This window comes from Musa acuminata, chromosome BXJ3-2 (assembly GCF_036884655.1).
Source record: "Musa acuminata AAA Group cultivar baxijiao chromosome BXJ3-2, Cavendish_Baxijiao_AAA, whole genome shotgun sequence".
Lineage (NCBI taxonomy): Eukaryota > Viridiplantae > Streptophyta > Magnoliopsida > Zingiberales > Musaceae > Musa > Musa acuminata.
Genome location: NC_088350.1, coordinates 22,565,306 through 22,634,806, shown reverse-complemented (window position 1 = coordinate 22,634,806; position 69,501 = coordinate 22,565,306). Strand labels below are relative to the sequence as shown.

The 69,501-nt window shown below is 37.7% G+C and overlaps 10 protein-coding genes across 14 annotated transcripts in view; 6 read left to right on the top strand and 4 right to left on the bottom strand.

Moving 5' to 3' along the window:
* LOC135632090 (NPL4-like protein) overlaps positions 1-107 on the top strand; it is a 4,984-nt gene extending 4,877 nt beyond the window's left edge. Inside the window, exon 2 of the mRNA XM_065140478.1 lies at positions 1-107. This exon is cut by the window's left edge and continues 312 nt beyond it. The gene's annotated coding sequence lies outside the window, so the exon portion shown is untranslated.
* A 284-nt stretch (positions 108-391) lies between these two features.
* On the bottom strand, positions 392-1,903 carry LOC135632091 (peroxidase 24-like). Its single transcript, XM_065140479.1, has 4 exons — positions 1,632-1,903; positions 1,367-1,558; positions 1,123-1,288; positions 392-1,045 (listed from the first exon to the last, which is right to left on the bottom strand). Exons 1-4 carry the CDS (start codon positions 1,857-1,859, stop codon positions 645-647), a joined length of 987 nt encoding a protein of 328 aa, XP_064996551.1. The 5' UTR covers positions 1,860-1,903; the 3' UTR covers positions 392-644.
* Positions 1,904-4,967: 3,064 nt separating this feature from the next.
* On the top strand, positions 4,968-8,615 carry LOC135630995 (rho GTPase-activating protein 2-like). The gene is made up of 5 exons (XM_065138346.1): positions 4,968-5,454; positions 6,603-6,723; positions 6,823-6,942; positions 7,466-7,696; positions 7,780-8,615. The coding sequence occupies exons 1-5, from the start codon at positions 5,111-5,113 to the stop codon at positions 8,419-8,421; spliced, it is 1,458 nt and encodes a 485-aa protein (XP_064994418.1). The 5' UTR covers positions 4,968-5,110; the 3' UTR covers positions 8,422-8,615.
* An 8,771-nt stretch (positions 8,616-17,386) lies between these two features.
* On the bottom strand, positions 17,387-25,096 carry LOC103970110 (uncharacterized). 3 transcript variants are annotated; one of them, XM_018822323.2, is made up of 5 exons: positions 24,672-25,096; positions 24,014-24,056; positions 21,605-21,705; positions 21,322-21,395; positions 17,387-21,229 (listed from the first exon to the last, which is right to left on the bottom strand). In XM_018822323.2, exon 5 carries the CDS (start codon positions 20,985-20,987, stop codon positions 17,823-17,825), a length of 3,165 nt encoding a protein of 1,054 aa, XP_018677868.2. In that variant the 5' UTR covers positions 20,988-21,229; positions 21,322-21,395; positions 21,605-21,705; positions 24,014-24,056; positions 24,672-25,096; the 3' UTR covers positions 17,387-17,822. The 3 variants fall into 3 exon arrangements, with proteins under 3 accessions (XP_018677868.2, XP_009382052.2, XP_009382035.2); XM_009383777.3 differs by lacking the exon at positions 21,605-21,705 and having other exon boundaries at positions 24,005-24,056; XM_009383760.3 differs by lacking the exon at positions 21,605-21,705.
* A 147-nt stretch (positions 25,097-25,243) lies between these two features.
* Positions 25,244-28,038, bottom strand: LOC103970101 (uncharacterized). Its single transcript, XM_009383746.3, has 2 exons — positions 27,610-28,038; positions 25,244-25,629 (listed from the first exon to the last, which is right to left on the bottom strand). The coding sequence occupies exons 1-2, from the start codon at positions 27,904-27,906 to the stop codon at positions 25,360-25,362; spliced, it is 567 nt and encodes a 188-aa protein (XP_009382021.1). The 5' UTR covers positions 27,907-28,038; the 3' UTR covers positions 25,244-25,359.
* A 494-nt stretch (positions 28,039-28,532) lies between these two features.
* Positions 28,533-32,159, bottom strand: LOC135631711 (superoxide dismutase [Cu-Zn]). Its single transcript, XM_065139488.1, has 8 exons — positions 32,044-32,159; positions 31,550-31,636; positions 31,311-31,412; positions 31,104-31,199; positions 30,950-30,981; positions 30,777-30,852; positions 28,956-29,009; positions 28,533-28,793 (listed from the first exon to the last, which is right to left on the bottom strand). The coding sequence occupies exons 2-8, from the start codon at positions 31,623-31,625 to the stop codon at positions 28,771-28,773; spliced, it is 459 nt and encodes a 152-aa protein (XP_064995560.1). The 5' UTR covers positions 31,626-31,636; positions 32,044-32,159; the 3' UTR covers positions 28,533-28,770.
* Positions 32,160-39,575: 7,416 nt separating this feature from the next.
* Positions 39,576-51,451, top strand: LOC135631710 (choline/ethanolaminephosphotransferase 1-like). 2 transcript variants are annotated; one of them, XM_065139487.1, is made up of 20 exons: positions 39,576-39,710; positions 39,986-40,122; positions 40,888-40,897; positions 40,990-41,040; positions 42,352-42,429; positions 43,700-43,775; positions 43,860-43,882; positions 43,972-44,072; positions 45,077-45,171; positions 45,326-45,394; positions 46,681-46,750; positions 47,981-48,044; positions 48,116-48,156; positions 48,255-48,339; positions 49,864-49,926; positions 50,155-50,213; positions 50,330-50,382; positions 50,689-50,761; positions 50,845-50,890; positions 50,986-51,451. In XM_065139487.1, exons 2-19 carry the CDS (start codon positions 39,986-39,988, stop codon positions 50,864-50,866), a joined length of 1,170 nt encoding a protein of 389 aa, XP_064995559.1. In that variant the 5' UTR covers positions 39,576-39,710; the 3' UTR covers positions 50,867-50,890; positions 50,986-51,451. The 2 variants fall into 2 exon arrangements, with proteins under 2 accessions (XP_064995559.1, XP_064995558.1); XM_065139486.1 differs by lacking the exons at positions 39,576-39,710; positions 40,888-40,897 and having other exon boundaries at positions 39,987-40,122.
* A 2,814-nt stretch (positions 51,452-54,265) lies between these two features.
* Positions 54,266-63,131, top strand: LOC135631749 (probable serine/threonine-protein kinase At1g54610). 2 transcript variants are annotated; one of them, XM_065139582.1, is made up of 7 exons: positions 54,266-54,861; positions 54,965-55,249; positions 55,337-55,654; positions 58,406-58,633; positions 59,331-59,431; positions 59,860-59,980; positions 62,365-63,131. In XM_065139582.1, the coding sequence occupies exons 1-7, from the start codon at positions 54,460-54,462 to the stop codon at positions 62,704-62,706; spliced, it is 1,797 nt and encodes a 598-aa protein (XP_064995654.1). In that variant the 5' UTR covers positions 54,266-54,459; the 3' UTR covers positions 62,707-63,131. The 2 variants fall into 2 exon arrangements, with proteins under 2 accessions (XP_064995654.1, XP_064995655.1); XM_065139583.1 differs by having other exon boundaries at positions 54,268-54,861; positions 62,368-63,131.
* A 2,612-nt stretch (positions 63,132-65,743) lies between these two features.
* Positions 65,744-66,315, top strand: LOC135631751 (putative glutaredoxin-C14). The gene has a single exon (XM_065139586.1). It carries the CDS (start codon positions 65,790-65,792, stop codon positions 66,099-66,101), a length of 312 nt encoding a protein of 103 aa, XP_064995658.1. The 5' UTR covers positions 65,744-65,789; the 3' UTR covers positions 66,102-66,315.
* A 673-nt stretch (positions 66,316-66,988) lies between these two features.
* Positions 66,989-69,501, top strand: part of LOC135631750 (uncharacterized) — an 11,848-nt gene continuing 9,335 nt past the window's right edge. Inside the window, exons 1-3 of the mRNA XM_065139584.1 lie at positions 66,989-67,178; positions 67,276-67,445; positions 69,166-69,242. Coding sequence (XP_064995656.1) covers positions 67,027-67,178; positions 67,276-67,445; positions 69,166-69,242 — 399 coding nt within the window. The 5' untranslated portion in view covers positions 66,989-67,026. The remainder of the gene's footprint in view (positions 67,179-67,275; positions 67,446-69,165; positions 69,243-69,501) is intronic.

Sequence of the window (69,501 nt, the reverse complement as noted above, 5' to 3'; positions counted from 1 at the left end):
TTTGCATTAAACATACGAATTATTACTGTTAATTACTTCTTTCTACTGGAATTTTCATGTAGATATGCTACCTGTGTTCTTTCCAATTAAAGGATCAGTGTTCTGCATGAGTTGGTCACCGGAAGTTCACCAAACAGTGATGGAATGCTGATCTTGCTGAAACTTACAGGAGCTGCAACTGTTTAGGCTATTGCATCGATTGCTTTGGCTAATATTTAAGCTATTTGGCTCCCTCCAGCCTTCATACGTTCCTGCCGTTCTTTCCCAAGCATCTTTACCATTGAAATGGTTACTACTTCCTGCCGAAATCTAGATTGTCTTGTACTGCTGGTGTCGAGGCATTCCTGCAGTCTTTCTGATAGAGGCCATTCTGGATAGAATTCCATCATCAGAACAATAATGTTTAAATGAATTGAGTGCTGAAAACAACAAACAGTAGCCATGAAATTACAGTGTTTAAACAGACGCAAACAAGACCCAGAGGTTATTCCTCCAAGGGTCTCTTATTGAGAGCACCCCACACGATCACATCGGATGAGGTCGAACATGAAAGGGAAAAGAATAGAACTGTGTGAACGCTCAGCAAAGCAGATGATGCATGCAGGCACGTCGGGCGTGCAAAGCCGAAGGGTCGACGTCGTGGATCAGTTCACGAAGCGACAGTGCTTCCTGATCTCTCCTTCCTTGCCGGTGAGAACGCCGACGTCCCCCATCTTGGTTATCGAATTCCTGAACGCAGCGATGAAGGCCCCGAAGTCGACCATCTCGTCCACCACCTTGCTCGCTGCGCCATCGGTGAGGAGGACCGCGTCGGACTGGAACAGCCCCTTGTTCTGCTTCAGGTTCACGTAGTAATGGCTGTCGAACTTGAGGCCGCTGCCGGGATCCATGATGACCGTCGTGGTGTTGTCAGTAGGGCTGCACTTAGTCCTCAGGAACGCTGCGTAGGCTGGATCAAGCGACGGGTCGGAGTCGCCTTTGCCGGTGAAGTTGTAAAGCCTCTCGGCGAATAAGTTGCAGTGCCCCACGCCGATGGTGTGTGCACCTGCAAAACGATAAGAACCATGCACGAGCTCAAACCTCGTATGCTCGTCGCATCAGCTCGACGTCCATTTCTTGTACCTGACAAGATGACGAGATCCTCGACACCGAGACTCTTATTGGCAAAACTCCGGACGAGCGTGGTGAAGTTGGAGGTAGGCCTGGGGATGTTGACCAGAGCCTCAGATAGCAGCGACACGTTACCGTCTCTTCTTCCGGTCTTCACATCCCAGAGGGACTTCCCGAACTGCAGATAGATGCATACTTCTTCTACTTAGGCGCCACGAATAAGAACGACGTCGATGCACTGTTGCATTCTACTTACTGGGAATGAGACCGAGTCTCTCGCGGCCAACGCAACGATATCGGCGCAGGAGACCGTCCCCGGGCAAGCCTGCTCAAGTGCTTCCTTCACCATGTCGATCACCTCGAATCCTGCCAGTGATAGGTTAGGGGGAGCATCCTTTTCTGCAGTGCTCTCTGACGTCGAGTTCAGTAGCAGCGAAGCATCACAACCCTATATACATGCACGAAACAAGCAGAGTAGTTATAAGGAGATAAAATGCCATGGAAGCACATCTACAACGTACCCTAACGAAGCAGTCATGAAAGAACATTCTCAGCAATTTGGCAGGCAGTATGGGGTTCTTCTCCGCTTCCTTATATATTATGGTCTGCACGATCTGCTCGGCGTTGGGACAACTGCTCCCGTAGAAGTTTGGCTTGAGGCCTGCAGATGGGCAACCGGCATTGCAAGCACCGAGAGTCAACGCCGAGGCCAACAGGACGAGGCGGAGGAGGAGGAAGCTGGACTCCATCTCTTAACACTCGTTTCTGTGCTAGCGATGTTGAGTTCTTGTCTGCCTCATCCTCTCCGACTGCAGCCTCCATTTATAGAGAGAGGGGTCGGCGAGCATCAACCACCACAGAATTAAACAAGCACTAGTGCACTGATCGATACAGCTAAGTAGAGATTTGTTTAGCAGTAGTCATCTGCGTTTGTTGATGACGGGAAGCGGCTGGTGGCAATGAACCATCTTGACTTGGTCTAAATAATGTCACATAAAATCATTCTTCCGCTTGTTCTTCCTGGTTGACGGTATGGCTGATGAAACCGGTGTTTAGGGAATCATGCATTGGTATTTGCTGACATTAATAAGCGGTAAAATTACTCCTTGCTTGCTGAGTTAGTGCATCCACCAGCTTTGCCAGTGAGATGACACCTACTCATCGGTTGACTTGACCCATAAAACCCTACGGTGGAGTCATGACTTTGTGTGGTTCCACGAGGAGGAGAACAGCAGTCGGTCGTACATGATTAGGACTACAGAATCCAGCTAATAAATGTCGGCTTTAGAATTAGCACAAGTACTGGTTGTTGGCATGAAAACCGGGTCTGATAGTTCGTACCTCATTGTCAAGCGAACTAAAGTATACGGTGGGCAATAAATTCTCATTTTCAGTTTGCAATTATTTATTAGAAAGTTGGAATGTCAACTTCACTTCCTTCATTAATCTCATTATTTATGTCGAGCCTAAAAGAGTTGAGATGATCGAATCGATGTTTCTAACGAATTATCTTATCCTCCTCTAATGCTCAAGTCAGAACGTATAGAAGTTCAAAAAGTATGATAAAGTGGAAAGTCACAAAGAAAAAAAAAAGAGGAAAAGGCATTAGGGAGAGAGAGAGAGAGAGAGAGAGAGAGAGAGAGAGAGAGAGGAACCCCATCGTTGAGAGGGTTCCTGCAGACCGTCACCTGGACGCCGAAATTAGAACTCGTGTCAGACCCACAAGCTATTCAATCTCCACTCGATCTGACTCGGTCAACATCCAATAGATTTAAATTCAAATCCTGCATGGGTGGGAAATCTTATGCCTTGTCCGTCGTACGTCAAGATAGAATGAATTCTTACCGTCTCACTCTTTACGACTAATTACATATTATCTTTTATAATTAATTATCTTTAGTATTTTGATTTTTATAATTTTAAAAATTATATTAAAATTTATATACTTATAAAAATAAAATATTTAATCTTATTTTTCTTTATGCTATTGATTTTGCTAATAGAAATATCACAAAATTTATCACGTGTTATTCTGTCTCAGTTTGATTTATCATTGAGCACATGTGATATTTTTATCAAACTAAATTGATGACATGAGAAAAAATAAGATTAAATATTTTATTTTTTTTGAATATAGGATCCCAATATAACTCTTAAAAATATAAAAATCATGATGCTAAAGATAGTTGATTACAAAATATAATTTATAATTAGCCCCTTATGACCCACTCGTACGTCGTATATTTTATTGCTCCTTTGCGTTTATCATGATTCCGAGTCGATCAAGTCAGAATGTTTTATAAAATCTATAAATTCTCCTAATAACATCTTTAGGGATTGATAGAAGTTTATGAAACTCAAATAATAACTTGATAGATCCATAACATATTTAATGGTACTTATCATAATCGAAAGCCTTCTACGTGCATACTTCTGTTGCAAAGACAACAGCAAAAGGGACATGGGTGGGACGGTAATCCAATTTGTGTATTATATATATATATATATATATATATAAAATCCGTTCGCAACCCAACAAACAAAATGCATGCAATTCCCCGTAGGAAGGAATGCGGCACGAGAATCGAAACGAGTGGTCTTCTCTAAGTTCCGCATTGATGAGAGTAAAAGAGCACCACATTTAACGGGCTGACATGGTCTCCTATGACCGTGGTCAAAGGAGTAAAACGGACGGCTCACCCTCGTCCCCGCCTTCATCAGACGGCCGCCTGTACGAAGACGGGCGCTTTAAAAGCCGTGCGTCTCTTGAGTTCTGCAGGAGCAATGTATGTGGATTGCCTGATCATATAAATGCATATTAGAATGCATGCAGTGAGAGTCACGAGAAGCTGCTCGATCGGCGTTCAAAATATGGATCGTAATCCGTACTGAGCTCTTCTGCATCAGATGGAACACCACCGACTCACGGGGAGTCGATGAAATGGGGTTGAGAGCTCACGGGCGCGGATGCAGGCGCCGTGATGCAGAATCGGAAGGGGACCATTTGACGGAGGAAGCAGCAGCTGCTATTTCTTCTTCTTCTTCTTCTTCTTCAGCACACAATAAAATAGCACCTGAACTTTGGGTGCAGATGTGACTCCAGAAAGACGAATTTAAATGCTTTCACGAAAAGAATGAGAGAATTTTTTTATTACATAACCACAAATCTAAAAAGTTTTAAAGAATATTCTTATTATATATTTTTAAATTAAAATAAAGTTGGCAGACATGAAAATTTTAAATTCATGACATGCTCTACTGCTACAATAAAGATTTTTTATGGTGTAATCAATAATCCCAGAAGCTAATGACATCGAAAAATAATCCAAGCCTTAATACTATTATGACGCTATCTATAGTTCATCCTCTTCAAATTAAAAGAGTTTTCTTTTCTATGAGAAAAAGGTAAAGTATTAAGCATTTAGTAATTATAACAAAGTGAAATAATGTATCAAAAATATCAATTTTTGTATTATTTTTATTTTTATCATAAAATGCTCTATTTTTATAATGCAGAGAGTTCTTTTTTTACTGATATAATTTAGAATATATATTTATTTTTTGAAATAAAAAGAAAATAAAACAAAACAAAACAAAGAGGGGATGGGGAGGCATTTTTGATATTTAAGCCATTTCGAGGGGCAGTCTCGGGTTCTCAGCAATAAAAAAGTAGGAGAAGGCTGGCGTTAGAATTTGAATGTGGTGGCCGTTTGAACTCCGCCCTTCTCCTTTTAAATCTCTCTCTCTCTCTCACACACACACATACCAACTTCAATTCAATATTTAATGGATGGCTGGAGTTCACACAAAACTCCAGCTTTGGATTTATGAGCCCCAAACCCCAAATCCCCACATATTTTGATCCCTTCTTCCTCTAGATGCTCTCCAGATCTACAGGCTGGTGGATGCTCCGGATCTATTGCTAGATGCGATCTAGAGGTTCTTAAGATTCAGTAGTACAAACGAGCTCGGCTCGAGGAGTGTGTGTGCGTGGAAAGAGATGACGGGAGTGGTGTTGGTGTCGTCGGCCGGTGGATGCAGGGGAAGGAGAGGGGAGGAGGAGGAAGGGAAGCGGGCTAAGGAGAAGGAGGAGGAGCGACGGAAGCAGCAGCAGATTTCTGTTCTGGCGCTGCTCCTGGCGGCAATCCGGCGGTCCATGGTGTCCTCGTGCCGGATGGAGCGGGATGCCGACGACGAGGTCATACCTGCGCTGCAGCACATGGAGATCGGGTGGCCGACCGATGTCCGCCACGTCGCGCACGTCACCTTCGATCGCTTCAATGGGTTCCTCGGCCTCCCCGTCGAGTTCGAGTTGGAGGTCCCCGGCCGCGTGCCCAGTGCGAGGTCCACCTTCTTTCTTCTCTCCCTCCCTCTGTCTCCTCTCTCACGTTGAGTTGGGAGATCAATCGATTCGATTTTGCATTGGTTTTGGCTTCTATTTGTCAAAAGCAAGTGAAAAATTGAGTCTTTTGGATGGCGAAGCAAAGAAATTGGTGGATTATTACTTGTTGAGGGGGGGAAAAAGGCAAAAGACTTCACTTTGGGATGATTTTGTTTCGGATTCCACTTAATCTGCCATAAAATTTGGGAAATCAGTAGTCTTAGAGGATTCAGCTCGTAAACGCATGCAAGAACTCTTTTTTACTGGATCTGTCGCTCCTTGGCTTGTAAGGAGGGTGAATTACTTCCGCAGCCCTTTGTTAAGATGGGAAGGTAGTTTTAACTCTAAAAACATGTGTTTCTGAGAAGTGGAAGAATCCATCTCATGGATACCCCTGACTTGCAAAAGCTACTTCAGTAAGAAATATTAGGGTTTTTTTTTTTGGTTAAGTTTCACTTTGCTCCTGTTTGAAATCACAAATTATTCTCAGTTTCGTGATATACTCTCCTCCTGTTTCTTTAAAAGTACAATTTTAGTTTGGTCACATTTATATACTCTCCTCTTGTTTGAAAGTGCAATTTGAGTATAAAATAGTTTTAAGTTTCTGGTTCTGCTTTAGGTGGGCTTTAGAAATTGCTGCAAACCCTGGATGAACTTGTACAAAGATGTCAGCTAATCTAATGAAGTCTTCTGATGTAGTGCGTGATTCATTTTGCTGCACCAAAAACCTCAATTGTTTAATTATTGAGACCTCATTCTTTAGATTGCTGAATTAAAAAGTAGGAACATGAAAAAGAGAAAGAAAGAGGACAAAAAAGCCATGCTGCATTTTGAGGTACTTTCATTCAGAGCATGGCAGCTGTTGTCAACCATCAAGCGAGGAAGCAACTTTTCGTACAGACTCCCCGTTTGCTCGTAATGATACTGTTACTGCAGTGTTTAGAGTGATGTTTCTGTCCTAGGATAATCTCTGGTGGTGGCCTAAATCTAGTAACTCTACAGATTAAGCATCTCGGAATTATCCTTCAGAGACTACTCTACCATAGGTGACAAATGCCTCATGAGTTACTACTGTTTATGCTGACCATTTTGCTTTGCATTTATTGTGCAGTGCCAGTGTCTTTGGCGTCTCAGCTGAATCGATGCAGTGTGGTTATGACTCCAAGGGCAACAGCGTTCCCACGATTCTCCTGCTAATGCAGGAGAGGTTGTACTCACAAGGAGGTCTTAAGGTAAGCTTGCCTAATCCAGCAAGCATGAGCTTATTAGGTACTCAAATGTCAGTTATCAAGAACAAAGATTTCTTGATTTGGGTGTGGATTGCATTGCAGGCTGAAGGAATATTTCGCATAAATCCGGAGAACAGCCAAGAGGAGCATGTCAGGGAGCAACTAAACAAGGGCACTGTGCCAGAGGACATTGATGTGCACTGCTTGGCCAGCCTGATTAAGGTGAGATCCACTGTTTGGCCAACTTAATCTTGTGATCACTGGTTTGCTAGAATCCCGGTTATCTTTAACACCTTTTGCACTGAAATAAATGATTAATTCTAGTTTCATTCTAAATTTTGTCAAAGATCAACCAGCTTTTGGCACCCTCATAATGCAATTAATTACTAAGATATTAATCGTTATGTATAGTGCGGAAATAAGGTTCAATTTACCACCTAGAACTTTTGATAGGGTGGAAAGGCGGTTGTTGTCGACCTTTCTTAGATTTAAATTGAACTATATTCTCTGTGACATTTCAAGAAAGGACTGCTTTTCTCGATAATGGATGGTATAAGAAATATTGTTATTAGCATCGAACATGCTTTAGAGTTTGAAAGTTCTTGCTACTTCATTGATTAGTGGAATTTGGATGGAATGATCGCTGAAATTGACTTGCAGTCCAATGTGAAAACTTCATAAAGATCATATCTTGTGCATTAAGAGATGAAGAAAGAAGCTTATGCAGTGATATTATTCTGGTCAGGCATGGTTCAGAGAACTTCCGGAGGGTGTGCTGGATAGCCTTTCACCTGAACAAGTTCTTCAGTGCATCACCGAGGAGGAATCGGTGCAGCTCGTGAAGCTGCTTCCACCGACCCCGGCTTCGCTTCTCAACTGGGCCGTTGAGCTCATGGCTGATGTTGTTGAAGAAGAAGAACTAAACAAGATGAATGCAAGAAATATCGCCATGGTATTTGCTCCAAACATGACTCAGGTACCGACATCATTCCAGGCCGAGCTTCCCCCATCTATCGGTCTTCGAGCATTTGTGATACTTACGGCCTTCCTTCCTACCAGATGTCGGATCCTTTAACAGCTCTTATGCATGCTGTTCAAGTCATGAACTTACTCAAGACCCTAATCCTGAAAACGCTGAGGGAACGTGAAGAGGCAGCCATGAGCGGGTATTCGGACTTCTCATGTTCTCCTTCATCCCACAACCGGGGAGACGATGATTACAATAGCCAGAAAGATGTAGACATGAGCGAAGACGAATCGAGCGAGATCACATCAGACAATGAACCAGAAGCCTACAGTCAGCTGGTGGTGGAACCGAGCTTGAGTGACTCCACAAGATGCATCTCGGGTAGTCGCACCTGTAGCCAGCGTTTCAGTGGTCATTTCACTGAGGATGAAGACGACTCGTTGACCGATATCGAAGTATGCTTCCTGAGGCAACTGGAATGGAAGTCCGAGGATGGAAATCAAGGAGAAGATAGCATTAGCATGGATATGTCATCCGGTGGTCAAGCAGAGATACAAACTTGTCATTCCGATGTTGTTAATATTGAAACTTGTCTCTCATCGATTGAAAGAAAAGAAGATAGCTCCATCACAGACAACGAAGGTGACTCGGATGCAGAGGCCGGAGTGAAGGATCCGTCGAAGCGACATGAAAGCAGTGAAGTGGTGATGGTTGACTCCCAGTGGATATCATAGTCAACAGCTAGATTGCTTCCTTACCACGCTCTGATCGTGTGGGTTTTGTTTAGCTCACTTGTATTTTGTATGTGAAGGACTGGATTGGATTGTTGTGTTGTCGTTGGGGTCTTCATCAACATGGGGTTGAGGGTGGCTTGTTTGTATGAGACCGTGAATGACTTGTTCATGCATTGTTTTGTTTGCTTCATGAACAGTGGTTGTCTGAACTCTCATGCGTGCGGTACTTGTGAATAGGCATTCCAATTTTAATTTGTTTGAAATTTAAAAATTAAATTATGATAAAATTAACACGATCCTCTTAATATTTGGATATTATATTTTCATGATTATAAATCATAAAAATTATAATAATATATTATCATGATTTATTAATAATAAAGATCATGATCTCAACATGCATTGTTTTGTTTGCTTCATGAACAGTGGTTGTCTGAACTCTCATGCGTGCGGTACTTGTGAATAGGCATTCCAATTTTAATTTGTTTGAAATTTAAAAATTAAATTATGATAAAATTAACACGATCCTCTTAATATTTGGATATTATATTTTCATGATTATAAATCATAAAAATTATAATAATATATTATCATGATTTATTAATAATAAAGATCATGATCTCAACATGCATTGTTTTGTTTGCTTCATGAACAGTGGTTGTCTGAACTCTCATGCGTGCGGTACTTGTGAATAGGCATTCCAATTTTAATTTGTTTGAAATTTAAAAATTAAATTATGATAAAATTAACACGATCCTCTTAATATTTGGATATTATATTTTCATGATTATAAATCATAAAAATTATAATAATATATTATCATGATTTATTAATAATAAAGATCGTGATCTCAACATGCATTGTTTTGTTTGCTTCATGAACAGTGGTTGTCTGAACTCTCATGCGTGCGGTACTTGTGAATAGGCATTCCAATTTTAATTTGTTTGAAATTTAAAAATTAAATTATGATAAAATTAACACGATCCTCTTAATATTTGGATATTATATTTTCATGATTATAAATCATAAAAATTATAATAATATATTATCATGATTTATTAATAATAAAGATCATGATCTCAACATGCATTGTTTTGTTTGCTTCATGAACAGTGGTTGTCTGAACTCTCATGCGTGCGGTACTTGTGAATAGGCATTCCAATTTTAATTTGTTTGAAATTTAAAAATTAAATTATGATAAAATTAACACGATCCTCTTAATATTTGGATATTATATTTTCATGATTATAAATCATAAAAATTATAATAATATATTATCATGATTTATTAATAATAAAGATCATGATCTCAACATGATCTCCTATGTTATGAAATGATTTAGTGAATATTTTATATTTATTATTGATTGAAAAAATTATACTTTGTAATATCTATATAAATTTAATATCAACAAAATTCAATTAGTCTTTTTTTAATGGTCTCAAAGCCATAATTGCTCTAAGGAGATTTTTTTTCTTGATTCTCACTTTACTATTGTTGCTTTGTAACTTCTCCTCATTGTGGTTGAAAGTAGCATTGCAACCCTTTACTGCTATTCTCCTCTTTTATCGTGGTTGAAGATAGCATTTAGTTGTATGTTTTAACAAACCACTCTCTTTTATAAGATATTTTGGGTTTTTTTCTTCTCCACTTTTTGATACAGCCCGTAATACCTCTTCAACTAGCGGCTTATCTCATATCATCCCTAACTCTTTTATCCTTGAAAATACTCTTATCTCTATTAACAATGTAGTCCAAGTAAAATTTAAACTCATATCCATAAATTATATCTCTTGATATACTTCATTTTATTTTCTCTTAATCAGTTTTAATCGGTTATATAGATGACACCATCACTTACGCTTCATAAATGATTAGAGAGAAAAATCTTAAAGTTGTTAATCTTAAGTGTACTTTTTGAATCCACGAAGATCATATTCTTATAAGTGCTCTCATTACCTCTCTCTCTCTCTCCTTAAATCACTTCATACTTAGCCCTCTTATGATCCTCTTATGCAACTTCGAGAAACTTTTTTCGAGCTTTCTAAGGGTACAAAATCTATTTTTGACTAATGTAGGTAATCAAAACTTAATTTAATGCACTTGCTATGATTGATGCACCATTTGATGATGAAGAGAACATTTTTTATGTATTAAATAGTCTTAGTTTAGATTACAAAGATATCTTAGTTGTGATTTATACTTATGATAATCCTATATTCTTTGAAAAACTTTATGATAAGTTTTTTTACTATGAAGCTTATCTTAAACAAGAGTCATCATCTTCCTCCGATACTGCTTATATTACTATCAATTTTGGTAACAAAGTTAATTTTAACAACAAAGGCAAGATTCATAACCAGTCACCACCTTCTGACTATGTTGTCGTTTGTAAGCAACTATTTCATAGTTGTTTGAGCCTTCATGTCTATCTTATTCTATATATCCTATTGCACTACCTACTTGATTTTTATTACCACCACTAGGTACTCACTTTGCTATCCAATTTTTTTAACCTTCATCAAACTGGCTTGTTGATTCTGGGACTTCTCATCATGTCATATTTGACTTGAATAATATGTCTCTTCATTCAGATTATGATGGTTCAGATGATATTATTATAGGTGATGGTAAAAGTTTCAAAATAACTTGGTTTTACAAATCTTTCCTCTTCCTCAATCTTTTTTACTTTATGATATTCTTTATGTTCATGATATAAAGAAGAACTTAATATTTGTTTCTAACTTATGTTCTTTTAATAATGTTTCTATTGAATTCTTACTCTCTTCATTTGTTGCGAAGGATCTCAATATGGGAGCATATCTCATAGAGGGGCTGAATAGAGATGAAGTTTATGAGTGATCAACTGTTGCACCATTCAAACCCATCTTTGCTCTAGCCATTATCAAGGCTCCATTTCAAGAATGGTACAATCGCTTAGGATATCATTTTTTTAAGGTTCTAAATTATATTATTCGTTCTTATAATTTATCTTTATCAACATCATCTTGCCATCTCTTTTTATGTAACTCATGCAAATGTAATAAAATGCACAAACTTCTATTTTTTACATCCTCTCTCACAATCTATCAAAGTAATTCGTCTCTTGAACTTATATATTCTGATATTTGGGGTTATTCACCGATCCAAGCTCATGACGAATTTAACTACTATCTTATTTTTGTTAACCATTTTATAAATTACATGTTATTTCCCATGAAGCAAAAATATAAAGTATTAATCATTTTTCCAAAGTGTAATTTAATGATCTATTATTTTATTTTATCTAGATAATAGTGGTGAATTTAAAAAGCTTCGTAACTTTTTTGAAACCAATGAAATATTTTATTTTCTCACCCCTCACATACTTCTGAATATAATGGAACCATGAAACGTCGTCATCAATATATCGTCTATATTGGTCTCATACTCTTTACTTAAGCTTCCTTATCTCTTTAATTTTGGTATCATACATTTGTCACATTAACTTATCTCAGTAATTACATGCCTATTCTAATTCTAAATATATTTTTATCATTTAAAAAATTATTTAGATCCACTCATAACTATAGTAAATTATGTGTTTTTTAATGTCTATATTATTCATGGTTAAAACCTTTCACCCATAACAAACTAGAAATCCAATCAAAATCATGTATTTTTCTTAAATATTCTACTAATCAAAATGATTTTAAATGTTTTGATCCATCAACTAAAAGAATTTTTATTTCTTATCAAGTTGATTTTATATAATTTATTTTTTCTTATAAATCACTTTTACCTACACTAACTTTCGACAACTTATTGAGTTCCCCAAATTCATGAACCACCTCAATATTATCATTCTTGTTTAGGTTAAAACATTAACCCCTCCCACCAATCCGAACACTTTATCTACTCAAATTTCACCAAGCCCTTTCTCAATAGTGCATGATGAATAATAGATTTTCTCATCCATCCGGTTTCCTCACGAGAGTGTCATGTAAAAAGAGAATTCACAATAAGATTTGGTTTCAGTACCCATACTTTAAATTCTTCTCGTCCAATACGTCTTAGAGATGTCATCGACCGTATACCAATTCATCCGATAGTTACTAGATCTTAAAATCAAGTCTTTAAACTAAATAAATATTTCTTTATTTTCATAAAACAATCCCAAGATTATATTTATGAGCCTTCTACTATTAATCAAATCTAAAAAATTCTCGAATAGTGAGTAGCAATGTCTAAAGAATATAATGCTTTATTACGGAATGGTACATGGAACTCAAAACCTTATAAAGTGCAAATAGGTTTTTCATATCAAACGAAACCTTAATGAGTCTATTAATAAGCCTTGAGTACCATAACACATTTAGCCCAAGCCAATAATAATTCATATTATTTTATGTCTAGCTTTGTCTAACAATTGGAGACTTTAACAACTTAATGATTATATTTTCGAAGATATATTTATAAAGCAACTTCTAAGCTTTATTGATCATAATTTTCCTCAACATGTTTATAAGTTGCAGAAGGCTCTTTATGGTCTCAAGTAGGCTCCTCGTTCTTGGTATCATGAACATAGAATACTTCTAGTCTTAGTTGGATTTCATAATTCTCGATCTGATAATTTGTTATCCATTTATTCTCACGAGGGCATAATCATATTTTTATTAATTTATGTAGATGACTTAATTATTACTGATAATAAATCAGTAATAATTAATCAATTTATTCAGCAGCTTGGAAATAAGTTTTCTATTAAAGATCTTGAGTCTCTCAACTATTTTCTTAGTGTTCAAGTAATCCACAAAGCAAATGATCTATTTCTTTCTCAACAAAAGTATATTCATGACCTTCTTGGTCGTACCAAAATGCTTGAAGCCAATATTGTTACTATACTAATCTCTACAAGTGTTCCTTTTACTCTATTTGATAGTGCTAATCTTAGTGACGTCATTGAATATCGTCAAGTTGTTGATAGTCTACGGTATTTGATATTTACTCGCTTGAATATTACATATGAAGTGAATAAATTATTTTAATTTATATAAAAGCCTACTTCCAATGGATATATGTTAAATACCTTCTTCGATACTTAAAGAGCACTATTGATAATGGCTTCTTTATCTAAAAAAATTCTCCTTTATTGCTTTATATAATTTCAGATACTGATTGGGCAGGTAATAAGGATGACAGGACATCTATTAATACTTATATTATATTTCTTGGTCACAATCTAATATCTAAGAGTTATAAGAAATATTACAAGATCTTCTACGAGGTTGAATATCGAGCGGTTACTTCTACAACTATTGATATTTATTGTATTCAATTATTATTAAATGAATTATTTATCACAATATCTAATCCTCCATCTATATATTGTGAGAATATTGGGATAACATATCTATGTGCTAATTCTGTATTTCACTTTCGAATGAAGCGCATAGCTATCGACTTTCATTTTGTTCGTGACAAAGTTCAAAATGGTAAGCTACATGTCTCTCATATCTAATCTTCTGGTCAACTTGTAGATACTTTTACCAAGCCTTTGTCTCACTAGTAATTCCATATACTTCGATCCAAGATTGGTGTCTCCGATAGGAGCACTATCTTACGAGAGCATATTTGAAAAGATATTATTGAAAAAATTAAATCATGATAAGATTATCATGATCCTCTTAATATTTTGATATTATGTTATCATGATTCTAAATCATAAAAATTATGATAATATATTATCATGATTCTATCAATAACGAAGATCATGATCTCAACAACGTGACCTCCTACATTATGAAATAATGTAGTGAATATTTTATATTATTATTGATTGAAAAAATCATGTAATTATCATACTTTTGAATCCTTCTTTGTGTATAAAAATTCATACTCAGTAAGTATCAATAAAATCCAACTAGTCATTTCTTCTCATAGTTACTCGAGTAATATGATCGATCCAAATTGACCTAATTATTAACTAATGTAGTGTGCTAAATTTAACACCTTCATGTTAGCCATGAATCATCATATCATCGTTTACTCGTAGACGAGTCTTTGTAGATTTGGATTATGTAAATAAAGTTGAATCGGGTTAATAGTTCGGTGGTTCCAAATCGAATTGAAATTGAAGTCATACCGTTTAGTTCTAACGCTTAAAAATTAGTACGAAATCAATGATTCTAAATAAGTTAAATAAGTATGTGATGTAGTGGTTAATACGATAAAATCGTTTAGATTTAAAGCCTAATAACATGAGTTTAATCTTCGTGGAGTATCTTAAAATTATTTTAATCAACTGAAACTAGTTGATCAAATTAGACCCCAAACTAAAGAATTAATATCGATGGTTCCCGAACTGTGGCACCCCGATCCAAAGGATTGTTATGAATGACCCAAATTGGCCTAATTAAGAGTAAAATGAAGTGCGTTAAAGTCAATACTTTGAGAATTAGCCGTGAGTCATAGAAACCTTAGATTGTGTTCGTCGAGTTTGGATCTAATAAGCAAATCAAGTCTTGTTAAAGATTCTTCTGTTCGATTGCGTTCCTTTTTTATTTGATTCGACTTAAGTTTCCTTTTCTACTAAATGGATTTCACGGAACGGGTCAGGCCCGGCGACCCGTGTCGATAAAGCACAAGTGACCACAGCGATGCCGGGTCTTTCGCCTCCTCGACGACGAACCCCCTTCGTCTCCTCCACCGCCGTTTGCTCTTCCGTCGAAATCGCAGTTCCAGATGAAGTTTCTGGACTGGTATTTGAAGATTGCGGCGGTATCGGCGCTAATCGGGGCTTCGATGGAGCTATTCATGATCCACACCGGTTTCTGTAAAGCATCCTCCTTTCTCTTCCCCTAATCTTCTTATTTATGGATTTGTTTGCCCCTTTGCGCGTTGCTTTGTTGTTGTTATTCTCCTTGGACACCCCGGGGGGGCTTATTGTTTGTGATTTCGTGGGAAAGCTGGAATTTCTAGGGCTGGAATATTTTGTAGTAGAATACAACAAAGTTCGATCCTTTTGAGGAGAGTAGACGGAGAGTAGTAGTAGTATTAGCATCAGCATCTAATCAAAAAAATTGAGTTGTTTCATCGGCTTTTTTTTTGTGCTCAAATTAGGGCATCTCTCGTGGCACTAGCAAATTAATTTAGGTTTTGAGAGGTTAAAGCGTGATCATTGATCAAAGTGCTTCATTTGCATCTATTATCTAATAGCTGCCTTCATTTGCATCTAAAACCTTAGCATACTTTTTGTGTTTCCACTCTTTTAAGAGGAATATTTGACTCATCGAACTTTTTTTTGTCCAAAGTTTTTCACTCCGTTTTAAGTGTCACTTGTTTTCAAATAAAACTTTCTAGTGCATGACCATAATTTTTGCTCACCTTTGAGATTTTTTTTAACTCGATAAGACTTATCATCTTTGTTCTTTTTTTGTTTGTCATGTGCTATGGTTTTTCTCCCTTCAAATGATATCATGTGTCAAACAAAAGCCATACTCTTCCATCTTGTTATTTCAAGTGCCAATGTCGATTGAAAAGATCAAATAGGTACATGAACAAGTGTTTGTCTTTGAATAAATAGTATTTATGTACATGTCACCAAAATGAGTTGTTCTAAGTATGCAAAGTTGTCGTTGTCAAGATTTAAGATCGCCGTCGAATACCAGTTTAGGTATTGGTGGCACCAAGAAAAGATGAATATGGATCGGTACCAAGTTATATGGTTCGGCGTACCGATCCTTGATCGGATTAGTAAACATTGGTAGGTATCTTTTTTTTTCTTTTTTTTTGACATATAAATCGATATTGTGAACAAAAATATTGAAGGGAAATTGTTTGGGGACAATCCAAAATCCCAAAATCCATATTCATGGAAATGGTCTTTATTTACGAGGGAGAATAGCATGAGATCACTTTGATTAAGCTTCGACTGTGTATCGTGACAGTATCTATTGTTCTTTCCGCACTCCATGGTTTCAAGCCAACTTAAGCTTGGATGATAAGTTGGGGCTTTATGGTCTTGATGTTGTTGTTGTTGTATTATGTGTATCGACATTTTGTGTGCTGCCGTTGTTGTTGTGGTTGTATTGACTTGTGCATGACAAATGATGCCGTTTTATGTGTTATTAGATTCACTATTGTTTGTTCTTCATGTATTGACTTGTGCATGACAAATGATGCCGTTTTATGTGTTATTAGATTCACTATTGTTTGTTCTTCATGTATTGACTTGTTTTATGTGTTATTAGATTCACTATTGTTTGTTCTTCATGCACCATCTCGGTATTTTTGGCAGACGACAAGGTCACCGTGCTGGAGTCGGAAAAACGTGCCTGGGAGAGCTCTGAAGAAGCTCAAGCTATCAGAGAAGCTCTTAATCCTTGGAGAAAACATATGACGAAGAAGCAAGAAGATCCTCACGAGTGCTGAGATTGAGATTCTGTAGCAGTTTGTTGGTGAATGTTATTTTTCTTCTGAGATTGAAGATCATCACAACAACTTTTTGTTTCTGTTGGAAGAGCGATACGATCATTTGTGATATTTGTTATCAGGCATAACTTAACAGGATAAGATCCAGTCTTGGATTTAAAATATGAGTACCAGTCAAATGTATCATAAGGAAGGAAGGGCCCACACCGTCTGTTGCAAATCTCTCTCGATGTGGGATGGATAGAAATGGGAGATAATTATATATCCCTGGTTGGCGTCCTGCATCATATAGCCGCCCAGGATTGTGTTTATGGATTCGTGGCGACATCTGATCTCTCTCCGTAAGCTTACATTAGCTTGAGGTAGAACCAAAAAAGAAATGTCTTGAATCCCACACGACCAGCGCCATTCAAGGAGAGGAGATATATATATATATATATATATATATATATATATATATATATATATATATATATATATATATATATATATATATTATAAGAAGAAATGCCAGACCGCATAAAGTGAAGCAGATTGAGACGAAAGCAATGACTAAGTCGAAGCTAAGAGCAAACTTTAAATATTTTTCTGAGTTACCTAGATTGCAACAGTCGGAGGAGATTACACGCCTACAGAGGATGAATGGATGAAAAAGCATCATCTGCAACATCCATTAGCTGGCAGCTTCTTGCACACCTCGCGAAAATTCGGTCACTCTGGCTTGTGTTCACATAGGAGCATAGTGAACTATGAGACTTGATTGCAAACTCAACAGAACAGAGGTTCCCATGCATTGTGCGGCCTTTCCTCACACAGGCACCCATGTGTAGACATGGAATCACCAACCTGCAGTAACCCTGCACTGCAGTTCAAGGTTTCCATAAGCTGCTGAAGGTACCCAAGTTGATCTCTTTAACCAAGTACCCAAGGTTTCCATAAGCTGCTGAAGGTACCCAAGGTTTCCATAAGTTGCTGAAGGTAACCGAGTATCATGCGGAGTCCGAGATAAGTAAAATGTCAGGTATAGATGCAGTGTCCAGCTCCCAATAACCACGAAGTTTCCCTCCTCTTTCGTTTGTCAGTCGGAATGAAGGTATCTTATGAGAGAATCTAGTATATTCATTGACTGGTACATCCATGGTCACAGCTTTTCCTTCGTTTTCATGTTTGAAAACGGCTCTATAACCATCGACCTTTGTCAAAAGTCGAACTTTCAGGCCAGCATCGGTGCATTCAGAAATTTCCACCACATCATACTCACAGTTTTGCCAGTCTGAACGGCTCCATCCAGCACTCCAGTTCTTGTATACAGCCCAAATCTCACCATGGCATGGAAGAATGTCATATCGGTTTCTTCTGGCACTTGGTTTGGCCTGCACAAGATGAGAAAACATACCCATGTTCTCAAATGCCACACTCTGCTGTTCCACTTTAAATGTACCACATGCAACCGGCATTCCCTCTTGTATCCAGTGTGCCTCCTCCTCTGATACAGGACAGGCCTCAAGCCATGCTATATGCACTTTATGATCTTCTAACTCAACTTTCTTCACCCATCCATAGTAATTGGGATACTGATCTATTTCACTGTATAATGCCCAAATCTGACCACGTTGGACATTTTCTATTGACTTCCCCTCATCAAAATTGTGAAATTCTGCTTCAGGATATTCAACGACAAGGGGGCTCGACGATGACGTTGGAGATGAATTTTCATTTTCAGCAGAATTATCATGGATATCAGCAGCATCTAACCTGTCTTCCTCTCTTATCACTACTTCAGGCTGCTTTGTATCATTTTGTGCATGCTTCCAAGCTTCTGATTGCTGGCGTCCACCAGCTTGATATAGTTCTGCATGAGTAACATCCTTCATTCCAGGTTCCACCTCATTGTCTGTGGACTTGAAACAGGAAACATGAGATTCACTCAAATTTCCAACTCCACTTGTACCACCACCAAGACTAACCGAAGGAAATGACTCTGAAAAGTCAGTAGGAAGAGATGCTGGATCAAGCTCCAGACAACCTTGAGGAATACCTTCTTTTTCGGTCCCATTCAACCTGTAAGAAGGGATACCGTGAGAAAATCTAAGTATTTCATTAGGTGGTATCATATATGGAGCCATAGCCATCTCCTTTGCTCGCATGAACAAGCTCACAAAACCTTCTATCTTAACCAAGGGAATCACGCTGATTCCAGCATCCACTGCAAAATCTGAAAGTACTTCTATAACTTCATATTTATACAGCCTATGATTGCCAGCATCAGATCTCCACCCAGCATTCCAGTCCTTGAAGAGAGCCCAAACCTCACCCTTTCTAGGATATATATCATATGAGTTCCTTCTTTTCCCCTTTTCCCAAGACACAATATGTGAGAACATCAGATGATCTTCAGCAAACTGTGTGGATCCTAGTATATAATTCCCACAACCAACTGGCAATTCCTCACCGGACCAGACTGTCTCAACTTCATTTAAGGGATTATGCTCAAGCCAAGTTATCCGCAACTTGAAATGTGGGGCATGTACATGACGAATTCGTGCATAGAATCGAGGCATTCCATCAAGATTATCGTAGAGTGCCCATATCTGGTCAACTGAAAATTTATTTACATGCCTAAGTTTTTCAAAGTCGTAAAATTCTGGATCAGGATATGTCAATGTATCATGTTCAGCTGAGGTCTTAGATCTGGAATCAATGCTAGACTCCGCTGCAGGCCCTAACTTCTCTTCCGTGCCTGTATCTAGTTTGCTTTCCCCTGTTGGATCTACATTAACACCTTCACTTCCATTTAGTGGTTGCTTTTCAGAGGCATCATCTTTGTAAATGTTCTCCATTTTATCATCACCAAATTCAGTGGCTTTGACACTCGAAGTCACCCCATCAGTATCAGCATGGGACGATCCTGCATGCCCATCAGCACTACCTGATGACTCACCTCTCCACTTTTTGTAACTAGGAGAATTTATAAAGTCATCATCATCTTCGCTTCCGACTTCACTATAATTAATATTCTGCTTAAGCCTGGTTGACCTTCGTGGTGCAGACGATGAAGAATACTGCTTTGCTTGAGGGCCATCTACCTCAATAGCTATGTCTTCTTCAACATCAGTGCTATCTGATTCACTGGATTCAACAGCCACCTTTCTGCTCCTCTTCAGATTAGCATTGGCAGTTGAAGGCTTAGCAGTCTTCCCTCCTTCATTCATTTGCCTGGGGTTCTTTTCCTCAAACTGAACCTCATTACTTGCAACACCTTTAACATCCATTCTGTCATCTGTAGCCATGTTTGCCATGTTTGTAGGTCCACCTCCATGCCCAAAGGGGGCCCATGGTCCTCCACCAACACCACTCTTAAGCCCTGTACTAGAAGAGGCATTTCCAGATTGGCTTTGCAGGTTAACATTATTAGCTTGCTGAACTGGAATCTGATGATGTGAATTTCCAACGTTGTTCCAGGATTGACCAGACTTTACCCCAGAAGGCGCAGCTTCTGCATTCAAATCATATGCAATGAAGGGCTTCGAACAATGCTGACAGCGGAGAGTTTTGTTCAATATGCTAAGGTAGTACTGGTATCTCATGCTGCAATTAGGACAAATAGTCCAGAATGTATTGGCAGTAGCAAAAGCTGATGGTTGCTGCTGTTGCTGATTTAGGCCATTAAAAGACACTGCACTGAAATTGCTTCTAGCATAAAAGCTGTTCCTCATCTGTGGAGCAGGCTGCCTGGAAGAGGCAGTTCTGATATTAACATTCATTTTAACATCATAGTGTTGTCGTGTTAGTCGATCGGACAGAATCTTATGTGCTTCTCCAATTAACTTGAAGGCAGCCTCAGCACCTGCAAATTGGTTTTTATCAGGATGAAGTAAAAGTGCAAGCTTTCGGTACTGTTTCTTGATAGATGAGTCATCTGCTGTTGGCTCTACTTGCAGAATCCCATACCAGTCCATCTCTCCGTTAATTTTAGCATCAGCAGAGCAATGAACTTCACAGACAGTTAACATATGAGAGATGTTCTCAAGCTCTGGAAAGAGATGCTGGGCCTTCCGAGCAATCTTAAGTGCCCCAATGAAATCTCTACTGTGCATCTTCTTTTCTGCAACTTCCCTCGCTCTGATAGCCTCTTCCTTATTACACTCCATCATGTAATAGAAATGACAGAACACACTTGTACTGCCAGATTGCGCTTGATGATTTTCCACTCTTGAAAATCTATATACAAAAAAGATCACGACTCCTCTTCGTGCTCAGGTTTCGACGCAAAGCATAGCAAAGAGCAATCCTCATTTAATTTTAATTCCTTTCAAGACAAGCTTCTTCTCTGGTAGATCACCGCAGACAGTAGGCCATCAACAATACTCACCACAATTTAATGAAATTGATGTACCTGAATACAGTACCAGAACTTTATATAACAATAAGAGATTGTCAAATACAAGGGTTCACCAAAAAGCCAATATGTAACTTCCGAAATCTTACATTTCATCCAATTTTAGAAGCTTCGAGGCCAATTTTCCTGATGAAATTATATTAGCAAAGGTCCAAGCAAAAACCTGCAGTATAAGACCATGTCTGTAATTTTCTTTCGAAAACAGTGATATCATACACGTTATTCTTATGCTACAGCTCAAAACTATTTTATCTATAAATGAAGTCATTATACCTGTGTTATTTTTTTAGAATTTATTAATCTTATTTCTATTTTTTTAGTTTTCAATCTTAACCAAAAGCCATCTCCATAATTCATGTATCATAAAAGTACCTTGTTAATACAACTTGCATGGACAAAACTATGCTGGATTGATCTTTTATGGCTTCAAGTAGGTATGTAATGTAACAATGAGGATATATACTTTTGGCTGCCTACATACAAATGGTTAACACACTTCAGCATGTTAAATGTTATGTTAATCATATTTCCTATTCTCTATTGAAAGCAACATAATCTTTATTGAATGAGAGACAAACATTTAAAAAAACTTGGATTGAAAAGCTAACAAGGACTTTGAACATATTTTACCAACATGCAATGAATTGCTTAATATTAAACTATTGATCAAATTTATCTTCCTTAACTATGGATTGTTGTGCAATCAAACTATATGCTTGGATTTAAGAAAATACCATCATGCGTTTGAAATCAATCCCCTGGATTTTGATCGATCAAAATAATATCATTAGCATACGACATGCACCAAGAAATTTTATTAATTTTACCTAGCAAGTTCACCAAATATTAGTGCAAAAAAATGACTTAAAAGTGATGCTTCACATAAGCATGTAGCTCTACCAAGCTCACTAAATACTCCTATTGTTCTAACATTATTGAAAACTCCATTGTACATATCATTTATCACCAATTTAATTATTAGATACAAATTCTTTTTTACAACACACGTTGTATTCCTGGGAATTAGTACAATTTTAAACTTTTTCTATCTCAATAATAACCACTTGCAACTTTTTACCTATATATATTTTTTCCATTGAGGCCAATTAATAAATAACATCTATAATATATCCTCCTAGGCATGAAATCCAACATGATTTTCAGAAAAAACATGCTTCATATCTTAATTTTTGTTCAATCATCCTTACAAAGTTTCACAGTATTACTTGTTGTCCTAAATATGCTGCCATTAGAAAGACATTTAATAACACCCTATTCTTTTAAATTGGCATCCAGAAAAACTTCCCATTCACCAGGGTTTTTTTAACTTTTTTTAATAATTTAATTATCTGAATGATCACCTAATCTTCTAAGCTCTTCCAAACCTCCATATACACAACATTTTATTTTAACTCGAGTATTTTTATCCTCTTCAAAACATTATTTACCTTACATGTCCTAGTTTTTGAACAAATCTATAATTTAGTCTTATTACTCTTCTTACCAAAAAAATAGGGCATTTGTTAAATAATTTATCTATCTCTCCTTAATCTCATTCATGTACAAGCAACCTTTAGTCTTCAATATCATGCATCTAATAATAACTAAATTCCCCTTCCCCTAACTCTAGCAAGTACATATGTATGTCCCATGTCTTTAACCCCTTACTATAAACTTTTAACTTTCCTACACTCAATTTCAGCTGCTATAATATATATCTTCTACAATTCTCCCTATATCTACAACTCTACTAACATCTACAGCAAAATTTCTTTGTAATAAGTGTTTTTTAAGCTTCATTACAGCATCAAGCCTCCATATATGCACTAACCTTATGTATATGCTCTACGGTTCTGCTAATCTAATTAGCTGTCAAAGTCCACACAGCCTACTAGGTCTGCAGTTTGCCTTAAGCAAGTGTACATAAGAGGAAAATATTTCAAGGTCGAGCAAGAAGAGAGGAAGAAAGAACCATCAAAAACGAAGGAGAGACAGGAAAACTAATGATCAGCACTAACTATTAATGACGTCACAGCCATGAAGCTACAGCTAATGATCCATACATCATAATTTCACCTTCGTCGAGCACCCTGAACATCCTTAACAGCCATGAAATCTGATATGTCCCTAGGTATCTTTTCTAACGTTGCAATATAGAGATTAAAATAAGATGATTATTGAAGGCCAAAAGAACAAACCTATAACATAAATAATGAAATAAATCCTGAAGATCATCTGCCATTGCCTCATCAGCTTATTTGTGCCTTTGAGGTGCACATTGTTTCCTACAACAAAGGCTATCATCCCCTTTTATCCAAGCACTAGTGAAATTCTATGGTTTACGTCAGTTGCACGTGCTGCAACTGCAACGAATAAGGTTGAGTTTTTTACCTGCCTATTGACAGTAATCTTCAATTTAGTTATGAAGCCTTAGAGGAAGCTGCCACAGATATATAACTCCAGAAAAAAAAAAGGTAGATAATCATTACCCGACAAAACAACACAATATGAGTTTAACATTAGAATCACACTCTTACAATCTGCTAATAACTTGTTTCAGTCCAAAGAAAGGTCAGTTCAATCTTTTGAAAAACGAGAAAAGAAAGCTTACAGCACAAGCTACATTATGGCCCTGAGGTATTATGTAGCTTAGAAGATTAGGATAAAGAAAAACCACAGCCATCCAGGCACTGAGCAGAAAGTCAACTAGAAAGTTTAACACTTAAAAACTACAAAATGTCATATTCTCAGTAGCAAAGAACAGTACAAGACCCTTATCACCTGCCCGCATCAAAATCCAGCTATAAGTCCGAAAATTCAGAACCTGCAGAACAAGAACCATAAGCAATCATTGTAGGCTCTCTTATGACAATGATATCGTGGCTAGAAGTCCAAAATTTTGTTATAGACTCTCTTGAGATTATGGAAAAATGAGAGCTACAAACAATCATGTCACACTTTCTTGTAACAATGATAGCTGTCATCAGCAAAACAGACAAAAAGTAGAGCAAATACATGAAATGATTAGCTAAATTGATAGTCACATATCTCGCGCAATCTCCATTGGGGTATAAAGTCCAAAATAATCGATAACAACTCACCTAATACAGAACAAGATCAGTCAACACAATCGCTTGGATCCCAAAAACAGCTACATAAGTCGCACTTCATTCTTTTGGCAAGCAGAAACCATATATTTAAGAGTCGAAAAACCAAACACCCATTCTTACTCAACAAAATCGTAGAGAGAATAAACCGCTACCAAAAAATCTCAACACCACGAGAAAGATATCCAACTCCATCAAAACCCTAACAGTAAATAGCAACGACATAAAACAAAAGCCCTACTCCACGAGCTACAATCCTTCGAAGAAACCAAAATCGTAAATCCTTGCCACATCCGGAATCTCGAACCGTGAACGGGAGAACAGGATTTTACCCGGGTTGCCTTGCGCCCGAAGAAGGGGCGAGCTCAGCGTCCTAACCGCGGAACGGGGAGCAATCGCGAGGGCGAAGAACTCGAAGACCGTAAGCGGAGGACAAGGGGAAGTATTCCGAGAGGTCGAGCTGAGGAGCTACGCCTCGGGGTGAATGCACCTCCGCCGGAGCCCTAACTCGGCGGCCGAGGATTTATTATTGTGGAAGGGCGAGTTCTTTCCTTACCCGTTTCAGAACTTACCCGCTCACCTGGCTGACTCGAGCAAAAGTCCCATAAGTAACCGAGAATTCCATTGGCCATCAGGATGGGGTCCGCCTCAAAGACCCGAGTCCCGCGGCGTTCCACATCTCCACAAATGATACGTTCGGGTGGTGGGTCTGCTATGTCAGACCATGTCTCTCATGGGTCCCACTCCATTCCCACAGTGACTGGACAGGTAGACAACTCGGGTACCCCGAGAGTTAGTCAGGACGCACTCGGTCCATTCATGAGAAAGCTGTGATTCTGTCCAAATAGCGCAACAGAAAAACAAAAAAGGCTGCAAAGGCTTCCATCCAAATGACAAAGGAGGATAAGTTGTAGGAGAGCATTCTTGTTATGCTCCAAGTAATTCTTTCACACTCAGGGATTGCATGTCTTGGATCACAAAACAATCACCACAAAGATGTCTCCATCATATCATATGAACCTACCGCCCTGCCATCGAGTTCATCCGCAGAGTTACTAAGTGTATGGCAGCATTAGCGGATGAGAAGGCTCCATGGAAGCTTTCCTGGAATGATACCATCTCCAAATCCTTTGCCATCTTCAGCAATATTTCGCCCAGGTCTGACTGCTGCTCCATCAAGGACTCATAGTATGAGCGTGCAGCAACCTTGCTGATCTCTGCATTAGCAGCTTCGGGACAATACTCGTCGTCCAGCCACTTGTGAAGAGTTACTCTAAGCCATTCTGATTCCTGAAGAAGCACCACATAACTGAGATTTATTGTGCTAGAACTGACAAGCAAGTAGTAGAAATAATGGATAATGAAGCACATCGAGGTCTCGGGTGCCAAGAAATGAACACTTCTATATGTCATGATTGATTGGTTTACCAAATAGTCTAGGAAAATCCAAGTGTGAATTGGAACATTTATAATTAAGATCATGCAACTTTAGGACTTAAATATAGTAGCAAAAAGCGTGGCACATTAGTGTGATGGATTAACACATTTAAGTATTCCAATACATTATCATCATAGTCAGACTATGAAGACCCGGATCGTTCATCTGGTGATATAGATAATTGTCTTCATAAAAAACATAAGTGTGTGATATAAGAACCTAACCTTCCATATGAAAGGTTGATTCCTGCCCTTTATCACAGTATCTGGACCCACTCTCCCATGCATAGAGACAAACATGCAGATGAAATTTCTTAACATTTAGTGACTGAATATAATGCACTTCCAGGCTCCCATTCGCTGGTGCCAATTTCAGGCTTCCTAATAGCATCTCTTGTCATAAGACCTCTCTATCGTGAAGTGAATCAAATAGCTGAATTTGTTGTATATAATTATTTGAACATTATAAAACTTTGTCAAATGATAACCTGATTCACAATTCCACTGTGAGTTGCAGTGCTGTCACCTTATTGCTGCTCCACCGAAGGTGGACGATACACCCTATAAAGAGGCCTTGTCACTAACCAAGAACTAATGCTTGTCAAATTTTGATTGCTTTACCAAAGACTAGAACTCTTTCCTGCCACCGTAGAATCGAGAAAATATATCCCACAACAGGAAAAAACCCACAAAGTGAAAAGGCTAAATTACATGAATTGTCCTTCAACCATTGATGTTGTTTTGAGGTGGTCCTAAATTTTTTTTTTGACTTAATAGTACTGTAACAATCAAATCTTTCATTTATTCTAATATAATCAAATCAAACCTAAGTTCTCTGGTTGGCTTGGATCAAATAGTCCATATGGCAGAATAAATATTTTGTTTTTCCACGATAGAGAGCATCTCAGGACATCTTCGGTAACCATGGACTAGACCTTCAGGGAGTTGCTTGAGGAACTTTGTAAAGGTGGAGAAGGCATCAGTGAGAACCACTTGCTTAAAGCTCTTAGAGTTGGCCTTGGTGGCGCTGGCCCTCCTTGATGAGGTGGAGGGGGCCAAGGCTGTTACTGACTCTGAGCTTGTTGTTGTCGTGGGTGAGACAGACAAGGTCGGAGGAGACGTAAGAGTGGGCAACGAGGGAAATGATGAGCAAAGTAGCGATCTGCTCCAATGAGGAAGAAAATGCTCTCCTTTTAGGCAATGAGGGGTGGCTGAGGGGGATTTTGCCTTTGCCATTGCTGAACGGATGGCAATAAAGGAGACACGGATGAGCGAGTAGACATTTCTTGTGTAGTGGTCGAGCTAGGTGAACAACTTCTTGAAGATGGTGACAAGGATGATGGCGAAGACCAGACGGACAAGGTTGTAAGGACACCATCTGACCTCCCTTTCCCTTCCCCGTCCTTCATGTTTCTGTTACCCTTCTTCCTACTGGTCTTCTTGTCCCTCGTCTTGTACAAAACCTCCACCGACCAAGTCCTCTTCTTTTGCTTCTGCTCCTAATAATAGAATTCACTTGACGTCGCTGATGTTGCATTGTCAGAGGCCTGGTAGCAATTGTGTGCTACAACTAAGATGCCCTTCGATCTGACCTTACTAAACAAAAGTAGCGTGCAGGACACCCCGCCGCCGCTCCCCTCCCCTCCCCAGTTCTAAATATTTGACTTTTAAATGGTTCTAACATCTAAAAGTTCCTTCAAAGCGGTAAGATCAAAATTGCTTATTATTCTTCTTCAGCATTCCACGTTCGCTTCCAGTATTTGAAGAATTGTTCGACTCGGCACAAACTGAAGACAGCAAATAAAGAATCAATAGGAAGAAACGAAGGCGAACCTGTAAAGCGTTCGAAGGGGTCAACCAAGCTTCGGGGACCCTAAGTTCCTGGACCGGGGCTTCCTCGGCCTCCTCCTCATCCGGGGGTCCAGCGGCGGACGCGGCGAGACGGAGTGGGCGAGGTTGGGGATTTGGGGCGCAGAGCCATCGATGGGTGAGGAATTGGGGCTTTCGGTAGACGACGCCGCTTCTAAGCTTGGAAGCGGAGGCGAATTTGGTAGGCGGAGAAGAGAGAAGCGAAGGGTCCTCTACGGGCGTCGGCGAGATGCCCATCGGGTGCAAGATCCAGCATCCCATCCCGATGAGCTCCGAGTTGAGGACGTTATGTGACACCTATCAGCTAATAGTGCGAGTACTGATCGGTGAACATCGGTTGGCCCCACCCTTGCTTGTGAATGGCGGTGAGAGATTTTGGGATGGGTTTTCATTCATCGGTCGATCCACTAAGTCCTGCACCGCTCTAACGTAAATATTTCCTTTGGAATTATAATTATCATCGGCATTAAAGTACATGCATACGAGTAGTTTGATGCATTTGATATGCAAGCATGTACTAATAGCTTGCAAATTTTAAAAAAATAATGATAATATTTTGATTTGATGACCCAAAATCAGAATTTATAATGGCACGGGTTCTAAGTATTACATTATGATTCCTCATCAACCCATGTTCCTTTTTGTGGCTAGATAAATATAAACAAGTTCATGATTAATAGTATAGTCTACTCAAAAAAGAGTCACTGATTGAGATTTCAGAGTACAATGGCTCTGATATGTCTTAAGAGAATTAATTCATCGGACTTTTAGAGCATAAAGTAACCACTAAGATAATGTACGATAAACAAAAAATAAGAGAGCCCATCAAAATATATCAGGTTTAGAACCACACAAGCACTTCGCCATATGCTGGCAGCACAAACAAGAAAGGCAAAGAGGAAGCAACATCACATAATAATCGCAAAACGAAGTTAATGCAAAACGCACCTCACTGCTACAGCATAAGTATACACTGCATAAGTTTGTTGCTTATTAACCATAATAATGCTAATAAGGAAAAGGAAGCATAGGAGTTCCAGGCTAATGCCTCTCTTGATTAATTGTGCTGCAGAGCATAATAAAGCATTCCCTCCACTCACAGACTACTGGAATTCTACAACTAGCTCAACCTTGGAGTCCAATAATCCCTAGAAAAAGAGCCAATTGGAAAACAAAGAAAGTTAATATAAATATAAAAATTAGAGGTATAATTTGAGATCGCAGTTTGCAAAATTGGAATGAGCAAGGACATGGATAAACAAATAGACAAGAAAGAAAACAGCTGAATCAATTAGAACAGTAAAACTCACCGCAGGCAACCCTTCCACCAGCATTTCCAGTGCTTTTGCTCAGCTCATGTCCACCTATAAAAGAGCACAAAGCTTGTCAGAGCAAATTTGCTCACTATACCATATGTATGTCAGATGGAATTCGCATTCCTTCTGACATGAGCTGCACCATGGGAGCAACATTGCCGTGGCTCAGTCCAACCAAATTAATACACAATATAACAAGCAAACATGTCAGACCGCAAGGTGCATGGAGCTTAGCCATGAATCATAAAGGGATCCTTTGATCTTAGATAGGTAAATTTTCCCTCATATATATGTGTCTACATGAAATTTGGAGCTATAAAATATAGTAAAAATAAGACATGATTCATGGGGCTGTATAAGACATAATCACAATGAAGAGAAAACATCAAATTCCTTGTGCAAGATAGGCACTATATAAAGAGGGCATCGTCTTGGTCTTCCATCTTTCAAGTAAATGCTATAAATCGCTAACCTAGATATATATCTATAGATATATGGGAAAATTTCAAGATCTGAAGAGTGACAGTTTAATAGCACGTGGTATCAACCAATTCCAACAGTAAACACTCATCCATAACGGCATAATTCAAGGCTGACAAAAAATTGACTGATTTATGGTCCTTACAGCATAAAAATGGTCAGCATCAATTAGAACCAATCAAACTCAACGAGTTTGATGATTTTGGCGAATTGCATACTTAATAGCCTCTAGAGAAGTAAAAGATGAGGCCACTTCTATGTAAAAAAGAGAAGAAGGAACCCCATATAAAGCAAAGAAGATAAAACTTTGTTATAATTGCAAAACAAAGAGGATGCTACCACTATTGCATTATCAATTCGTCACAGTTATCATATTTATCATCGCCACCAATGCTGCAATTTTTGTTGCTCACAAAAAGGTGTAAGGATGAGAAAGGCAATAAGACACACTAGTTTGAGGAAACAAGGATGCCACTAACAATATCTAAAGATGCAGAAATTATCCAAGATCACACAGGTATCCTCTCCAATTAAAATATATTTGTCTTTATTTACTTTTTAATTATCTAACATTTTACCAGCATGGTGATCAAAGGAACAATGAAGTCATTCAAACATCAATTATTTAAAATTTTATATTCCATTTCTGTGTTTTTTTTTTCAAAATATATAATATTTTTAAATTTCATTAATTTTATTATTTATGTTTTGTTATTTTATGATTTCATATTTTATTTTTAAAATAATCATTCCAGTCAATCCTGACAATCTAATCCAACAAATGATTACTTCGACAATTAATTATCATTACAAATATGTGTCCTAGAATCATATTAACAAACATTTAACCCAAAGAAAGAATTAACAGTCAATGATTTTCATCCCATCGATGACAGCTCTGTGCAAAGTAGAAACATATTTATGCTATGTTGCCTAAACAGGCCTAGTTGCTACCATTGTGCTTGGTTAAAAATCACAATGGCAGGAGAAAGTAATTATGACTTATTACTGCTATTGCCTATGGTCACTCATGCTCAAGTACAAGTGTCATGCCAGCACACGCTGTTCTTCCAAATCAGTGCTCAAAACTTGTCATGAAATGAAAATTCATTCATAATCCTATACCAAAGTGTTTGAGATGTTTAAGAAGCAAAAAGGAGAACAAAAACATGAGGTTTATATTTTCTTCTAGTGCAGCAAAAAGAAAAAAAGCTGGAAATGATATACAGAAACAATCATTGTTCAAACATCAAAGTAATATCAGACGATGCTTTACAAAATGGACAAACTATCGACCATGATATTAACATTACTGTTTGAAAAAGTAAATATTACCTTTTCCAAGATCATCAGGATCAGCATGGACCACAACGGCTCTCCCGATAATCGAATTTGGTCCAGAGAGGGGAATCTGCAATGTAGAACAATGCCGCAGACTTCAGTAAGCAAAATATGGATCGTTTCATTTTGAAGAATATTTTTAAAAAAATGTAGATGCAATACATCACCTGGTTATCAACTTTGGAAATGGTAACAGTACCTGAAGAATCAAATCTAATATATTAATAAACTAATACATCCAGAACATTCACCATAGGCAATGACTGCCCAGGACATACCAACTTTCTTCTTGATACAGATAATAAAGAGAGTATTAATTACCATCCTCCCCAGCAGTCACATTCCCCAGATCACCAGCATGGCGATTGTCATCTTCAGGGGCACCGTGTTCCTTCCCAACAGGATTAAAATGTGGCCCTGGAAGACAGAAGAACATCAGGAGAAGCAAGAAAATGTAAGTACTTAATCCTAAGACTTATTTTAAGTAAGATCATTGATGTCCGATAGGAAAAAGGAAATGGTCATTACCAGTTGACATGCAACCATTGGTGGTGTCACCAAGAGCATGAACATGGAAGCCGTGAAGTCCAGGCTTAAGGCCAGAGATGGATCCAGTAACTGTGGTTGGACCTGCAACAAGGGTTCAATCTCCCGAAATAAGATCTGGTTCCCAAAGCAATATCGACGGAAATGACAAAAGAAAACCATAAACCTAGCTTTGAAAAAGACTAGCACGGAGTTGACAATGAGCCCACGAAATATCTCACCATCTCCTTCTTGGCTGAAGTAAATGGTGCCCTTAACATCCTCACTGCCACCAAGAACAACAACAGCCTTCACCATTTTCTTGTGTTCTGCACATCAGGAAATCCAAAAACAAGGAAAGGGAAAACATCATCACACAAGCAAATGAACACAATCAAACCAGCATAAACGAACAATCGATCAACCACGAACACATCATATCACGCCAGGATGTTAGAATCGCAGCTATAAAAGCGGCAAAAACCGGAGCCGATAAAGTCAGAAAACCCCAAGTCCGAAGAAAACAACCAGATCGGGAAACCCGCTGAAAACCAGTACTGGTCGAACTATAGAGAGAAGAAGGCGAAATCTCCGAGGGACCAGATTCACCTCACGCGACCCCTTCGATCACAGAGAAGAACCAGATCGAACAAAAAAAAAGTCGATCGAACCTAAAGATAAACAAGGTCGATCGAAGAAAAAGATGAAGGCGACATCTGCAAGAGATCGGATTTACCTCAGGCGACCCCTCCGAAACGAGAAGACGATAACGAGAGGAGGAAGACTCGAGAAGTGGTGTGTGTTTTGGGGGGGTCGGTGGTACCGGCCACCATTAAATATCGGCAATAATGACCAAAGAAGAGGATAAGTTAACCTCATGGTGAGAATAAACGTACATTTCTCTCCAAATATTAAGGATCATAATAAAATAAAATAAAAACTATTTATTTTTTATCATTATAGTTTAAAATAAAATATTATTATGAACTATATTTTTAAATAATTAAAAAATAACAATAAATCTCCTAATTAAAAGACATCTAAAGAGCAAATACTTTTGACCACTACTAATTATGATTCATATATAGCTAATTTCAGTTTAAAACACAAAAAATTACAGATAAACTAAATATTCTTAACATTATTACACTCAAGAGGAGAAATTTTTAAATATTATTATTGTTATTGTCAATTTGAGTGTAATTAGCCGTTAATTAATAGTCAACTAATAAAAGTTAACCATAACATCATATATATATATATATAAATCCCTAATTGTACAAGATTATATACATTGAACTTAGAGATTGAGGGTAAGTATGAACATTTATAAATATAAAATTCTATATGACTCTAATCATCCATCTATAGGATCAAAGGGCATTGTCGCAGAAATAAAAAGCCTGGGAGGTGAACGCACCTGCGGTAATCTCATCACAATTCAATACTGTTGTGGATCCACCGATCAGCCCTCGTGAAACGACTGATAGTGGATTTCAGGTGTGAACGGAATCTCCAGCTACCTCCAGTGTGCCCTATCGAGAGTGATGAGAGCAAAGACCTAATCATGTTTTGTATGCGCCCTCGGATGTGTGTGCAGGTCAAAACAAATGAAGAGAAGTCTTTGGCAGAAGGCAATTTGAAGATGTACGTTTGTATTGTCGCGTTGTCTCCGATGACATCAATTTTATATTTATGTTTAAGTATGAGTACAAATTAGCCCCATATGTGTAGGATTATTACATAAAATGCATCTTTGATGAGATATTGAGAGAGAAAATATATACTATTGTTGTGGACTTGAATGTCATCACCGAAGTGTTTACCGTAGAATAAGTAGCATGATGATGGAGAAGGGAAAGAGATCGAATCGTTTTGTCCATCACTTCTTGATTGTTGGAATGATGGACCGATGATGATGATGATGACGAGAAGCTTTAGGCTCCCAACTTTATCTTCCATGGTCATCTCGGAATCGAGTAGACTTGGCCATCATTTCAAAATCATTCATTTTTATACTTAAATAATTTTATAATATAAAACTATTATAATTTTATTTTTTTTATTTTAAAAAATTAATGTGCAGCCATAATGACTTAATAATGAGTATAAATGTGTAATAACATAACTAAAAAATCTGCTATAAAATTAAGTAAATTTATAAATATATCAAATATGATATCGTTACCTTCTTTGATGATCTCTTTATTTCGTTTCATTACCTTTATCTAATCATGGGTGCATGCTTGAGCTTCCACTAATTCCTGATGCTCCATCTGGTTTCATCTAAGATTCATCCTCTTACATTAAAGATTAGCTCGATAGTTACCGTCGATATCAAAGTTGTTAGTATTTGATCCGTAATCTCTATTAGTATTAAAAAATTTTATTACGTATCGTACCTATCGTTTCATAATAAGAAACTCTATACCTATAGTGTTATCATGAAACTCAAAAGAAATTGTTATATACATATTAAGTTTCAAGTTTGAGCTTGATGATTTCCTTTTTTTATAATCTTTATACTAATAGTTTTTATCCTTTAAAACTTTGTCACTCTCACTGACTGACTTGATGAATAGATTTATAAGTTTGGAAGATATCATGTTCTATAGTTAACATTATAATGGTCATATAAGTTATTAAGCAATTTTTAAATATCTTTAATTTTATCATCAATATCAATATATACTCTGCACTTTCTTAATAAATAGATATATAATCACATCAAGTCATCTAATCAAATATAATGATAAAAAAAAACACATGCAACTAAATAAACTGATGGAAATTCAAGAAAATATTTTATTCATTTTAATTTCATAGCTATTATTATCATATTTAAATCATTATTATTTTTATATTCTTCAATTGCACTAACAATATTAATACAAACAACTCAAAGAAATATGTAGTACAATACTAAATAAAGCGTATGTTGTCTTATTAAAAATTTAAAAATATTTAAAATTCTCATACATATTTGAACGTTATGGATGCGTATAAACTTATGATGGAGATATGAGTATCACCAATAATCTAAGAGGACATAGGGATCTCTAGATCGCTATATGAACCTAAATGCTTATGGAGGGTATATTCTATATTCTATTTTCCTATTAGATTGTGATAGGATTTAAGCATGAGACATATTTGTATTGGCATTGGGCTTAAACTTACATGAGATCATCAAATGGGAATGTCATGCACACATCTTAAAGTACACACAATATAAGATCTTAGAGAAGACACATATCTCCATCCTATATATCCCTAACCCTCTATTTTCTATGAGTTATATGACATTCGAGATATTTGTCTTTGATGGGTAAATCAATTTACCCATATCATTTTTTATGTTGTTCTTTGGGATAAAGGGATATACCATTCTAGTACCCTCATCATTAAGAGGGCTTCCCATTGCTACCTTAGCCCCCGTAGTTTGTATGCTCGTTGTCTCTACCAAGGATATAATAACAAACGTACCCATCTTAAGAACTATGTCACTAGGCATGTGCTCCTCATGTGGGATTGAAACCAGCATCAAGGCCAACGATACCATTGTCTTCTTCTACTTTGGTGGGTAAGGGTTCTCGAGCCTTTTTTGACTCAATTATTATTAGTTAGCCCTGATACATAGGCTATGAAGGTGACATTCCTTAAATCAATTCTAATAATGGTTGATATTTCTTGCTCAGTCACAAGTTACTTATGTTGGAAAATCATGGGGGGCGACATCATATGCGCAGCGGAAGAACAAGAAAACAAAAATCCCCGATTCCCAAAAAGATGTTCGTCGTCGTGCGAAGATTGGTGCGCAGAAATCCGCAAAACACAAAACTGCGTATAGAGATTGTGTTACCTAGGGAGATCGTATATCCCTGTTTCCTTGCAGATCCTTAGGAGAGGGTGAAGAAGGTCAAGCGTCCTCCTCTCTAGCGGTAATCCACACAGCAGGGTTGCGACGACGCTCCTCAAAACTCCAGGCCTACTCTGAGGTGGAGAGGGAGAGGAGAATAGGAAGGGCAAGCAAAGACTCTAGCCTATGAGGCTGTGAATCCCTCATATTTATAGAGATCCCGTGTCAAACCCTAATGGGTCCTTCCCTAGTGGGTATTGGATCTGCATCCAATAAGACAAGGGCTCCGTCGGATATCTCATATCCGAACCTCTACTCATCGCAATGCCTACCATATGTGTGTGACCCTCTAGGCCCAATATCGAGCTGGTCGTGAGTCATACCTGTCAGAACTCCTTCTAACTCAGTGAATTATTATCTCTGTAATAATTCACTCGACTCATCGACTACAGACGTACTAGGCCACTACGCCGTAGTCCCCAAACGATACAGGGGAATCCAATCCATTGGACCTGTCTGTCCTTAGTTACCATGTACCTATAGTCCCTCATCCATCTAATATCCCAGAGACCGTATATCGAGCATGGTGCTGTCAGACCCATACGGTTTCTACTCAAGTCTCGCTCTAATCGGATTCTCTCGGAGAACTCTTTCTCTCTCAACCCGAATGACCCTGGCCAGGGATTTGTCTGAGCAAGAACACATGGGATATTCCTCTCATGACGCCGAGAGTGGATGATCCTCTATCGACACTCAATAGCCCTCGTAAGGTCGACTACCACTCCCAATGACCAGCTGTACTAGATCTGGGACAGCCAAACCTATAAGTCTGGTATCAAAGAGTGGAGCACTCATACAGGACATCCTTGGTGTCTCAAGTCTAAGGACCAAATACACCACTAGGACTACGGAATCGCTGTCTGACAATAAGGCATCATCAACCATCCAGCATTCCGTAAGCGGATCAATCAGTGAACTCATTCTCCAATGAGCACCTGTACTGTATCCCTAGTGTCCCTACACGAGCAGCTATGAGACCAGCTGCATCCATCATATGGACGGGTATACAGCACACCAGTCTATCCGGTTATCACGATGTCCCTCTCGAGTAACCTATGACCGGGATTATTTAGGATATGTGTTTAAAGGTGAATCGATCTCATTATCGTGATCTCATCACGATCCGATTCCCATTGCACAAATCCAAGGATATCACAATATATATATGCACATATGCAATAGTTATAAAGTGATATACGTCAAAATATAATAAGCAAAAAGATTCTGTATCAAGTCACATTCTGTATCAAGTCACATGTATCATCACTCACGTGATTGGTTTGCTGGGCACCTATGACTAGCAACTTAGTCATTGAGGAACCCATATCAGGGTTACCCCCATCAAACTCCCCATCTTCATCGGACATGAAGAAAGCTTGTTAGACATGACATATAAATAGAATAAAACATAATTCAAGATAAATATTATAATCAATTTAGAAATATATTACCAAATAAATATTATAGTCAAGTTTAGAAACGTTTACTTGCTAATTAGACATGACAACTAAAGAGAATATTTTTTTATAGAAATGTTTATTCTATTCTAAATTATCGAAACTTGAACTCTCAAGAAGGTCTTTTCACCTGACATAACATATTAAATTGAGCATTAGAGTTGAACATATTAAATTGAGCACCTACGCTATATGTTTTGTAAGGATCACTCTAATGAATATTGGACAATCAAATCTCTCTTAAACATGTGAGAATTTTACCATCGATCATGTCATCTCATGAGTTCGTGTCGAAGCTTCCTACGATGACATTTTTTCTTGGTCAAACATAAGTTTCTGAATTAGTCTTGCACAATACACTTCATTTAAAAATGAACATTAACTTCATAATTCCAAGCATGCCAAGGTTTAGAGAAATGAGGCAGATTAGATTAAATCTATCATGTCAAATTGATGATCAAAATTGATAATGTTTTGACATTTGATCGATAGTTAATGGATTTTGTCAATAAATTGTCAACTAACAAATGGTCCATGTAGCTTAGCTATTGAAGAAAATTAACAATCAATAATAAGAGAAAATAATAGTAAGTCCCCATAATAGGATAAAAGAAAAATACTAAATTCATCTCCTGAAAACAAGTGAATACTAGTTTTTATTTTTTTCATGGATAGTTCAACTATTTTTATTTTTTTTTCCATAGCTTGACAAATGGATTGCAAACAATTCAAATAAAAAAAAATTATATACTGATACCACGTTTTTTTAGCTCGAGTGTGATTATAAAAATGATTATCGGGGATAAAAAATCGTATCCTTAAATATATTATTTTTCTAGTGCTTAATGGCAATAAAAAATCGATCCTAAATTATGACTTATTATTGTCGCAAAGAAAATATATCCTATAGATATTTCCTTCCAACTAAGATGGGAATGAGCAATTTCTCTCTTCTCATCAACGTATATGACAATATATATATATATATATATATATATATATATATATATATATATATATATATATATATATATATATATATATATATATATATATATATATATATATAAACAAGAGTGTTTTAGAAAATCTAGTGCAACTTTCCTTAATTTTTGACCTATGATTTTGGATCAATTCAATGTATTATTACATTTGATTAATTAATAAAATATAACAAATATTACATTTGATAAAAGTATAAAAATATAATATTAAATAAACAATTAAAAATATAACAAAGTTCTATAAAATGAAATAAATAACACAGAATAATCATACAGATGATCATAATAATAATATAATGTGTATTTTAAAATCAATTTGATGAAATGTAAGATTAATTAAACACGAATGTGATTATAGTGATATATCAAATAATAAAATAATAATATTTTAGTCAATATATTTATAAAATAATTTAAAACTTTACATAGTAGAAATAAGAAATAATAGTGTAAATATTTTAACTTAAAAAATATTAAAGAGCAATTTACCTTAGAAAGGCCTCCACCATGAAAACAAAGATGCTCGTCCTTTATTACTGATTTTAGCCATCCAATTTGAAAGAGTATGTCATAAGGAATCAAATCGAATTAGTTAAACTCAATCTTCTCCCTCATAGATCACTTTTTACCTTTTATTATTATTGTTGGTGTAAACAACTTCAAGCCGTGGCCTCGGGGTCGTCGCGGCTTGGTTCGGGTCCGGATGATAGGGGATCTCCCTGGGACGTTTCCCGAGATTGTTGAGGCGGTCGATTGCGTTGGTCCGATCGGGACGGGATCATCGTTTCCACCGGGAGAGGACCCCCCGCCTGTGCCTTTAGTGGACGACCTCCGCCTTCGCACCTGTACAAAGGTCGGGTCGGGGAGCTCGACCCGACCCCTCCGACGATCAAGTTAGTGGATAGTCGTAGGGGATTTCTTTAGCTAAGTTCTGTGTGTTCCTCTCCTCTACTCTCCCCTCGGAGCGTGAGGGTTTTTATAGTGAGAATTACCGTTGCCTGATGTGCTGGCCCGTAGGGAGCATGATCGTATTTCTGGTAGCGTTTGACGTTGCCATTGGCGTGGCGTGAGGGATCAAACCTGAAAAGAGCGTTAATGCACCTCGGTAGGCGTTTCGGTCCACGTTGACCAGGTGCCTCATCAAGTCAACAGAGGCGTGATACTGATGCAGCTGATGTCACGTGAGTCTTATCGTAATTATTACCCTCATCAATTATTATTATTATTATTTTTGACTCATCCATATGTCACTTTATCAATTGAGGAGAAAGAACGGTCGATTCAAAAAAATTAAAATTAATAATTTAAATACGAAGAGAGAGTTGAGATTAATAAAAAAATCTACATTAATTTCTCAATTGAGAATGTCATCCGATATATATAAAAAACTAATTATGGAAGATTTTTTCGATAAATCGCAGAAGATTGAACAGAAGGAACATAATTAATGAGGCAATGCATGCATGTCATTGTCAGGCATCTCAATCGCCTTCACCGACCTGCGTGAGGATAATAAAAGCCTTTCCACAATGTTCCATGATGTGGACTCGAATGGACTCCCGCGAATCAATTCCATTTATTCGCATCAAACGCCACCTTTCTCATCCCTCTTTGGGTTGTCAGAATTCGAGTTGGGATTTAAGTAGAGTCCGGCTCGCCTGTCTCGGACTCACCACCCACCAGGGAATTTAAGAGGGTGAACGAGTGGCCAATGAGAAGCCGAGGGCGAAAGCCTGTGGAGACTTTCCCTGTACCCTGAATCCATCGACGCAGGAAATCCTACCCTCCGCACGCTACGAGGTTGGTACAGTGGACGGTCTATTTTTTATTCATCAATTTTCGTACGCCCTGCGGCATTATAATGTTATCATAATGCTTTATTGTTTCCGCCACTTCTCGCTCTTGTTTCGCTTCTTTCCCGATCTTTCGGCCACCCCCTTCTTAGGGCGTAAGCAACGAAAGGAAAGAAGATCCAAGCCTCGCCTATCTCTGCGGTTCCCCGGCAGCCCGATCCGCGTCCAAGGTGCCATTCGATGTTCAAACCCATGCTTTCTCTTTTGATCCGACCCGTCCTCGATCTCATCGGCTATTTCTCTGTTATCTTTCGATCTTCGCATTCTGTATTGGGTTCGACCGTTGTTCTTGCTTCCTGCGGTGCCTGCTTTTGTAGGGATTGCGCAAGAGCTGGCAGCTTGGTTAATCACCTTTTCAAAATGTCATCTTGTTACGAGTTTCTGGATTGTTTTATTATTGATGCGATCTGGTATATAGGTTGAATCTTTCTGTGCTAAATGGCAGATGGGATACATCGGCCACCATGGGGTGGCGACGTTGCACAAGTACAAGTACAGCGGCGTGGACCACTCGCTAGTCGCTAAGTACATCTTGCAGCCGTTCTGGAGCCGCAGCGTCACGCTTTTCCCTCTTTGGATGCCGTATGTTCTCTTCGCCAACTCTAATTAGTTCTCTCGGGCTGCTGCTCATTTTATTTATATGCATGTACCTTAACTGGTCTGTGAGTGTTCCTCGGTTAGTATATCAAGAACTATGCATGTTTTCGTTGTATCTTTTGGAATTGTGTTGTCCATCGGATGTGTTAGGAGTTGTTATTGGATCGAACAGAAGTTTCCCTCTTTTGTGATGTGATGCCATCGCCATCAAGGTACCATTTTAAGTCTGCTTTACACCTTTAGTAACCTTGGGCCTGTCTTGCTAAACTTTATTTGCTTGGTGAGTTTTTATATCTTAAATACAAAATCCAGCAAGATAGATGCACTTTGTTGTGATATTCTGATGAAACCTCGTCTCTAGATGCCTTGGTTCGTTGGATATTATTCGATATTTTGTTCTATTACTGTTTGAATAGCAACTCCATCTTACTAGAACATTGGGCTAAAATATAAGCAACTAACTAAACAGCAGTAGCATGTGGAATGGATATTACTGGAAAAGAGTCAAAACCTGTGCATGCTTTGCAATAATATTCATATTGTTCAAACATATAGCAGAATATTGTCCAGTAGAGGTTGTTTCTCTTAGTTTAAAGGATGGCATGCATCTTACTAGATTATTGTACATTTCTTGCTAACTCACAAGTGACACATGTTATTGCATCGTTGCAATTGTTATGCATCTTTTCTAAGATACCACTGACACATTTTCTTTTATTTTTACCTTTGCATGTTGATATGCATTTCCAGACCAAACATGGTAAGAAGACAGTCACTCTGCTTCTTTTGTCACCTTCTTTGTGATCGTCTCATCATTGTCTAAGGGCTGCAATGCTGTTGCTTGTTCTGCAGATCACTCTTACAGGATTTATGTTTCTGATGGTATCCGCATATCTTGGCTATGTAAGTAGTTGTATCGGAACTTGCCTCGGATTTTTCTGTTCTTTTATGTTCCTTGAATCTTTTAGCTTCCACCAGCTGTTCTTATTCTTTTTCGACTTTGCTATGAGATATTGCCCTCAGTGGAATCTAGTAATCTAAACCATGACGTGTGATGTTGCAATGAAGAAATCAGGGTATGAACCGGTTAGAACAGGACAAAGATTAAAGGTTTTTCTTTTTCTTACATATACTGAATACCTAATTGGAATTTAGGTCGCTTTACTACTTGTTCAACACAGGTCTCGGTTATGCTTGTCTAAACAGGACTGAGGTTCAAAACACACCAACGAGTTCACGTTCACAGAGAGACTGTTTACTACATGTTATTTGCAAAAGAATAAGATGGTGGTCATTTTGACAAGTTCAGATGTTTCATGAGTTGGAAAGAAACTAGAGAAATGACACATTGATTAGACCTGGAAAATATTAGCATTTTGGCTCAGTTCGTTTCATTTTAGTTTGTTTTGCTTCTGAAAGTTCTCACTTGCTTCTTGAAATTTTGCAAATTTAGTTAATTGGATCAATGGTATCCACAACACTCGATCAAAATTCAGTCATGTTCATGTGTCATGTGAACACAGAAGAAAACTTAACCTATTTTAGTACTCTTGTCAGATACTAAGACGATAACTGTTTCTTTCTTTGCCATTCAACAAGACTGTTGAACTTCAGTATGTTGTGTAATAAAAGTTGTGATCGATTTAGCATAACAAGTTTTCTGAAAAATGAGGTTGTTAATTGGACTATTCATTATCTCGTTACGTACTTCGGCAACTTTAAGATAAGGGTGAAACAGTTAGAACATTCTAGGTTCTAGCTTCAAGCTGACAGCAAAAGTTTGGATTTATATTGTTATTAAGATTTTCCATATGGAACTTCCGAGTGCTGATTTTGCATCTCATTTCTTATATTACTAGTTTGTCGATTGGTTTACCTTGCTGAGTAGAGAGAGTAGTTTTTCATTTGGGGATTCTAATTGGTTTCTTCTTAAATCTGTTCATCTTTATCACTGATGACATTTGGCTTTGTGCATTATCTGGTAGCTGCACTGTATATAGCCATTTATTGCTTACTAGCATCCGATTCTGTTGTCCACAGAAACATGCTTCAATATTGAATTATGCTATATGTTTTGCTTGTAACACATGCTCTGGATGTTAACATAGATCTTTTGCCTTATTCAGCTTACACATCGTTTATGATTGTTTGTAGATCAATATCTTTTCCTTTTAAATTTTGCATCTTTTACATGTTTGTGTCTATTCTTCACAGGTATATTCGCCCCATCTTGATACAGCTCCACCAAGATGGGTCCACCTTGCTCATGGATTGCTTCTCTTTTTATACCAGGTTTGTTCAAGAATTTCTCAACCTTTTTCTAAAATGTGTATGTATTTCTCGAATTCTGCTATTGCTTAGTAGAAAATAAGAAATGTCAGTTAATAAGCTGTTTTGAAGTATTTGGTCTTCAAATTTTACTGGTGATTCGATGAGTAGAATTGGATTAAAATGTTAGTGTGCCAAAATGTTTAACATACTCATCCTTGAATTCAACATATATGAATATGAATTTCTTTTTTTTCCTTTTATATGAGACATCTTTCATATGAGACACATTGCATTAGGTGTGCCAGAGCAACCAAGCGAAAAAAAAAGACTGAAAAAAATGGGGATGATTGAAAGTAGAATTATAATTGAGAAAAAAGATGGATATCTGTGACATCTCCATTGTATTCATCCAGAAACTATCCCATGGTCACATACGTTACATTTGGCTGGCTTGGGTCACCAATTTGCTTGATGGTTTGGCCCAAAAAATTGGATACAAGTTGGTTCCAAAAAACTGGTTGAGAATTTTCTATACTGGGCCTTGGCAAGGTTGAAAATTCAGATCTTTCGTGGAGTTTTCTCACTTTGATAATTGGAGGATTTCTTTTTCTTTTTTTACGAATGTTTCTTTTTCTGTGTTGTATCTTCATTTTGTATTGGATGTTGAATTTGTATGTGCCAGTACCCTTTATCTTGGGAAGGTTGTCACCTTTGATTGCACTTTTGGTTTTTTGAGATTTGTAAACTTGACAATCGTGAAGCTCCAGATATTGCCATATTGCTCATTGCAAAATGACTAATATATGTTTTTGATCTTTTCAATGTTGGAATGGGTTGCCACTTGATTGTACAGTCAATTAACAAATTAAGCACTTCTAAAAAATAATTGGTGGTAAAAGAAAAATTAAGCTTATCAGGTGCAGGTTTCCAACCCTTTCTCAGTTGATGCCAATTTGTTGGCCATCAGTAACTCATGAAAGGGGCCTGCAGTGAGAACTAAAATGCCACTTCACGTATGTAGGACTTTTATTATCAAAATATCTGCAATTAACATGCTTCAGTGAATTGTGAAACCCACTGTCTATTGTTGTCTGCAATAGTCATTTTTCAATTAGTGCCAATGGTCTTTTTTGGTTTCTGTCTGTTCATGCATTGGTTATAGTGGAAACTTGACGTCATATAGTATAAACAAGTTATGTGAAAATTTTACATATATAGGCAAATCTCTTTCTTAAAACAATAACTTACTTGATTTAACTAATGCCTCCTGATTCAATGATGTGTTCTCCAGACTTTTGATGCTGTTGATGGTAAACAAGCTAGGCGTACGAATTCATCCAGTCCTTTGGGTGAACTTTTTGATCATGGTAATTTTTTTTCTTAAGAATATACCTTTGTCCTTGTTTATAAGTTATACTCATCTCCTGATACCCAAGACTCTGTGATCACAGGATGCGATGCACTTGCATGTGCTGTATGTCCACTCATCTTGTCCTCTTTTATTGCCTTGTTTTCCTGATACTTTGTTGTTACTTATGATATTGGTTTCCTACTTTTAATCAGTTCGAAGCCATGGCCTTTGGGAGCACTGCACTGTGTGGTAGGAACACTTTTTGGTTTTGGGTAATTGCGGCAATTCCATTTTACCTTGCAACGTGGGAACAGTAAGTTCTTCAAAGGTTCTCATATTCGTCATTGGACTTTAACTATTTCCTTTTGCTTTATATAATAAGTAAGCTTTTATATAGTACATTTGAGAAAAAAGACTTCTAACTTGTTCACCATCTGGATTCTTGTCATGTTTTTCCACGGTCAATTATTCCTATGGTGGGAGCATGCCTTAGAAAGCGGATCTAGATGTTGTTGCCAATGTTTTTCCCTCCCTCCTTTTTCTAGTACTTTCTGGGGCAGCTCATCATTTGATTCTCTATGCTTCTATTTACGGAAGGCTTTACCATGATATAGCAGTCATATTGAATGATGCATACCAGTCTGGTTATGGACTGCCAGGTTTTTAAGAGTATCGCTTAATATTAGTTGATTGATATAAACTATGGAGATTTTGGTCTGAACTTTATTAATATATGAACTAGTTTCAGTTGAAAACTGTGGTTCCTGGCTCTATAATGCATTGGACTGGTTCAAGGATTGGCTGATCCCTGCTCAATAATTTAAAGCCTGAGATAAGTAATCTTGTATCCCTAATTATTTGACCTTCCTTGTCTCAAGCTTGATGTGACAGCTGAAAAAAGCAGATGAATAGGAAGAGAAGGCTGGTGGCAATTTTTAAACAATTAATGGAAAAAAAGGAAGCACAATAAGAAAAGGAAGAGGAAAATCACTTTATTTTCTAACCATTTTCCCTCTTCAACCTGTTTCTAACAGCAGCCAGTATCATTCACCATAGAGAGAATACCAGCTTTGAATATTTGTAACTTATAGATCAGGTATATAGGGGACCGATTTATCTGTTGTAATAAGTTACTGTTGGTCTTCGCTGACCATATTTAAACTAACAATTTTAATTCTTTATTTCTAACTACTTTTTGGAATGTTGTTCCCCATAACTGTTGATATTTTCTTCTATTCTTTACTGGAACAATAGTTTAATAGGTTTAACTTTGGTAGTTCTATTTGCATTTGTTAACACTTCTTGTAACTTTTCCAGCTTCTTTACCAATACACTTATTCTTCCAATAATTAATGGACCTACAGAAGGCCTCATGCTAATCTATGTTTGTCACTGGCTGACATTCTTTTTGGGTATGTGAACTTTGAGTTCCTTTTACATAGAATTGAAAGAAATGAATTTTCTTTTTTCCTTTTTTCAGTTTATTATCAAATATTTTTAATATGGTGTACATCTTTCTTTCTCTAAAGACTCTAAACTGATGTGTGTTTTGTGTTCTTTATCCAGGAGCTGAATGGTGGGCACAAGATTTCAGGAAGTCAATCCCATTTTTAGGTTGGGTGCCATTAATTCCTGGTAATGTAGTCTGACACTAAGACTTCTTAAAAGCTGTTGTTTTTGGCATTTTGATAACAAAATGCCATGCCTTGAATCCTGCAGTTTATAAACTGACATTTCCACTGTTGAACAATTGAGTTTATGGTTCTACTGCAATTTGTATACATGGTTCTACTGCCATTTGGATACATCTTTCTATTTCTAGTTACCGTAATGCTTCATTGACTATTGTACATGTAATGGACCCTGTTGAGTTACTTTGAAGTTTTACTCCAGTTCTTTTCGTTACTGAGTTTGTATAGACTGGAACTAAGGTTAGGTACACTGAATAATGATGCATTAAGGCAAAGATTGAGAATTGGACGGAGGAATAAATAAATGGCTTTTCATGAAAGGACCTATAGTTTCAGCAATCTATCAATAAAATTTGATTATCATAGCTGAGGCTAAGGCTTTACTGTTGTTTTAATGTTTGTGGTAGCTGTGCTAAACTAATGTGATATAAACCAGAGTTAATCATCTCTCAGCTAATATTTGTGATAAATCATTTGAATTCAGCGATAATCCCATGATCACATAGATTGAGGATAAGACAAATGTATAATAGGTCTAGTCAGTTATACTTAAAATGACTGTTAAATAGGAATCGGTAACAAGAATAACTATAGTATCTAGTGAAAAAAATGTCAGTGTCGGAAAGTAGAGACAAACTGATATACAATCTGAGAGAACGAGACCTTTGTTTCTTCCTGTCTCCAGTTCTGTTCCATGTTTTCCATTTTTTTGTTAATTAATGCTGAGGCCTACTTGCTCCTTTTTGAGTCTTTGTAGTAGGATATCTACGCTTACAATTTAGTCATTTGAAGATTCAACCACCAAATATTTCAACCTTCTATCAATTGAAGACTATGGCTGAAACAAAAATAAGCTACCATTGGGAAATATTCCCAACTATTCGGTATCCTTTGTGTTTGCAGCATTAGACACCTATAGAATGAACAACCATCAATAAGAGCAGGATGCTTTAGATTTGTCAACACCACCTTACTATCGGAAGGCAGGTAGAGCATGTGCTATCTTTAACATCTACTGATGTTTGCGAGCAGTTCGATGAGAAAAGGGTAACAAGGTTGAGATAGGAAACTCAATTTATCTCTTTATTCTAAGCATCTTTGTCTTTAATATCCACTTCATTCTTTTTTTCAATCAATTCAGTCAATTTTTGGTGCTTTATGTATATATCATGGCATGCAGAATTGCCCAGTGTGAATTAATATTTTTTCGTTATTTATTGATTTTACCAGAGATCCCAGTATATAGTGTTGTGCTATTTATGATGATTGCTTTTGGTGTGATTCCAACTATTGCTTCCAAGTAAGTTTTCTTTTTATCATTCCTTTCTCAGTTTTTCAGTCTGAGTTTTCTGCTTGTAGCTGAGTTTAGTTGCATGTACAAAAGCAGACTTAATTTAGGGTCTGTATTAAAGCTGATTTTAGCTGTTAGTGTGGTTTCTTGAGGTCTCTTAATTGAATCAGCTTCTTCGTTTTACAGAAAATAATGCAGACAGGAACAATTGCTTAACCTTCTATTTTTTTAATCTAAATAAGAATCTAAATATGATAAGAAAACTCTTTTTTTTTCCTCTTCTTTTTTGTCCTTTTGTTTTTATTGTTGACAAAACCTACAGTCCATCAGATAATAACAGATCCTGTGTTGGAGATGAGCTTTCGGGCCTATATGGGCCACTAACCTGGTGTCTTGAGAATTCTGGTGAAATAGTCCAATCCTAGAGTGCTGAATTGTGTCCTGAGCTACAGCAGTTATCTGAGACCCTATGTCACAGTTGAATAGCACCATAAGTGAGATGTAAATTCGTGAAACAATAAAAGATATCTGCATTGTAATTTACCAAAAAAAAATGGTAAATTACTGGCTTGCGGCTGGGGTGTAATTTACCAAAAAGAAATGAAACAAGAAATGTTTGCATTCATGAACATTAAGGTAGTTTAGATGGATTGAGGAAAATCTGTTTTAGATTCTTTGAACATGTCTAAAGGTGAATTTTAATTTAAATGCATCTGTAAGACAAGATGAGCCAATTTGGACCGGAGGTATAGGAGAGGTGAAGGAAGAGAGATACACTGACCTGTAAAACAAGGTAAATCAATTTTCATTGGTGGTGTGAGGACAAAGCTTCATAAAACAATAAAAGTATATATATGATGACTCTTAATTTCACTAGTAATATTGTCTTCAGCATAGCTCAAATGCCAAAAATGATTAACATGTAGCTGGTCCTATATAGTTGGTGGTTTTGAAATCTTTTGGTTATCTGCTTATATTTTCAATAGATAAATCTACTGAAAGAACTGTTTCTCAATTCTTTTATCTTTTTTCATGCTCCTTATTCTATACTTGGTGGAGGCCTTTTCTCTTCCAGTATCCCTCAAAATATTTTGCTAATATGGTGTATTCTTGTGAATTTCAAATAAGCTGCTTTTGTACCTTGTGCTAATATGATGTATCCTTACTCCAAAGATTCTGCTTTTGTGGCCTCTTGTGCTGTTTAACGGCTGTAACGTTAATAATATGCCTCATTTGCAGCATCAGCAATGTCCACAAGGTTGTCAAAGCGAGAAGAGGAAGCATGATATTGGCATTAGCAATGGTAAGTCATATAATGTCAAATCTACATATATGTTGCAAGATTTCTCAAAACGAACATTCTCATTTTTGCAGCTATTTCCTTTTGGCGTGCTTTTGGCTGGAGTTCTTATCTGGTTTGTGTATAAAAATAATTGCTTGCACACTTTGTTTTCATGATGTAGTAGTTGACTTGAAAAGAACATTTTTGTAAAGTATCATTCTATCGTTGCAGGTCATATCTATCTCCTTCAGACATTATGCACAGTCACCCTCATTTGCTTATAATTGGAACTGGATTTGCATTTGGGTTTCTTGTTGTAAGGTCGCTAACCTTTTGCATACTCTAGAAGTGTCTTGTATTTTTGTTTCTGTACAAATATCAATAGATTATGAGCAGTTCGTTAATTATCTTTTATGATATTTATAAGTTCTATATTAGAGTTTTGTTTAATCAGTCATTTTCTTTGTGACCCCTTTCTGATGAGTTCACATGGATGCTTGATTATCTCAGTCCAGCTTTTGTTGGTCGCTCTTTTTCTTAAAATAAAATTAGATATATAATCTTTGTTGCTTCTGAAATTTCCTAGAGAAAAAAAGTCTCACAGTAGGATTAGGTTCTTCTCCGAGCTGATTGCAACCTTTTTATGTTGATTCATGTGAGCTTTGGATCTTACTTTCTGATTGTATTCTTTCTTTGTCCATACGAATATTGTCAAAAAAATATCATGTGTGCATCTATTCTGTGTAGTCTATTCTTAACAACATGGATATGGTGAGTCATTTACTTGGTTCATTTATTGAAAATCAGAACAACTATCAAAGCGGCATGCTTCTAGTTACTTTTTGCTTCATTTATCTATTCTCAACTTATCTTCAGAATAGTGATTACCAGGGTTTGTCTCTTTTTCTTCTTGGGGGAAGTGGCAATTGAGTGAGAACATCTTTTTCCTTGTTGGAACTTGTATTGTTAGTTTCTTTTTTTGGTTATTGTATTTTATTGGAGAAATGAGGATGATAGTTAGTCTCGTGTATTGCATGCAAATGAGATGACCAGTGTGCTTCAATTCTACAGGTGCAAATGTGTATATTCAGTTTCTTGCATGCCTGTCCCACTCAATGCAGAAGATTCAAGATAATTGGTGATTTTTTTGACATTTAGTTGCCATGGTCAATCAGTCATTAGGGAGAACCTCATCATGGTAAAAGATGGAAATGTGTGTTTCTAATGTGTCATTGGAGGACTATAGTTTCACAAGGGTACCTCATGTTGACTGGTTGCTGGCACGATACCTTGTCAAGCAGTGGTGCACTTTCTGGCTCTATGGCAAAAGAAAAACAAAGGAAACAAATATGAGATGAAGAGGGGAAGAAACAGAATGGTTAGCTTTAGCAACATGATGGAAAGAATTTACACAAATGTTGAAGTCTTTTTTTTTTCTTAGGTGAAATTTCTATATGAATATAGAATTTGGAACAGGAAACAACAACATGGAACCATTTCATGACACAATGTTTTCCATTTTATAATAAAGTGATTTCTCTAGTGGTGCAACTGGTCAAGATAGTATTGTTATTTTCCCTTGAACCATCATATCTACTGCTCAATGCAAAGTGTTAGGACAATACAATTTGGATACAAATGCATCTCCACCATTTCTTTTTTCTATGTTAGTATAATTTGTGCTGTAGAAATTCTTGTTCATGTTTTAAATGGTTCTTGACTTGTGTCTTATACAGACTTCCATGAATTTTGCAATTTTTTTCCTCTGCAATTTCTGGTATTGCAAAGCTTTGCTCCTGTTTGTATTTAAAGCATGAAGTTCTAATAAATTCTTTGACAGGGAAGGATGATTCTCGCGCACCTCTGCGATGAACCCAAGGGTTTAAAAACTGGAATGTGCATGGTATTTATCTTACACGTGAATCGATGTTGCTGCATGTTAGCTATCATTTTGGTCTTCATTTTCCTGTTTCATATATCATGCACCTCATTTCTTCTATGATCGTTGTAATTCTGATAACAATTCCTGGAACTGTACTTAACTATCTGCAAGTAGATTTTTTTAAAAACTTATTTGCATGTGCTTGGAAAATATCATGGAAATATTGACATGGTATGTCTCTTTCAACAGTCTCTATTGTTTCTTCCCCTTGCCATTGCGAATGCTCTCACTGCCAGACTTAATGATGGGTATGTTTATCCTTGAGAAAATTTAAATTTTGAACATTCATTTGCTTGATGTTAGAAACAGCCAAATAGTTTCCTTCTGCCCTGAGATTATCATTCTGTCTTGTCTTTTGCTGCAGAGTTCCTCTTATTGATGAGCGTCTAATTCTCATTCTGTATTGTCTATTCACAGGTAATTTGGTTTGTGTTTTTCTTACTTGTTAATGACTTTTATAGAGTTGAGCAGCTGTTCATCTTCTCTTTGCTTCCTGCTTTGTTTCTTGGTTTATGAAGAAAAATGAAAAACTTCTTTTTTGCTGTGCTATTGAATATGTTTGTCTTCCATCAAGTGATGAGCATGTAATAACTGGGGTCTCTGCTGTTACCGGTGACATATATGACTTTTTGTCTTATGTTCAGTTAATATTTTCGGATGTCGTAAATTGGTGCTATTTAATTCTTCTGACTATTCAGCCTCATGCATTTCTTTTTTGAACAGTGTTGCTTTATCTGCATTTTGCAACATCCGTCATCCATGAGATCACAAATGCACTGGGCATTTACTGCTTCAGGTTTGATACACTTCCCTCTTGATGATACTTGTGCATTAATAGTTCTCAAAACAGACTTTTCATTGTGTATCATTGGACAACAGGATAACCAGGAAAGAAGCTTAAAGAATTTCTCACATGCTGTTTGGGGTACATGTTCAACGTATTCGACAATGTTTTATTTTACATAATTTACATCATGATATTTCCCTTCTCACGTTTCATCTTCTTTGCTGGGATTTTAGGTGAAAGCAAAGCAACATGATTAGGTACAATTCAAAAAACACTATCACTGTTATCAAGTTTGCCAACAGAACATGGAGTTTATCAGATGATGATCACCAGCAATTGCACGCTCATCAATCAATCGAGAATGCGGATGTTATTCTGACAACATTTGGAGTAGGAAAACAGAAATATTGAAAGGGCAAAGAGATCTGATGCAGATGCAAAGCAAGATTTTTTGGTCAATGATGCCTTGCTGTACTTAAAGAATACATGGATTGAGTTTCTTGCTGATTGAACACAGATTGATGTGGCCCTATTGTTAAGGATTTGGTGTGAGAAGTTTTGTTGGTTAAAGTTGAAATCTGGTCAAAATGGGCAATGTTGTTTACTTTGGCAGACATGTTATTTTTCCAGTGGAATTTTGACCATCTGAACTTATGCTGAATGGTGAATTGGTCGACAGCAGGCTTTGTTTGGGTATATTTCTTGTTTTCTAGAACTGGTAAAAAAAATATTCCATCATAATTTTGATAGTTGTAACAAAATGTTTTTTTTTTGGAATTTTGAACACTATCTTTAATGTCAAAAACTATTGTCGGATTCTATAAGTTTCCTAATGTTCTGAAAGCATGGCTTGTGGGTCCCACACAAAATCAAAGCTCATCGAGAGAACACATCACCCCGGCAAGCTTCACGGGCGATCCGGTCGTGGACGATTGCGAACACTTCAACGTATGCGTAGTTCGACTTCGTCCTGTGCGGGTTGAGAGCACGGACCGGCGTCATTCGATCTCGTTTTGGTCACAGAAAGCGGGAGCGGAAAGAAAGAGGGGATGATCCAGAGACTAGCCTGTTACGACAACGAAGGTACTATCTATCCCCTCTTCTCCATGCTTTCCGCGTTTCTTCCTTGTCCTGCATCGATCTTGATTCCGTAACCTATATGACGATAAATGCCATCAACATCGGTCCTTTCTCGAGAAAACGAAGAGGAGAGTGCCCAATTAAAACTCGAATTGGGAGGAACGGGAAAGGGGCATCTGCGGCGGAATCGAGATCGAGGAGCACTTGCTTCGGGCGAAAGCTAGGGTTTTTGGAGGCCGAGCAGAGGAATGGGGGGCGGAGTCTTCTCGGAGAACGGGGAGACGCCGTCACGACCCCGCCAAAGCCTGGAGAATATATCGGAGCCGATATTGGATGATTATAACGCTCGGACGGTTATATCGGTTATATTATCAACCCTTTATTGAATTTTAGGAGTAAAATGCTGATAATTACGTGAACACAATTAATTCAATTTAACGGACCATAAAATTGATCATTGGCCAAAAAAGACATACAATAACAAGTACTAATAGTTTTAAGCAATTTGGACCAGTTTGATAGGATCAGAGTCCGGATCGGATAAAGATGTTATCAATTATTCCATTTCATGAAAAAAAACCACCCAATAACTTTATATGAATATTTTTATATTATATAACATATAATTAAAGATATATGAGTAAATGTTGTATGTCTTCTCAATATTTTTTCCTGTCGATTTTTTGTATTGATTATGACATTATCTTTCTTATCATTAGCACCAGTTTATTATATTCGGAAAAAATGATTATTTAAATAGTGATGAAGCTGATTGGTCATAATTCTTATTTTTTTAATCAAGGAATTGAATTTCACATTCCATCTCTGAACAATTCCTCTCAATTCCGTCTAATATATCAATCAGCTATAATATAAAAAAAAAGTATAAAAAATAATTAAAATGTTAATGATATGCCTCAATATAATATGACTAAAATATGAGTATTGCGTGTTGGTAATCGATTGGACAGCTACAAAACATTGTATACATCATGATAATTATATCCATGATTCTTATAATGTCACAACTACCATCATCACGACAGTTGGCTTACATACGATGTAACGATTTCAAACAACATTATATATATATATATATATATTATATTATAGCAAACATCGAACTTTTTATTATGATTGAGAAAATAGTATGATGTTAGAAGAGAGAAAAATGGCTTGGTGGAATGAGCCAAGATGGCTGGAGCAGATGAGTAGAGGTGTTACAAGTAGAGTCACATCAGGGGAGCCACATAAAGATGAACACAGCAACACAGTCAGATAAAGTTCATTTCACACCTCCTCCCCTGTGGTAGTAGCACTCCCATCTTCTTGCGGAAGTGGGCATGTCCTTGTTTGGGTTGCTTCAGTTCTTGCAGAGGCAGTCACTGTGTGCATGAGAGCATCCATGGAAGCTTTTGAGTGCTGTGTGTGTCTGACTGAGAGATCTTGTTGTTGGGTTGAACTTTGACTGCACAGACAGAAACATCCAAGTGGATGAGTCCAAAAGGTCTTTGTGATGGCATCCATCTGTGTTGCTTCCACCCTGTTTTAGTCTGCAGTGATTGATTGATACATGGTCTTTTATGAAGCATTGGAAGTGGACAACTGCGAGACTGATGTCAAGAAATCACATGAAAGATGAAGCTTCGCTTCAAATTTTGATGTATTTTTTAACCTCAAATGAAGCCGGTCAAAGAAAAAAAAATGTTTGACTGATCAAATTCTTACAAATCAATTTGGATCTTTATAAGATTAAATTTGAGGGTATTAAGTTTAAAATTAGATCAACTTTGATGAGGGTATTAAGTTTAAAATTAGATCAACTTTGATAAGAGACTTGTTAACTCGTTTTAGAATTAGACAGTATAAAGTTTTTAAGTTCGAATAAATTATGATTTATCATATACACCAAGTGTTACAAAAATTATTTGATTGGATTATAAGATATTTGAAAAAGTATAAATCATAGATGGTGTCTCACATATGGATTTAAATTTTTGGATACAATAGCGATGAAAACAATAGAATAAAAGAATTATATATATATATATATATCCCCAATCAATTCAAATGAAAGCTGGAGGTTTCCACCGAGTCAACTCCAGTTCCCGCGAGTCAATGTATTCCACGTCAGCTGCGCCAGGTAAGCTGTCCCGTGGACCCACGGCCAGCCTCAAAAGGCCTTTCCTTTGACCTTCGCCTTGATGGTGCTATTCCGAGGCGAGATCTACTCAGTAGTATGAGTCAAACCTTCCTCTCCTCTAAGTAGTATCAGTCAAACCTGAATCGACTCTAATCTTCACCGCTGCTCGTCGCCTGTTCCAGTCTCTCCCTCTCTCTCTCAGTCACATCGCCTTCCGTTGCGCGGAACAGCTTACCGCATGGTATCCGCTCACCGCCAATGCCTTCCTTTTTTAACGGCCGTCTCGTCTCACAAGCTCGCATCTTTTTATCCGCGTACAACAACAACAACAACGAATTAGCGAGGGGAGAAGCGCCGCGCCCCAACCCTAATCCAGGACTCTTCCGTTGCCGGAGCTCCGATTCACCCCCCGCCGATACCGCCCGGGGTTCCCCTCCTATCTTCCCTCCGGGTGACGGCGGCGGCGGCGGTGATGAGCTGAGCCATGGGCTGTATCCTCGCCAAAGAGGCATCCCCCTCGCCCAACCGCTCCTCCCTCGGCCAGCGGCGGCGGGAGAAGGTGGGCACTGCCGCTCCCGTTGGATCCGGTAGCAAGTCCCAGGCCTCCCTCTCCAGGATAGAGACCGCCGTCGATGCCGCCCCGACCAACACCACCGCCACCGGCGCAGAGGTTCCCGATCGACAGGAGGACGCGAAACGGCCGGAGGGACAACCTCCGGGGCGGCGCAGGCGGCAGAGGCTCGAGCCCAGGCTTAGCAAACCTCCTGGCCACGTCCACGGCGAGCAGGTGGCCGCAGGGTGGCCCTCCTGGCTCTCCAATGTTGCCGGGGAGGCCATCAATGGATGGACGCCCCGCCGTGCTGACACCTTTGAGAAGATCGACAAGGCAAGCTTCCGCCTTTAGTTCGGCATTCACCAGTTGCTGCCTGTTGTAGTGGCCTTTGCATCTGTAACCGAGTTTGTTGTTATTGTTGTTGTTGGTGATTTAGATCGGTCAAGGGACCTACAGTAATGTTTACAAGGCTAGGGACATGTTGACGGGCAAAATCGTGGCTTTGAAGAAGGTCAGATTTGATAATATGGAGCCAGAGAGTGTGAAATTTATGGCAAGAGAGATCCTTATTCTACGGCGGTTGGATCACCCCAATGTGGTGAAACTGGAAGGTTTAGTGACATCCAGAATGTCTTGTAGCTTATATTTAGTGTTCGAGTATATGGAGCATGACCTTGCTGGTCTTGCTGCGAGTCCCACGATCAAGTTTACCGAGCCTCAGGTTAGATTTTCATGACATATCCAGTTTATTCACCTCTTCAAAGTATGATCTTTCTTGAGATGTATATCTAACATTGTGTTTGAGCAGGTGAAGTGTTATATGCGGCAGTTATTGTTAGGATTGGAGCACTGTCACAATAATGGTGTGCTACATCGAGACATTAAGGGTTCTAATCTCCTAATTGATAATGAGGGGTTACTTAAGATTGCGGACTTTGGCTTGGCTACAACTTTTGATCCTGACCACAAGCAACCGATGACTAGCCGGGTGGTTACTCTTTGGTACCGAGCACCAGAGCTTCTCTTGGGAGCCACTGACTATGGTGTGGGTATAGATCTTTGGAGTGCAGGCTGCATTTTAGCGGAGTTGTTGGCCAGAAAGCCTATTATGCCTGGGAGGACCGAGGTAACATGTCTTGTTAACTCTATGGTGTACAATATCCAAAATTTCCACACTGTAAATAGACCCACAACCTCTGATGAAGTTGGAAACCATAAAATGTGTTGATTGTTTCCACCTTTCCTAACCTTTTGCTGAATATCATTGCTGCTACAGAAAGATAATTAATATTGGAAACATATAATATACTGTATCAGAAATTAAGATGTATTATTCACACACATAACAATAAATGATTTAGCTCTATTGTGCTAAAAGATGCATGTATGGAAGTGATAATATACATCATGATGCTCGATGATGACAAATAATATAAAAGGAAGAAGACCACACAACAGATATCCTCATGAGAGTATATTTCTTGTATGGCATCTGCTGAAATCAACTTTGTAATAGTTTTACTAAAAGAAGGTGTGATAATGATAAACAGATATGTGCTTGGGGAAAAAGTCCTGGAAAATTTAGAATGGTTGACATAAGAAAGGCACCAGGTGTAGGTGTTATGGAGGTGCTCAATGCAGTTTTGAAGGTAAGATTCTGAAAGTAGTTCAAGTTGATAATTGGTTTATATTTTGAGAAGAGGAAATGCAGACAACACAATTGATAAGGCATGCTGTAAGATTGAGGTCAGTTAGATACGTCTGATTGGTGCCCAAGCCTCTAAAATAGTTTAGGTTTAGGTTACAATAGAAAGGAGATTACACACACTTCATTGCAGCTTGACTAAGCTGCAATGAACATAGCATGAAATATGTGGACAGATGCTACAAGGATTTGTCAATATACAAGGCAATGAAAGACAAGGAATCAGTGGAAGTACATCCTCAAAGAATGATGTCTAGCTTATACTTGTGAACAATGGATTCAGTTTAAATATCACTTTATGCAAAATTGTTGTTCCTGCCAACTGATTCTTCGAAACAGTTTTTGCTTTTTATTTAGTGAAGAAGAAAGTGTTGATGTGACGTATCTGGTTCATTGTAACTCAATCGATTATTAGTTGGCATCACTCACATTTTAAAATATATTTCCCTTGTATGAAGTTGCAAGAGGGGGGGGGGGGGGCTTTGGTACAACGGTAAGGTTGTTCCTTTACGACATGGGAGACCAAGATTCGAGTCACAGAAACAATCTCTTTAAATATTTAAAGGTAAGGTTGTTACATTGACCCTCCCTAGACCTTGTATTGGCGGGAGCCTCGTACATTGGGTACACCTCTTGTATGAAGTTGCAAAGTTATCTGAAGATAGTGGACCTGATATGATGACCGTGTAGTGCTAAGCAACTTCTGGAAAGTATTGACCGTAATTTGGAAGTGAAGATAGCCTAAATATTTGGACGAGGGGCTAAAATAAGATCAAAATAAAAACAACCAAGATCAAACCAATATTAGAGAATATCATGAAGCATGCTGTACATTTAGTGATAATAATATTAACTTTTTTTGTGTCAGTTGATGTATGAGATGTGATCCTGTGAGAGTTATCACAAGGTAAAGAAATAAGATAAGACAAATTAGTCGCTTTTTATGTGTAAATCGGGACATGCAATATGAGCCTCTAGAAGTTACCAAAAGGTAAAGAAAACAGGATGAGCCAAATTACAATATTCTTTTTCATTATATGTTCAGATACAATAATGTAGTTGTGAAATATATTTTCTGATTACATCTTTTTTTTCTGCTTGCATTATACCTGAAAGTTGAGAGATCCAATTTTACTTGATAATCTTATGAAATGAACATTCTTAGTTTGCAAACTTATGCTATGCATCTTTCCTGATTCATTTTTTAAGATTTTGCTATCATCAATGCCACATTTGTATGGTGTTATCTGGCTGTGCTGCACAGATTATTTTACATTTTGGAAGCAAACTCAGTCTCAGTAGGATTACATAGGCTTTCTTATCAATCTCAAGAGGAATATATTGGCTTCTAAGTTGGATTGGTTTCTAAAAGCATTTTTTAATTGTTTCTAGTGTAATGTTCTCTGTGAAAACCTCATTGACATTATTGATCTGTTAGAAAAAGTGAGCTTACAATTTTGGGCTTAACCTCAATATGTCTGTACATTTAATCAATCCTTTATTGGATTTTGCTTGAGCTTTCTCTTACTTCTATGTAACTTTAGTTGTAGGAAGATGGTATCAAACTATCAATAGTCTTTCAGATGCTATGGCTTGGTATACAATGTTCGAACAGAACCAAATGTGTCAGATCATCATGTCAAAGATTGAAGTGATAAGAGTTAAAACACTATCAACATGTGTACAATATACCTGACTGCTAAATGTTCCTTATTGTACTTGTTTGATTAGTATTTGAATTTAGTCCACTAAGAGAGGCTTAGTGCACAAGGCTCTTGCCAATGCGAGGTTTAGGTTTGGGGATGGTCAGTGTATGAAGTAGCGTGCCTTTGCAAGCAGAGAATCTGTTTTCATTACTCAATACTGGTCGCCCATAGCTCCACTTGTCCTTTAACGGCCAAGAATGTTTGAAGGTGATACATTGACCTAATTACTTTTTGTAAGTCCAACTCAAGGTGTTCATGCTGGTAAGTCCTACTCAAGGTATTCATGCATAGAGCAGATGCCACATTATAAATTAATGTTGCTAGTTGAGGTAGTAACTGGACATTTTCAGGAGTCTAATTCGTTATACATATCCTACCACATTGGCACAACATTTTTGTTGTTTCTGAAAGGTTTCTATTTATCATGATTCATGAGTGCTGAGGTCTGAATGGTTTCATTTATCAGGTTGAGCAGCTGCATAAGATTTTCAAGCTTTGTGGCTCCCCTTCAGAGGATTACTGGAAGAAGTCAAAGTTGCCACATGCCACAATTTTTAAACCCCAGCAACCATACAAATGTTGCATAAAGGATACATTTAAGGATTTTCCACCATCATCAATGCCATTAGTTGAAACTCTTCTGGCAATTGATTCGGCTGAACGTTTAACTGCCACTGACGCACTAATAAGTGAAGTGAGTTTCGTATTATAAGCTTTTGATAAAAATGGATTTGTTAATACTAGTGATGGCCTGACCTTTTTTCTGTTATGAAGCACATTTCACATGTTATATATAATATTACAATTTTAGTTAGTTGCAACAACAAAGTTCCTTGAAAAGCATCTTCTCATGCTGTGGTTCAAATGTAAAATTTTAGTGTTGAAATTTGCAAATAAAACTATTTTATTTAAAGTCACATTCTCTTCAATGTTCTACTGTTTATGAATGTTTTGGAAGGAACATTTTGTGGCTTCTTGATTCCGTCCTGCTCATTCTTGATAGGTACGATTGTCTTATTCTGTTTTTGGTTGGTTGGACAAGAATAATTCATGCTTATGTAGAAATTTAATGAATCATGAATTATGCTTTACTTAAACTCTTAGTTCTACATGGTTTTTTGTCTTTAACTGTATTACTCATAGTGGTAGTAGCTATAGGCAATGCTTCATGTTAAGGAAAACTGTGACACTTGATTGCTAGATGATTGTGAAGATCATAAAGAAGACAGTATATTTAATGCAAATTTTGAACCTCTGCTCTAAAATTGTTCCATTGTGGGGATAAGGTTGGCATGTTCATTCATACATATGATATATGCAGCCTACTGCTTCCGTTATTTATTCATATTATGGATTATGATCAAGTTTATTACCTGTTTTGCCTTTTGTAGTTCTTTAATACTCCACCATATGCATGTGAGCCATCAAGCCTGCCAAAATATCCTCCAAGCAAGGAGATGGATGCTAAACTGCGGGATGAAGAAACGAGAAGGTTTTTCGATCAACTTCCTGCCCTTGTTTTCAGTAAAATTGGTTCCATAAAGTTCCTGTTATAGCATTATTTTGGCTTAAGAATGATACAATCTTGTTTCTGATGCTTCAGAAATAATCTTATTTTGTAAATGTTTGAATATTCTTGTTCATAGTACATCAATGCACTAGGTAAGTAGTAGTCCACTTTTTAGATAATTCCTCTACCTTTTTCTTCGCATAGTCTGAAAATTAATTTTTTTACAAGTCATTTTTCACAAATTGCATCCTTTTAATGATGGATGCTTGTCTCCTCCTCTGGTGGTTTTGGATGGACAGTTTGCAACTACATGGATGTTTGAGATGTAAATGGACTGTTAAATGTTTTTTGGAATGATGAATTATCATTTCAAGTTTGTTCTATGTAATTAATGATATCATTTTATGCAGGTTGAAAAATGGTGGTGGGAAAGCCAATGTCAATGGAACAAAGAAGACACGTGCACGTGATCGAACTACAAGGGCAGTTCCTGCCCCAGAGGCTAATGCTGAACTCCAAGTCAACATTGATGTATGTTCAACTGACTGTTACTTTTTACTACATCTTATTATAAAGTAAATGAAATTGATCTGCCATTTTGCTGAATATTTTGCTTGGCTATTGTTAGACCAATTTTTTCACTTGCAGAATATCATTACATATGGTCTGGAAATCCTTTTTCCATTATTGAGGACCATCTATTTTACTGATAGCAATGGACTCACTAACGTCCAGGATTTAAACAACTAGCATCCTACAGCCAAGGCAGGAGCTTCAGTGACCTCTTTTCTTTGGGGATACATGATATGGTGGGCTCCACAACAAGTTTAGGAATTGATGAAAATGAGAAATAACTTGCATTGAAGTACTATTTTTAGAAGTTCAGCAATTTGAAAATAGTATATTGACAGAATGGAAGAGTTCAACAAGAATATATGAGAGTGTGAGACGAGGTATAGGGTCTGAGGGATCCCAGATCAAAGAAAAAATTTCTCCTCACCAAAAGATGTGTAGATATTTTTGTTATATAAATGTTGAGAATAATCCAGACTCAGTCAGATGATTACTGATACTATTTATGTAGCACACTTTGAAAGTTATCAGCATGACTAATTTTTCTCTAGCAGATTTGTTTTTAAAGGAAATTGAAGAATCCTTTTTATACTCCAAATTTAGCAATTAAAATTTTTACTAAACATTGATACAAAAATTAAGTTTAAAACTATTTATTGCATCCTTAATCTTATCTTATTCGGTCTTAACCAAGGTTTGCAATTCTGCCTGATATGGTTTGCTTTGGGTGGTATTTACGTAGACCAGGATAAACTGGGTGGTTTGCTTGGTACAGGGTAGTATGGTCTCAGTACTGAACAGTTTATTTTTTTTATTTTCACAATCTTTTTTCTAAAACTCTCTATGTACTGGGTATGCTGATAGTCGGTAGGTACACTGGTATGACTGGTACGGTACTGTCCGAGCCTTAATCGATACATGAAACTGGGAACATTGGTCTTAACTCTTAACCATTAATAAAGTCAAGCTAGTCTAATATTGTTTGAATAGATTAGCTTCTTAGTCATACCAAAAGCTATATTGATCTTGCTGGAGAACTATCCAGTTGATTTTCCATTTACACATTGAATCTTTAGATTTTTGCAGAGTGGGACAATAATCAAAATGAATATTTTGTATTTACTGCCTGTTATGTACTCAAATAATTTCACCAGTTATGTTCTTTAAACTGAACCTTAATGGAGCAAAATAGCAAGAAAAGATCCATGCCACTGACCCCAAATAATCGAGACATTACAGCTTGTTATTGTTGTGTTTTTATCATTTTGTTATATGTTTATACGTAACTGATGAGCAAGTTCTGATGTTACAATGGTGCAAGGTTTCTGCTTAGAGGGGGCCACAGGGTATTTTCATTGTGTGTATATTGTGTAGTGTAGATATCTTTGTTGTTTCTGTTGTGTGCAGACTGTTAATCATGAACCCATAGGACATTCACAGAGATGATCCTCTTGTATGCTTATTTCTTTTGTTTCTTTTGCTTGTATGCATAATGTCTCCACCAATACTAGCTTTAGAGAGAACTAGTGTCTGCAAGCTTACCTTAAAATTGCAGATGTTGCATGACTCAAGCCCTTATCACCTAGACTGCAAAGAAAGAACGTACCGTGACACCAAGACCCACCTTCTAGTTCTTTTACTTGTCAAGTATTACATAAGGCCAACATAAACAATACTAAGGTTATGAAAAATCTAGGTGCCTTTTGATCTCATAAAATATAACTGAAGGAAAAGGAAACATGAACAATAATAAGGGGATCCTGTTCAGTTCAAGAAGATGAACTTGTGGTCCTGACAGTTCTTCAAATAATAGGAATTTTTGTTCTCTGCCACTGGCATTTCATGCATTGTGAATGTCAACTAGTCCTCCTAAGGACTGCCAGTATTAATCTTAAATCATAGTATTGCGAACTTTCTCACTTGTTTTGGTAGTGGGATGTTTTTGTGTAGAAGAATCTATGTATGACTATCCTCCTAAGAGGCTGTTACTTATCATTAGTGTATGACTATCCTCCTAAGAATCTATGTTCAGTTCAAGAAGATGAACTTGTGGTCCTGACAGTTCTTCAAATAATAGGAATTTTTGTTCTCTGCCACTGGCATTTCATGCATTGTGAATGTCAACTAGTCCTCCTAAGGACTGCCAGTATTAATCTTAAATCATAGTATTGCGAACTTTCTCACTTGTTTTGGTAGTGGGATGTTTTTGTGTAGAAGAATCTATGTATGACTATCCTCCTAAGAGGCTGTTACTTATCATTAGTGTGTAGTTAGAGCTGTAACTTCTGTTGCCATGCAGCCTATGGGGATGTCTACTTAACATACATTCTTTTTGCAACTAGCAGAGGAGACGGCTGATCACGCATGCTAATGCAAAGAGTAAGAGTGAAAAGTTCCCACCACCACACCAGGATGGATCGCTTGGCTACCCATTAGAGTCCTCACATTATATGGATCCTGCATTTGATCCCCCAGAAGCTTCATTCAGCACTGTGTTTCCCTACCAGAAAGGGGGAATAACAGCATGGTCTGGACCACTGATCAATTCTGCTGCTGCAGGACACCCAAGAAGAAAGAAAAAATCTTCAGGCAATTCTCAGATGCCCACTAACTTAAAACAGCTTGCTGGTGCCAATGCTACCAAGGAAGCTCAGAAGGACAAGGACATTACTCAATTCAGATGAGACGTTGGTGTAGTTAGAAACCCTCTTATTTGGATGGAGAGGTAATGGTAGCTTCCTACACCTCCTTTCATTGTTTTTTCCTTCTCTATCTGTTAATTTTTTTGTATGGTGAGCCTTAAGACAGTGGGATGGAGAAGAGTCTGCAGATGCCGTGTATATTGTTTTTCTTTTCTTTTTCTTTTTATGATTCCAGCACCAAGAAGAACTTAATTCTCTGGCTTAGGTTATTTGAGTCGAATAATTGTCTGGAGTCCTGGGATCCCAGCATCCATCTGTATTTTATTTATTCCATTGTGAATGGGCTTCTGCCCCATTGTCATTTTAGATTTCTGTTCAGTGTTAGTCAAAAAAATATGCTGTAAAATACACTGATTCATAAGCTGCAACAGCTTTGTTAGTATGAGTCTGAATCTAATTGCAAAGAAGTTAAACATTTGAGCCTTTATTTGGATGACATCAAAGTCTCAAAATTCATAATTTTTGGGTTCTTCGTTACTAGTCAGTGAACATGTGGAATTTTAATGCATTTGTACTTTTCATCTTCTCTATAAATCACACAATCTTCCTCAGCTTCAGATGTGTGAGCTACACATGTATATTTTTCTCAACAAGGTTAGTAGAAACATTTTATGTATTTGCATTCCGGTGTTTGTGTGGCTCTCTCTCTCTCTCTCTTCTAATTCCAGGAATGTTCATCAGAATAATCTGTGAACAGAGGTTGATAGTAGATGATGACTGATGCTAAACACTAATTGGTTCCCATAACCACATCCTCATGCCTCTTCAGCAACACATCCTCAAGTCTTCTTCTCGCTCCCTTTTTCTCGGTTCGGTTCCATTTGGATGTGATGGAACAAGTAGCTATTCCTTCTGTTCCCCCTCTTTGATGAGATCAAAAGCAGCAGGAATCCTATCCTTCTGTTACCTGCAACAACTGCAAGTTTATTATTCGCTAGAATGGAAATGTAGAATAACAAGCTCGTCTGCAGATCACCAGAGCTAATCATTTCAGAGAGAGAGAGAGAGAGAGTTCAGTGCTAGTAGCTCATGAACAACAGGACCAACACATGCAGTATGATCTCATCTGGCAAATAGTTTTCTAGTTAATACAAAATGTAGCTGCGAGGAGATGCAGTGAGCAAATGCTTTGAGACCTCAGAATGACCCTCTTTGGCCTGTGAGCTTTCAGAATCACCTGAAGCAATGTTAATTAAACCCATCTGTTTCGGTTGAAGACAAGCTTCGAGCTTCTGTTTCTGGAATACTTGTCTCATCAACGCATGGCATGGATCACTTGTCAGAAACTGCGCATGTTGTTCCTCGACATGAATCTGCTTCACTCGCCATGCACACATGCGATGGAGCTCTGACCGATGGACACGTTCTCGACTTTGTTTCCTGCACAGATTCTGCATGGTCACTGAGTTCTGCAGTAAGGTGATTCCTGCACTACACATTTATCGTTTGACCAATTTGGATGGCATTCCATTTCCTTATATCCATCTAGATAAAACTTCCCACTTATTCACAGGAACACTATTCCATGACTCGGATTCCAAAGGATTAGATCATCCAAGCAACACAACCACATCGAAAGAGAGAATGAGAGTATCATATCTTCCAAAGGCAAAGGAGACAAGACAGAGGAAGAAGAGGAGGATAAGAGCATAATTATCCTTTTTCTTGAGAATTCCAGATGTATCCATGATGACACAATCTTCTCTATCCTTATCTCATTTAAACCCCAGTATAAATCATGTTGCACCAAGATATACCTTCACAGATTCTTAAAAGTAAAGATCCTCTCTTCTAAGGGCCATTCTTTTTGGCTCCTCATGTACTCAAAAGGTTACTAATCAGAACCTCTTGGAACAAACATACTTATGCCTAATATCATATAATCAACATGTATTTATTTGTAGTCAATGAGCTGTGTGCTACAAAGCTATCTTCTTGTTCATCTCGGAAAACACACCATCCTAATGAAATCTCCAAACTGGGTTGTTTTTCTTGTCATAGATATTAATTTAATCCAAAGATGAGTAGCGGGCAATTTTTAGAGATAGCAATGTAAACAAATGACCTGACGAGGTGAAGAATAATTTGTTTGCCATAATTGAATTATGAACCAGCTGATCTTGGAAGATCCCATATGGGAAGATGAATGAGACTCTAGAATGCCAATCTATCATCCTTTCCCTTGTCTGATCCCAATGCAACCTAAAACTGATTCCCCATTAATTGGATTGTAGAAGATCTATTTGTTTTGGTAAAACAAATGCAAGTTTCAATTGTTTTATCTCCATTTCCTCTTTTTCACTTTTATTTGGCTGGTGACTGGTGGCATAACAAAACTCAGCTTCTTTCCTTTTTGGTTTTTTCATGGTCACTTTCTGCATGCATGTTAATTTACGAAGAGAATGTCTGTTTTCAGGCAAAGTAGATGAATGATCACTGAGCAAAGCATTGCTGATGAGGTGAGATGTTGCAGATGCACGCAGTCAGCCACAAGAATGGTGGCTCCTCATCGCCAAGGAATGGTGATTCCTCTTCGCTGAGGCCATTCATCTCATGGATAAGGAGGAGGAGAAAGATCTGAGAGTTGTCCACGTTGCAACACCCACCCACAACCTGCTGTGCCCAACTCACCGCTGGAATCAACTGTCCCTTCATGTACAGGATGAGGATTCCACCAACACGTATCTGATTCTGCCTGTCCCACGCTCTTCCAATCACCAACCATCGGATAATGTTACTCTGTGGGTTGACCTAAAGAGATTATTATCGATCTCTAACAACATGAAACTTCTCCAGTGTTCTCTGGTTACGAAGTCAGCATAACAGTTGGTTGTCGGATGGCGTCCACAGCAGAAGAGGAACTTGGCGTTATCCAAACCACTACAGTACCGAGTGGCACAATGGTCACTGTCAATTCAATGATCAGAGGAGTCTTTTTGGAGTGCAAACGCTATACAAAGAACATTCTGGATTTTTTTTGGGCTCTATATAAGCAAATCTCTCTCTCTCTCTCTCTCTCTCAGACAGCCGCGCGCGCGCGTCTTCAGCAAACTACCACTATCGGAATGGAGAAGGTGATGAAGTTGGCATCTCAAAGAGCAGTTGTGGTCTTCAGTTTGAGCTCGTGCTGCATGTGCCACACCGTCAAGAGTCTCTTCCACGACCTCGGCGTCGACGCCGCCGTGCACGAGCTCGACGAGGATCCGAGGGGCAGAGAGATGGAGAAGGCTCTTGCCAAGCTTGTGGGGCGTAGTCCGCCGGTGCCGGTAGTGTTCATCGGCGGCAAACTCGTCGGATCTACGGACAGGATCATGTCACTGCACCTCGGTGGCAAATTGGTCCCTCTTCTTCGTGATGCAGGTGCTCTTTGGGTATAAGCAGTGAACTCCTGCGCTCTGGTCTCATCAGACACACGTACACGACTCTTGTGATGCATCTCTCTCTCTCTCTCTCTCTCTCTTTACATTACCACATCATGTAAATCCAAAACATAAGACACTGTGTCTTCGTGTTGCTCAGGTGGATCGAACACCACTTTCTCATGTATCACCCTACTCTTCTAATGCATCTCTTTGGAATGTACCATGTAAATCCGAAACATAACACACTGTGTCTTCGTGTTGCTTAGGTGGATCGAACACCACTTTCTCAAGCAAAACCCTGTTCATCATTACCCATGTAAGCGGCTCCATTGCAGATCTTAATATGCTTACTATGTCATACTGAGATTGCTTTCTGGGGTTTGGTAGTGCTGTTCAAACCGGTTTGATTAAAGTAAGATAGGTCTAAAATTAGTTCAAAATCGATTCTATTGGGTATACTAAATTAATTGATTTTAAATAATTTAACAATTTATATATATTTTTAAATGAATCCCCGTATGGTTTGGTTTGGTTTGGTTGAACTGTGCCAAACTCTTGATTCTATGAAATTAAGCCTATATCATTTATGAAATTATGATATTAAGATTGGATCAAATTAAACCTTTTGATTGATTTGATTAAACGATTTGAATTGATTAAGAGCTTAAGGTAATAGGAAGCAAACCGAATAATAGTTGAATCATTTATAATCTTCCAAATCAAACTATTAATGAATCGATTTGGTACCATTTGATTCAGTATAATTCGTTGGCTTCTTCGCCGTATGTTTGCGACCCATACGTCAGCTTGAGGGATATTAGACGAAAACGGCCCATCATTTTAACCGGGTCGGGTTTATAGCAAGGATCCGGATCCGGAATGTTAAGCAGGCTATTCAACGCCGCTTATTCGTATACTCCGTACCGGGAGGTATCGCGTCATGGATCGGGAGTGGGGATCGAAGCCCGGCAGCGGCGGTGCCGCCTCCGCCCAGAATGAGGCGATCGACCGCCGGGAACGACTCCGGCGGCTCGCCCTCGAGACCATCGACCTCGCCAAGGACCCTTACTTCATGCGAAACCATCTCGGAAGGCAATACCACTGAACCCTAAACGTCTCCGAAAAAGTGGAGCGATCTCTTCTTGCTGTTTTCTTCTTTGAGGTAATCGCTGACTCGGTTTTCCTGCAGCTATGAGTGCAAGTTGTGCCTGACGCTTCACAACAACGAGGGGAATTACTTGGCCCACACCCAGGGGAAGCGCCATCAGACCAACCTAGCCAAGAGAGTCGCCCGCGAGGCCAAGGATGCGCCCGCTCAGCCTCAGCCGCACAAGCGCAAGGTCTCCCTCCGCAAGTCTGGTAATTCCCACCGCTCTCACAGTCAGATCATGTGTTCCCGTTACTCTTTTTCAATCTGTCATTTGCCTCTCTGTGGTATTGTTGTTCAATAACCAACTGGAAAGCTGTGGTCTATTATTGATGACTTGTAAATTTGGTGATAAAAACCTACAAGGGTTTTTTCCGTATACATGGCTAAAGTGGTTAGAATGCTCAATAGTTCTTGCATTTATACTGGCTCCTTGAATTAATCACTTGGTCAAGGAGATTTTTGGACACAATATTTCCTGCTCCTACATAACTTTGATTTGATTGATGTCAGAGTTTCTAAGACTTAACTATAGTCATATTATATATCATCAACATCTTTTATTACCTTATTTCTTTTTTTCGATTTATCAGCTACCGTCAAAATGATGGTCTATAAGAACATGCTTGCCGTTTATTAGAGAAAGCCACTTGTAGAGTACTGATGTGCAAAATGATAAAGAACTGGGCATTACATAATTATGAAGAATAAGCATTATACAGATCAATTCAACGTAAACAACGAAGAAAAAGGGAAGCGTGAGAGGAGTCTGTGGGATCATGAAAGAGGACATGAAATGGACTCAAAATCAAGAACTGTGGAGTTTAAAAATTTGATCGATTGTTTAGAAAGATGTCATTGGCTAATGAGCGGGCCCTGTTTGGTGTTTTTAGCTATTATAGGTTAGAGAGGCTAATCTGACTCGTTTGAGATAAATGTGCTAATGATCATGCTTATATTTTGTTGTTGGTGTGTAGTTTAGGTGGCATTGTAAAATACTCGATTCTTTTTGTTCTTGTTAGACTTTTTGGTTCCAGAGGTTGATGTCTGTGACCTGCAGATGCATAGAATGTAAGTTTGTTCAACTAAATTACATTATTCCTTTTTCTTTGTTTATGATAATGCACAATTTGAGGAGAAAAATGAAAACATGCCTGCCAGGGTCCTTTTTTGCTCTTTTTATTGTAGGTTCAGATCCTGATGTTCAATTTTTAACGATGACCTCAAGCAGTCTTTATTTTAGGATGGAACACAATCTTTAGGCTGCGAACTTGCTTTTTTATCTGACTGTTCGATATGAAATTCTTTATATTAACTTATGATTTTTAAGAAGTATACTTGGGCACAATGCTTGCCACCATTCATGCATCACAACTAAGGTCCTCTGTGCAATATCCGAACACATTGGATAGGACATGATGCTTTAGAGGCATCTCTTCAAATGCTTCACGCTACTGCAGTTGATTAAACAGAAAGGTTTGTGTGAATCTAGAATTTTGAGTGTCACGTCTCAATATGAACATGAATGTTACTTGTAATAAGTCAAGTATTTTTTGTAGGATTTATTTTGGTGTCTTTGGTTAGTTGTTATTGACACTATCTGAGTAAATTTTAATTGACAGTAGATTTTGTGAATTGTACAAGTTGTCTCTTCATGAACTGCATTTAATGCACACTTAGTTCATTTCTGGCAACTATTTAGGTATAAAGTAGTAATATTTATGTACCCTTTCATGTTCTTTTTTCCTTAAGTAATTTGTATTTTTGCAGATTGTTATTTTCATTTGGACAATTTACAGTCATGCATTAGTTGTATCTACTTTTGAGGTGTATCTATCTTTGAGGAAGTACTGAGGAATTAGTCTTGTAGTTACTAGGCCTATATAAATTTCGTTACTAGTATTTGGTTGTGATAGTGTGCTCTATATACAGTTAAGATTGGGAGGCCTGGATACAGGGTAACAAAGCAATTTGATCCAGAGACAAAGCAGCGATCTCTACTGTTTCAGGTTCTCATCTACTATTATTATGATTTTGTAATTCAAAGATTGTTGTATGCTGGATTCTAATTATTTCTAAGTTTGGTTTGGCGTGAGAGCTTAAATATTTGGTTCAGAACATAAGCTTGATTTAGGTTGAGAATATCTCTTCATGTGTATACTTAACACTGTAAACATGAAAAACATTAATTATTAAATAGGATAATAGCTGTGGGGTTTTTGATGGAGAACCATCTAGCTTTACAAAGGATTTCTGAAAATTTTATTT

Bases quoted from the DNA above. Each gene is read 5' to 3' on its own strand.
- LOC135632091 (XM_065140479.1), bottom strand. From the start codon at position 1,859: ATGGAGTCCAGCTTCCTCCTCCTCCGCCTCGTCCTGTTGGCCTCGGCG. The intron at 1,289-1,366 runs GTAAGTAGAATG...ATCTATCTGCAG, and splicing joins GAGACTCGGTCTCATTCCCA to TTCGGGAAGTCCCTCTGGGA. The intron at 1,046-1,122 runs GTACAAGAAATG...ATCGTTTTGCAG, and splicing joins GGATCTCGTCATCTTGTCAG to GTGCACACACCATCGGCGTG.
- LOC135630995 (XM_065138346.1), top strand. From the start codon at position 5,111: ATGACGGGAGTGGTGTTGGTGTCGTCGGCCGGTGGATGCAGGGGAAGG. The intron at 6,724-6,822 runs GTAAGCTTGCCT...ATTGCATTGCAG, and splicing joins ACTCACAAGGAGGTCTTAAG to GCTGAAGGAATATTTCGCAT. The intron at 7,697-7,779 runs GTACCGACATCA...CCTTCCTACCAG, and splicing joins TTGCTCCAAACATGACTCAG to ATGTCGGATCCTTTAACAGC.
- LOC103970110 (XM_009383777.3), bottom strand. From the start codon at position 20,987: ATGATGGAGTGTAATAAGGAAGAGGCTATCAGAGCGAGGGAAGTTGCA.
- LOC103970101 (XM_009383746.3), bottom strand. From the start codon at position 27,906: ATGGGATGCTGGATCTTGCACCCGATGGGCATCTCGCCGACGCCCGTA. The intron at 25,630-27,609 runs GTTCGCCTTCGT...GTGCTTCTTCAG, and splicing joins CCCCTTCGAACGCTTTACAG to GAATCAGAATGGCTTAGAGT.
- LOC135631711 (XM_065139488.1), bottom strand. From the start codon at position 31,625: ATGGTGAAGGCTGTTGTTGTTCTTGGTGGCAGTGAGGATGTTAAGGGC. The intron at 31,413-31,549 runs GTGAGATATTTC...CCCTTGTTGCAG, and splicing joins CTTCAGCCAAGAAGGAGATG to GTCCAACCACAGTTACTGGA. The intron at 30,982-31,103 runs GTAATTAATACT...TTGATTCTTCAG, and splicing joins TGTGACTGCTGGGGAGGATG to GTACTGTTACCATTTCCAAA.
- LOC135631710 (XM_065139487.1), top strand. From the start codon at position 39,986: ATGGGATACATCGGCCACCATGGGGTGGCGACGTTGCACAAGTACAAG. The intron at 45,172-45,325 runs GTATGTGAACTT...TTCTTTATCCAG, and splicing joins CTGGCTGACATTCTTTTTGG to GAGCTGAATGGTGGGCACAA. The intron at 46,751-47,980 runs GTAAGTTTTCTT...CCTCATTTGCAG, and splicing joins ATTCCAACTATTGCTTCCAA to CATCAGCAATGTCCACAAGG.
- LOC135631749 (XM_065139582.1), top strand. From the start codon at position 54,460: ATGGGCTGTATCCTCGCCAAAGAGGCATCCCCCTCGCCCAACCGCTCC. The intron at 54,862-54,964 runs GCAAGCTTCCGC...TTGGTGATTTAG, and splicing joins CCTTTGAGAAGATCGACAAG to ATCGGTCAAGGGACCTACAG. The intron at 55,655-58,405 runs GTAACATGTCTT...TTCATTTATCAG, and splicing joins TTATGCCTGGGAGGACCGAG to GTTGAGCAGCTGCATAAGAT.
- LOC135631751 (XM_065139586.1), top strand. From the start codon at position 65,790: ATGGAGAAGGTGATGAAGTTGGCATCTCAAAGAGCAGTTGTGGTCTTC.